The 54,824-nt window shown below is 37.2% G+C and overlaps 3 protein-coding genes and 1 long non-coding RNA gene across 8 annotated transcripts; 1 reads left to right on the top strand and 3 right to left on the bottom strand.

Annotated features, from left to right (window-relative positions):
* Positions 1-14,611: 14,611 nt before the first annotated feature.
* On the bottom strand, positions 14,612-15,937 carry LOC148769195 (uncharacterized). The gene is made up of 2 exons (XM_088820286.1): positions 15,268-15,937; positions 14,612-15,189 (listed from the first exon to the last, which is right to left on the bottom strand). Exons 1-2 carry the CDS (start codon positions 15,935-15,937, stop codon positions 14,612-14,614), a joined length of 1,248 nt encoding a protein of 415 aa, XP_088676412.1.
* A 6,380-nt stretch (positions 15,938-22,317) lies between these two features.
* LOC105967395 (uncharacterized) lies at positions 22,318-22,887 on the bottom strand. Its single transcript, XM_012991992.2, has one exon. It carries the CDS (start codon positions 22,885-22,887, stop codon positions 22,318-22,320), a length of 570 nt encoding a protein of 189 aa, XP_012847446.2.
* Positions 22,888-34,141: 11,254 nt separating this feature from the next.
* Positions 34,142-36,205, bottom strand: LOC148769194 (uncharacterized). 5 transcript variants are annotated; one of them, XR_016032227.1, is made up of 5 exons: positions 35,943-36,205; positions 35,696-35,849; positions 35,240-35,358; positions 34,741-34,837; positions 34,142-34,613 (listed from the first exon to the last, which is right to left on the bottom strand). It is a non-coding gene; the product is annotated as an uncharacterized LOC148769194 (long non-coding RNA). The 5 variants fall into 5 exon arrangements; XR_016032229.1 differs by having other exon boundaries at positions 35,696-35,835; XR_016032230.1 differs by having other exon boundaries at positions 35,161-35,358; positions 35,696-36,205.
* A 15,739-nt stretch (positions 36,206-51,944) lies between these two features.
* On the top strand, positions 51,945-53,923 carry LOC105976182 (fatty acyl-CoA reductase 2, chloroplastic-like). The gene is made up of 4 exons (XM_013001472.2): positions 51,945-52,099; positions 52,218-52,299; positions 52,458-52,855; positions 53,753-53,923. Exons 1-4 carry the CDS (start codon positions 51,984-51,986, stop codon positions 53,916-53,918), a joined length of 762 nt encoding a protein of 253 aa, XP_012856926.2. The 5' UTR covers positions 51,945-51,983; the 3' UTR covers positions 53,919-53,923.
* The last annotated feature ends 901 nt before the right edge of the window (positions 53,924-54,824 follow it).

The following is a 54,824-nucleotide window of genomic DNA, read 5'->3' as shown; positions in this document are numbered from 1 at the left end:
TTTCGGGATCAAGAGGTAGCAAGTTCGTGTCGTGTCCTCTTCGCATAAAAGATACCTAAAACAAAATAACAAAAATAAAATAATTAAATAAAACGACTGAAGTAAGAAAAATTGCTCAAATTTAATATTAGGATAAATAAATAATTTAGCCGTATTCCCCGGCAACGGCGCCAAAAACTTGTTGGGTGCTAAATACCCACACGCAAGTGCACGTATCGCAAACAAGTAGTAAAGTGGACTCGTGAGAGTCGGATGTCGATCCCACAGGGAATACGCAAATTATTTAATCCTAAGTACCAAATTATAACAATTACGATTCTTATCCAGCCTACGCAAGTTTGTCAAATTAATTAACTAAATAAATTAAACTAATTAAGAAAGCAATTAAATACGAGAAAATATCAATATAAAACGGATCTAGGATTTTATCTTCCCCCTATGCGATAATTCTTCACCCAATTAATCTCCTATCATGCAAGTTACGATTCCCGATTATTAACCCAAGACACGAAATTACTCATAACCAGCTGTCGCTGTATTATAAGCCTATTATTCATAAAAGATTCACTATATGTCTATGCAAACCTAGTATAAATAAAGCATTAAATAACAAGTCTCGAAAACGGCTACATAAGGTATTATCTGTATGTCTACGATAATACATGCAATCAACACACACATTCGGTGAAAAACTACTCGAAGGCTCTTCTATCCCTGTTCTAATTATTAAAACGATCTGTCAATCAATTCTAACAATAACCAATAGCAACATAAATTACCTACGTTCATGCGCTAAATAAGATCAAAATAGATGAAATAATCGAAGAATTAAACTTGCATAAAAGTAGAAAAAAGGTTCGAATTACCACATAGGGTTCCAACAAAATCCTAGAATAAAAACTTAGCTACTCATGTTCGTAACGAAAAGCATAATAAAAATACGAAAATTCATAAAAATCAGAAAAGAAAAGGAAAAAGGAAAACTAGGTTGAAGATTCGTCAAGTCTTCGTCTTCGTTCTCTTGCTCCTCGATTGCTTGTAAAAAGATAAAAATAAAAACTAAAGATGAAAGATTAAAAGATTAAAAGATTATCCCTAATTGTGTGCTTTTGGCCTTTAAATAGGGTGCAAAAATATAACAGGGCGGGTTTCCTTGTGTAATTAAACTTCCTTCACTGCACCACCTCGACCATCCGGACGGCGGTGTGAGATTTACGCCTGAAATCCGCACGGCCGCGCGGTCTTCAATTCTTCAGAAATCTGATTTTTTCACTTTTGGCCCACTTTTTCTCCGAATTTGCAGTTTTCACCCCATAAGTCGCCAATTCTTCTATTTGCACCTAAAATACAAATAACAACCATTTTAAGCACCAATTATCATTAAAATACACCAAAAGCTCCAATTGAAAGGTACAATTAAGTGTATAAATATACACTTAACAGTTGGTCAGGGACTTATTGATAAAAAAAAACTCTTAAAAAAATATATCTTACTTTTTAAGGTAAAAATTAAACTTACAATCTAATTTGAAATATAATCAAATAAATAAAAATAAGGGATCTCAAGATATAAGTCCTTGGTGACAAACATTATTAGAACTAAATGACAAGCCTAACTAAAATTTGCTTAACAACCTTTATAAAAATTCATTCCTAAAATGCCCATTTACTCACAAATTATAAATTACATCAGATTGTAAATATTCTATGATGTACTATGATATTATTTCACATTTTCAATTTCCATCTAGCATTTTTATTATTTTATTTTTTTCGTGGAATACGTTTTTCTTTTTGTTTTTTTTTTCATTACTATATGAATTTTTTTTTTTCCTTTTTCTTTCTACATAATATTGAAAATTATGATTTAAAAAAAAAAATTCCGGTCGTAGTCATCTCCAGACACCCGTAGTTTTGTTTTTGTCAAATAACACAACAGATTTTTAAAGATACTATGGTATGCTATGGTACTCTATGGTATACTATGGTATACTGTGGTGTACTATCCGAACTTTATCATTCACCAACTCCCAACCGCCGCCAAACCTTAACTTTCAACATCTTCCAGCCACCGTTAAATCATACCAACCGACAAATTTCAGCCGCCACCAAACCCTACTTACAAAAACCCAGTCGTCCACCAACCCTAGTCGCCGACCAAATTAAACCCTAGCTATCGACCAAATTAAACCCTAGCCACCATAGCCGTCGACCAAATTAAACCCTAGCCACCATAGCCGTCGACCAAATGAAACCCTAGCCGTCGACCAAATTAAAACCTAGCCACTATCCACCGTAGATCTGACCAAATTAAACCCTAGCCATCGATCAAATTAAAACCCTAGCCGCCATAACCGTCGACCAAATTGAAACTTAGCCTTCATATCCGCCATCATCGGTCGTAGATCTTACTTCTACTACCATAGTCGTGGTCGCCTCTTGCCTCCATAACCATCCCTTTATTAACTCCGACTTCACCGCCATAATTGCGCCATAGCCATCGCCCCCTCAACAATGGTGAAAAGTGATGGAGAAGGAGATCGACAGAACGCGAGAGAAAGAAAAGAGAAGAAGAAAAATTAAAAAGAACGAGAGAGGCGGAACGCAAGAGCGAGAGAAGAGAGGAGAAAAATAAAAAAAATATAAATCTGAGATAAACGTGTAGAATTTATGGATTTAGGTTGAGGGCAAATTCGGGATTAAAAAAGAGTAAAGGATGTGGGTCATATTTATTTTTGTAAAAAATATTTAGTTCAGAAAAAAATATTAGGGTTGTATTCCATATCTAATTATGTTTCCAACTAGGGACCTCTAGCATATTAACCCTAAAAATAAATGTAAAACATAAATAAAATAAGAATTTTTTGAATCGAGCTATAAAGTTTTACTAAAATACTTCATAAAAAAAAATGAGTTAGAGATTATTTTAATAATCTCAATAAAGAAATATGGGGTTTTTAAACATAAGTCTTTGGGGGGTTGTCTAGGGTTCGAGAGGTTGTACTTCTGGAACCGTAATATCTTTTATCTGGTACGTACAAAAGAATTAAATTTTAGTCTCATCCGTTGATTTTATCTAATATCTAGTACGAACCTAGAACGCCACTTAAAAATTTAAGATTAATGTACGAACCCAGTAAAAACATATAGTACATCACCGTACCTACGTCATACTATATAAAAATTACTTAATTAACCTTATAAACTCAAATCAATAAATTAAATTCTTCATTAAAAAATATTACAATAAGCATATTCAATTAACAAAATTGCAGGCCAAATAAAAATATAATCTCTCAATGTTCTTCCAAAAATTCAAAAACGCTTCCAATCGATAATAAGCAAAATCTCTATTTTCTTGGCTGCTTCCTCTTCTCGCCGCTCTCAATCTTTTCCAATGGCCAAGAGAACCACGAAAGTTGGAATTGCTAGGAAATACGGTAATTCTTCATCATCTCGCCCCCCCTCCCAATCTTATCCGATGGCGAAGGGACAGAGAAAGTTGGAATTCGGAAGCAACAAACTATCGCTTCGATTTCTGTGTGTGAATACAAAATCTTTTGTGTTTTTCTAACATCATTGTTATGGCTAGACATAGTACAAGGCTGCCAAAACCCAACCCACGATATATTGATGGGCCTGATGCTTAGTATAAGTTATTTGCTTTGTTTATTGTTTAGTAATTTGCTTATTATGGCATTTTCTCTAGTTAGGGTTTTTTTGTTTGAAGTATAAATACTCTGACATCTACTTTGGTTTTCTTCATGATGAATAATACTACCTTTTTCTGACTTCCTGCTAAGTTAGAATTAGAGGATACCTTAAAATCGTATTAATTGGTATTCTGAGCGAGGTTGAGGTTCAGATCGTATCAACGCTTCATTAGGGCTAGGCAGAGATACTATCGACGCACAGCTCAATTTATGGGAACAAATAAAGAACGATTAGAGAGTTTGGAAAATTCTGTACAAGAAATTCGCACATCTATGCAACACCTTCTTGATAGGGGGGATGAGGCACGCCTAAATCCGTGGGGTAGGCGAGGTAATCGATCACCGCCGTCGTCAGATGGATCCTCCGACGACAAGAGCGATAGCAGTCGCGCATCACATACTTCAGTGAAAAGTAGGGCGTCGTCACACCATGGTGAAAAAGAATGGCGACAAAATTTCGTGCGTATGGATTTTCCGCGGTTTACGGGAGAAGAACCAAGGACATGGCTTAATCGTGCCAAACAATATTTCAGCGCTAACGAAGTTCATGGGGAGAAGAAGGTATGGCTCGCTTCGTACTATATGAAAGGGGACGCGAATTAATGGTGGCAATGGTTCGGGCGGACTAATCGTGACCGTCGATTATCGTGGAGACATTTCGAGAAATGAGTGATGCTACAGTTTGGCCACGGGGATTACGAGGACCCTAATGAGTCAATTTGTTGGCTGCGACAAAAAGGGAGCTTTCGTGAATTTCTGGGGGAATTTGAGAAGTTGATGAACTGTCTACCAGAATTGTCAGAAGCTGCCCTAACAGGGGCTTTCATGGCAGGGTTAAAGGAGTAAATAGCCACATATGTACGACTTTTCAAACCTAGAGATCTCCGGACAGCCATAGAATTGCCAAAAAGAAAAGACGAGTAGTTACTTTCCGGCTGGAGAATAGGGAACACTAATAACGTCGCTTGAAGAACCCCATGGACGATACCTAATTTGGGAGCATCGGGACGAGCCCCGCCCATGGGAGAAACACGACGTATGTCTGGGGAGGAATTGCAAAGGAGGCGTGATCAGAATCTGTGCTATTATTGTGACGAAAAATATGTTAAGGGCCACCAATGCAAGCGAACCCAAGTTCTACTCATCGAGTTGGATGAGAAGACCGACGATGATAATGATACTCTAGAAGACGAACAACAAATCTCTTTAAACGCCATAAGCGGCGAGGTTGGCGGGCGAATGATGCGCCTAACAGGTACCCTCGAGGAGTCCCGTGTGGAGGTATTGATTGATAATTTCTCAAGCCTTAATGTCATTAACTCTAGTTTGGCTCGACAAATGAAACTTTCAAAGAATTTCTAGCAAGGATATGAATAGAATTGAAATCCATTACAACATGAAATTAAGAACACTACGACTAACTTACAACAAATACCATTGTAGAATAAACTTTTCGTATTCTTATGTTTCTTCCGTCTCAAAAATCTTCTCAAAGCAAAACAAATTCTCCATGAAAATTCTCCGAGAACTCGTCGTGATAGATATAAGGTTTCGGGTGAGAAAGGAGAGAAAAGAGGGAGGAGATGTCGTCGTTGAAGGTGGCTGTAGAGGAGCGATAGAGATGAGGAGGTTAGTGTTGGAGATGACGTGGAAAAAAAAAACCCAGAGAAGAAACGAGAGAGAGGGCGGAGAAACGAGAGAGAAGTCGCGGCTAGCGAAGAGAAAAGAAAGAGGAAGAAGAGAAATAGGATTTGGTGATATTATGCGGTAACTAATGGTATATATAGACACGACCACGGATCGGGTCGGATCCAGGTCAAGGTCCAAAATTTTGGGAACCCGAAACCGACCCGTGGTGAGGCGGGTCCGCTCGGGTCCACTCGGGTCCTCCTGGGTCCGGGCCGGTTTCAGGTCGGTCCGAGTCTGAACCGGATTTTTAATTTTTTTTTGTTAATAGTAAATTACAATAAAGAAAACAAAAGAGTTAATTGAATATTGAAAGCACTTGAGGTTAACTTTAAATTCAAATTTACAAAAAAAAAATATATTATCTTTTATTATTTGATTCAAAATTATCTACGATTTTTATAAATTAAATTTTATTATTGTTTATAATAAAATTCAATTAAAAAGATATTACTTAACTTATAAATAGTTAATTTGATTAATACGTTATTGTCAATAGTTGAGTTTAATCAATTTAAACTATTGAGTAAAGCTTAGGGATTGAAAGAACTTGAGCTTAACTGATCCAAATCTTACGATTCAAAGATTTATTCTTACGAATTATATTTTACTGTTTTTATGATAAAATAATCAATAATTTTAATAAGTTATTGTCAATAATTGAGGTTAATCGATTTAAATTAATTAAAATGAGTTATAATCTATTTTTTTAATAAATATCTTATTTTATAAGTGAAAATAATAATTGAGCGAGTTTTTAAAATTAAAAAAAATTATCAAAATTCAATATTTCTTTTAAATTACACGAGTAGAACCGTAATTCTTTATATTTTTCAAAATTTATATATATGCATTTGTTATAGTGGAGATTTTTAATATTAATAATATTGAATATGACAATTAATAATTTATTAAACATTAGTTATCCAATTATTACAATTATTTTACAGTTTTATTTATATTTATATGTTTACATTTAGAAATTGATGATGCTAAAATATTGCTCACCGGAGTAGTATAGAAAACGAACTGGGAAAGCAAAGCTGATCAGTAGCTTATCAACTCGATGATCCTGAGGTCCCTACAAAATGAGCACACGTGAACTAAGTCGGGGGTTGATCCGGCGGAAACCCCTCCGACGCTCAAGTCAGATGTACGGATCGTAGAGATAATAGAGAGAATAAAACTCGGAGTTGATTGTGAAAAATTAGAACCTACCTTTACAAATGAGTAAAACCTCTATTTATATGTCGTTGATTGGGTTGGGCTTCATTTGTTGGGCCCAAGCCTTACATTGAAGGTGCTTGGGCTTTCGTGTAATGGGCCCGAATACTTTTGTGTATGGGGTCTAGTTATTAAATAAATTGGGGCCCATTGGGTCGACCCAATTAGGTATATCATTAAGCCCCCCAGCTCTCGAGTCGAGAAAGGAGACATGTTGAAGGGAGTCCGGCTCGTGTCGAGAGTTAATTGTGTCGTAGCTTGAATATTTTTCGTTGGCGTTGAATTTATCTCCTCAATTTAAATAAGGGATAATTGTATTTATTTGGCAGCGAGGTATATATTTAAGGGTTTTAAATATTATACCAGAGCCAGATAAATAGACTCCTTTTGCGGTGGAAAAAAATAAACTTCATCTCCTCCGTAATAAATATGGGTATGTTCTTTGAACTCTAGGTCTTCTGCTGTGCTATTCTTGTTTTGAATTTTTTTTTTTTTTTTTTTTTTTTTTTGTGGTAGAGTAGAAATTTTATTTTTCTTGATTGATTCTTGGGAGAAAATTATTACTCATGTCGAATCCGGGTAAGTCGAAATCCTTGCGAATTAAACTTCGAGATCCGGTTGAAGGCGGCGAGAAAACTTTTGGTTCCGTGGGTATGGAACGTGAAAATCTTGTGGTATCGGGTGCAAAAATCGGATCCGCAGTGGGCGTTGCACGAAATTCTGTGCAGATGGGGGTAGTGGATGGCTTGGAGAAGGAAAACGGCTTGAGCCGCGTCGGTAGCCGGCCGAAGCCTTGTGAGAGGAAATCTCTCGTGGAGCATGGGGAGACGAGCCGAGCTGGTGAGGTGGCGGCTGGCACGGAGCCCGAGGGGAGAAGTTGGTCACGTGAAGGGGTTGGCAGTGGGCAGGGTGCGTCGGCGGTGTCCCCACGCGCGTGTCGTATTGGAGCGTGCGTGGACGCGCGCGCTCGGGAGGGCGGGGTGGGGAGGGGCGGTGACGCGCGCGCGCTGCCCAATAAGGGCGCGCGTACGCGCACGTCGATGGGGCGGGATGAGTTGGCAGACGCGCGTGCGCGTCACTGGTGGGGGCCAGCGCGCGTGAAAGCGCAGTAATGGGGGGAGGTGGCGCGCGTGGTAGGGGGTCTTCGGATGCCACTCGCGCGCGTGAGAGCGCGTCCGGGCCCCGTTTTCGACGCGATTTGTGCGATCGTGATGGTCGAGCGGATGATGGTTTAGACTTAGTTGATGGTGTGAACGTTAGGGGTTCCGTAAGGCGAGAAATCATTGAATCTTGGAGTGACGATGTAGAAACGAGTATTCATGTTAGTGAGCAAGTAGATGGAGTCGGGGCTAGTAGGCATTATTCTCGACGCCAACTCGTGGATTTTGGGATCGATAGTGACGATTCTCAGCAAGCCCCTTTGGCGAGTGATCATGCTGTGCCAAGTAGTGAAGTTGAGCTGACGGATGAAGAGGAGGAGGAAGATGATATTCCGCCGGGTGATATTGAGATTGATAAGAGGAGGCAAAAGAAAAAGAAGCCAATTAATTTGGACATAGTTAATTTTGATAGTGTGTTGACGGAAGAGCATTTGCACTCTATTCGTCGTTTATCTGGAGCGCCAAGTAATGTCGAGTTGTTGTTGCCTCAGAAGGGCAACCGTTTGTACTCGCCACCCGATGGATTTCATACGGTGTTTTTGGCGTACTTGACGTGTACATCTCAGATTACACCGCATCCGACCTTGTTGAAGGTTTGTGAGGAATTCAAGATAGGGTACAGTCAGTTAACACCGACTGCAATTCTTATGTTCGAGGCGTTTCACCATAGGGTGTCTCTAGTGGGTTTGCGTGTGACCGTGAGTTTGTTCAAGACGTTATTTACGTTACATCGACCCAATAAGACGCCTTTCTTTTGTTTTCATCCTCGCGTTCCTTACCAATTCGTGAAGAGTGTGAAGTTATCTTTGGGGAAATGGAAGACCCATTTTTTTTATGTGAGGGCTCCCACTTTTGACGTTCCCGTAGTTTGGAATCCTACGTGCGAGAGTTTCACGATAACTGCGAATATGGCGAAAAGGATTGAAGAGTCGGGATTGTGTGATGTGGAATTTGACCCGAGGGTTTTGATACCAAAGGCGAAGGGTCAGCACCATATATCCTTTTGTTGCCTTGACTTGTGTGTGTTTTTTTTTTTTTTTTGGTAGTTCTTTGGTAATGTATACCTCATGTCTCTTATGTGTTTGTTATCTTTTGTAGATGGGGGTATCACCTTTGCGGCACTTCGAGCTAAGGCGAATGGGACGTCGAAGAAGGCATCGAAGAAGGTACCCTTTATGTTGGGAGGTTCTTCAAGTGGTTTGCTTCGTGAGGAGGTCCATGTAGAAACTCCTCGAGTGATTGAAGATGATCGTAGCAATGCTGGTGAAGTGGAGGGGCGTCCCCTTACAAGAGATCGTGGCAAGGGAAAAAGGGTGGATACTGAGTATGTGGCCATGCCTAAGCGTCCGCGGGTAGATCCTGAGGAGACCTATGCTTTCCATGGTGGGGCAGGGAAACAGTTGTTTACCTATGGCGTGAATCGCGAAGGTAAGGAGTCGTATTGGGATGTGTCGGACCATGATCTGCCGATGTTGAGTACCGAGGGATTCGTTCGAGAGTATGATCGTGCTCGGATGTCTGGTAAGGGTCCTTCTCACATGTTGGAGTTAGCTGGTGGGGACATATCTCGGGTGAGTGCTTGTCTATTTAAAACAAGATTTTATGTTTATTTCTTCTAGTTGTGCGAAGAATATTCTTATTATTGGTTTTTTTTTATATAATTGGTAGCGACTTGGAGATATCTCATGGAGCAAGGTAGGAACGTGGAAGCTATGAAGGAAGAGGAGCGGGCTCGAAGTCAGGCACGTGAGGACGAGCTTCTAAGCCAGTTGGAGATAGCGCGGTCCGATCTTGCTCAACGGTCGGAGGAGCTTGCTCAGAGGACAAAGGAGCTTGTTCGGAGGACAGAAGAGCTCGAGGTTATTCGAGGTGATGCGAAGGCATATAAGGATGACGTTCATAAGTTGAACGAGTGCTATGACCAGCTCAAAGAGAAATATGAAGTTGAGAAGACGACGGGGAAGAGGTTCCTCGCGACGTCGGGTGGTGCTGCTTATAAGGAGTCCATCGTGGAGGAAACCAAGCTTAGCTTCCGAGGTAGTGATGAGTGTGCTGCTATGATTGAAGAGCATGCTCTGGTTGTGTTTTATAAGCCATTAGTGCGTGCTTGTCGCAAATATCTGCGCGATGCGGGTGGGATCAGCGAGGAAGTGATTCGTGGGATGGAAGCCGGCATATCCGATGAAGAGGAGGATGAGATAGATGTCAATGGGACGGGCACAGAGCTCGTGAATGACATGGTTGCGGATGACTCCACTGTGGGTACGTCTTCCGCTCGTGGCAGGGGAGTTTAGACTTATTTGTTAGGATAGTTAACTTTCCTTTTTTTTTTTTTTTGCTATGAATTTCTTAGTTTGTTTTTATCGCTGATGTAGATGGGTATGTCCACTACTATTTCGTTTGAATTTCTTCCTTGTTTGACTTTGAAGTTTAATATTTCGATTTATTTATTTTGACATTATCAAGAATTAATGCGTTGCTTATATGTGTTTACACTAGCATTATACGCGATGTACTTGAGGAGGGGATCAGTCTCCCAAGGTTTTTGTTAAGGGTCGTGCCCTTTGTTCGGACCGCTTAGGTCTTAAATATATTTGTCCGTGGCCACGTTTTGAAATTAACACCCCGTGAAACAAATAAAGGGACTTAAACAATCCAGCTGGCCAGGCTATATGGATTATCTAAGTCTCTCTAAGTGTTTTTAAGGTTGTTTTGAATTGAACTCGTGGTACTAGGTAATTTGTGTAGATGTAACATCCAGAGAGTAAAGCAAAAATGAATTTGATTAATTCGATGATAGAAAAAGTGCATTGATACAAGCCTATGTGAGGCGAATGTAGATAAATAGCTAATGCGATAGGCCTACGTGAGGCGAAGGTAAATACCTACTACTAAAGCGAGTAAACTGATTCGATAAAAAATCTTCTAAGTGATTGTACTATATTTGTTCTTCTTCCACGTCTTCTTTGTACTCGTTCGTTTTGCTGTGCTGATGGTAGTTTGAATTCTTTTGGCGTTTCTATGCCTGTCAGGTATAACTGAGAAAAAAGAATTTTGTTTAAACACTTGTAGGATATTCAGTAATTGAAGTTGTGGCGATGTATGTTGCACTTTTACGTACCATACTACGGGGATTGTTTTTCTTCCTCATACTCTGAGATATTAAATCAACTCGTGAGGTGCTGCGAGTTGTTATGCGATCATGCCTGCTAGTGGAATTATTTTTTCACGTTAGTAAGAGTAAATAAGATCATCCGTGTGTTGAATGCTAGTGGAAGTATAGTTACCCTTGGCGATGTGGTATGGAGTGTCTTCGCTCTTTGGACCATTGATTAAGTAATATACATCCTCTCGTAATAGGTTCTGAACCTGTAAGAAGACGATGGGATGTGATTATGAATTGCTGATGTAAGTAAAAACTATTAGCCCCCCAGTTTAGGTGGGACGTTCACGCACCTCGTTATCTAGTAGAAAGTTTTCAAAGCATGTAGAGACGGTTTTTCGAGACGAGTGACGTGGAAGACCACGGAGCCTGCGAGGGTAATGATTTGTAAGTAATTTTCATGTATGAGGGGTATATGTGGTGACTTCAACGGGTCTTAATTTGGGTAGATGTATACCTTAAGCGTAGAAGCGCTTGAGGTTCCCTATATTCCACGTTCTGGGTATAGGGCGTCCGTCATTGGTCTCGAGGCGATATGCTCCTGTGTTAACCACTTTTGTGATTTTATATGGGCCTTCCCACTTTGGGTCGAGCTTACCAATGGGGTGAGAGGCTTCAGCTTTTCGGAGGACTAAATCTCCGACTTGAAAGGAGCGAGGGCGGACCTTTGAGTTATATGCCTTGGCCATGCGTGACTTGTACATCTGTTGCCGGATGTATGCGATCTCTCGTAGTTCATCCACAAGGTCTAGGCTTCCTCGCATAGCTTCTTCATTAGCTGCTGGATCATAATTCGTGATTCTCCAAGATGGTTCACCTATTTCCACGGGTGCGATAGCCTCTGTGCCGAAAGCTAGATTGAAGGGAGACTCTCCGGTTGCTGCGCGTGGGGTTGTGCGATAAGCCCATAGGGCGTTAGGCAATTCTTCCACCCACTTTCCTTTGGCAACTCCAAGCCTTGTTTTAAGGTGTTGGAGTATAGTGCGATTTGTAACCTCCGTCTGGCCGTTAGCTTGTGGATTTGCTACGGATGTGAAGAATTGTTTGATGTCCAAGCCGAGGCACCAATTCTTCACTTTGTCACCGCAAAATTGGGTTTCATTATCTGAGATAATGGAGCGTGGGATTCCAAAGCGACACAAGATGTTTTTCCATAGGAATTGGATGACTTCTTCTTCTCGGATGCGTACTAAGGGTTTAGCTTCCACCCATTTGGTGAAGTAGTCCAGTGCGACAATGATGTATTTGCGTCCTCCTGTGGCGGGCGGGAATGGTCCAACTAAATCCATCCCCCATTGGGCGAAAGGGATGGGGCTATCAATCGGTTGCATTAATGCCGCTGGCAGGTGAGTGATATTTGTATGCTCTTGGCAGGGCTTACACTTCCGGACTAACTTCTTCGCGTCTTCATGCATCGTTGGCCAATAGTAGCCTTGCCTCAGTAGTTTGAGAGCTAAAGTTCTCCCGCTTAAGTGATTTCCGCAGATGCCTTCGTGTACTTCTCTAAGGGCGTAATCCGCTGTGGTCGGGTCAAGGCACTTGAGGTAGGGGAATGAGAACCCTCGTTTGTACAACTCTTCTCCCACTATGACGAAGCGAGCGGCTCTCGTTTTTAACTTTCGTGCTTCGGTGGGATCCGCTGGAAGTTCTCCCTTCTTGAGATACTTCAGGATTGGAGTGAACCAGCATGGTTCATCCTCCTCGGTGTACTGTACTTCAGTGGGTGAAGTTATCTCTGGTTGAGGTGAGGTGAGGAGCGTCACCTTCCGACTTAAGATGCTAGCCATGGAGCTTCCAAGCCTAGCTAATTTGTCAGCATGGACGTTATTGGAGCGAGGTACTTGTCTTATCTCGTAGCTCTCGAATTTAGATAAGAGAGTGTGCACGAGAGCTAAGTATTTGGCCATGGTGTCTTCTTTAGCTTCATAAGCTCCGAGTACTTGGTTGACGACGAGCTGAGAGTCGCTTTGGATTAGGAGCTTGCGCGCTCCGGCTGCTAGGGCGAGGCGGATTCCTGCTATCAGTGCTTCGTATTCAGCTACGTTGTTTGAGGCTATGAATTCGAATCGTTGAGCATATTCGAATTCATCTCCGTCGGGGTTCGTTAGGACGATACCCGTTCCACCTCCTGTGGCAGTGGAAGATCCATCGACGCTGACGGACCAAGTTGGTAGAGAGGTGCTTTCTTCTACTGAGGTCATCTCGACTAGAAAGTCAGCCAATATTTGTGCTTTGATAGCTGGGCGGGGTTTGAATTCCACTCCATATTCGCTTAGCTCTATTGCCCATTTTGTTAATCGCTCGGATGTTTCGGGACTTCTCAGTATCTGCTTCAGAGGATAATTGGTTAGAACCACCACTTGATGCGACTGGAAGTAGGGTTGAAGCTTCCGAGCTGCGTTGATGAGGGCGAGAGCGAGCTTCTCCATATTGGTATAGCGTTGTTCGGCTCCTTGGAGGGCGCGACTTATGTAGTATATTGGTTGATGACCTTTTCCTCCATCTCGGATGAGGACTGCGCTGATGGCATCAGGCGAGGTAGCTAAGTACAGCATGAGGGTGTCTCCCGGCTGAGGTTTTATAAGCAAGGGTGGTGATGCGAGATATGACTTTAGCTCAGTGAAGGCTTTTTGACATGCCTCATCCCACTCGAACTTTTTTCCTCACCTTAAAATTTTGAAAAATGGGAGACCCTTGTCCGCTGATCTTGAAATGAATCTGTTCAGGGATGCCAAACAGTCGTTGAGCTGTTGAACTTTCTTGATCGATGTTGGCGGAGCCATGGAGGTGATTGCTTCGATTTTCGCGGGATTAGCTTCGATTCCTCGCTACGAAATCATATAACCCAAAAATTTGCCTCCCCGAACTCCGAATGAACATTTGAGGGGGTTGAGCTTCATCTTATATTTTCGCAGGGTGGCGAAACACTGATCCAGATCAGTTAGGTGGTCCAAGACCTTGACACTTTTGACGAGCATGTCGTCGATGTACACCTCCATATTTTTACCGATCTGATCTGCAAACATTTTGTTCACTAGACGCTGGTAGGTGGCTCCTGCGTTTTTTAACCCGAAGGGCATGACTTGATTGCAGTAGATGGCTTGGTCAGTGATGAAACCAGCCCTCTCTTGATCTTCTGGCGCAAGTAAGATCTGGTTATACCCTTGGTATGCATCGAGGAAACTGAGGAGTTCGCACCCCGAGGTCGAATCGATGAGCTGATCGATTCTAGGTAGAGTAAATGGGTCCTTAGGACAAGCTTTGTTGAGGTCAGTGAAGTCTACGCAAAATCTCCACTTGCCACCCGGCTTGGGAACGAGTACTACGTTCGACAGCCATTCAGGATACTAGACTGGTCGTATGTGGCCCGCTTCAAGGAGTTTTGCCACTTCCGCTTTGATATGCTTGTTGCGTTCGGGACCAAATGTCCGTTTTCTTTGTTTGACTGGCTTCAACCGTTTGTCGACGTTGAGCCGGTGTAGAGCTACCTGAGGGGGAATGCCCGATAAATCTTGGGCCTTCCATGCGAACACATCTCCATTGTGCCGCAGGAAGTTGATAAGTTGTTGCTCCGTGGTTGGATCTAAATCAGATCCTATTCGTACGAGCTTTGAGGTATCTCCGGGAGTGAGCTCTATGAGCTTAAGTTATTCGACGGCCGCTAGCTAGATGCTGTCATCAGGTACGCTGATGAGGATTTCTTTATTATCCTCGATGATCGCATTGACCCATTTCCGTTTGTCGGGTTTTTGGGTGTCGTCTCCCTTTACGGGTGGGTTAGGCTTCTTTGAAGGTTCTCGTAGGGCCCTTGCATAGCATTCTCGAGCGAGACGTCTATCTCCAAGTACTTCCCCCATTCCATAGGGAGTAGGGAACTTCCACTTCTGATGATAGGAGGAAGGCACTGACTTGAATGTGTGGATCGCTGGCCTCCGCAGAATGATGTTGTAGGGTGATGGCCTGTCGACGACGAGGAACTTGATTAGTTTTGTGATTCGACAGGAGTCTTCCCCTAAAGAAACAGGCAGCTCCACTTCTCCCATAGACAAAATGCCTTCTCCTGTGAACCCTTTCAGGGGTGTGGAGATGGGACTAAAACGGGCATTATCTATGCCTAGCTGCTTAAAAGCGTGGAGGTACATGATATCAGCTGAGCTCCCACCGTCCACTAATATCTTCTTGACCAAGAAGTTGGCCACCGTTGTTGTTACTACCAATGCATCGACATGGTCTTCATCGGGACCTTCAAGGTCGGAGGAGTTGAAGACTATGCTGTGATCAGGTCTTCGTATTTGATATATGCGTGCGGATGGAGAAGCACGTTCTTGATTCATGCGTGCTGATCGAGCGAGGGTGCGTCTTGCATTTTCTGAATCGCCCCCCGCCGGTCCTCCGGAGATAAAGGAGATGATTCCCCGGGTAGGCTGGTTATCGTTGTTATCTAGGTCACGTCGATGACCCCCATCCTCTCGTCTTTGTTGTTGATCTCGATTGTTATCTCGGTGTGGAGGATCATCACGGCGCTTATTTCGCGGCTTATCAATGTATTCGCCTAAATGGCCCTGTTTGATCAGCCTCTCAATCGCCACTTTGAGTTGTGCACATTCCTCCGTAGTATGCCCTCTGTCCTTATGGAATCGACAATAACGATCCGATTTTTCTCGCTTTGCGTTTGGCTGCATAGGACCTGGAGGTTCTGCTAAACCTTTATGTTCTATCATGTGAAGGATTTCCGTGAGGCGAGCGTTTAGCGGAGTGAACCTATTGTAGGAGGAAGAGGGTTGGCCTTGAGGTGGAAGTGGTGGACGTCGATCATCGCGCCTCCTATTGTCATGACGGTCATCTTCCCTTTTTCTTTTAGGAAGAGCATGGGTAGAGGCTTCCTCTATCCGGACGTATTTTTCGGCTCGATTCAGCAACTTCTCTAAGTTGCCTGGGGGTCTTCCGGCGATAGATTCTTTGAATCTACCAGGTTTCAAGTTCTGCTGCATAATCCCAGAGAGCATGTCTTGCCCTACACTGGGGACTTCGTGGATGGCCTCTACGAAACGGTTAATGTAGTTGCGGAGCGTCTCGTTATCTCTCTATACTACAGAGAAAAGATGAGCTGGGGTCTTGGCATATTGTTTGTTGATGGCGAATTGGTTGGTGAACCGGGTTGACAACCGAGCGAAGGTGTGAATCGACCCTATGGATAGAGAGTTGAACCAATTCATTGCCCTCTTGGAGGGAGTGGTGCGGAACATTTTGCATATTGCAGCATCCGTCGGGCAATATAAATCCGCCATGGCACTGAATTTCTCTATATGCTCCTGTGGGTCGGTGGTCCCTTCAAATTGAGGTAACCCCGAGATCTTTACTCCTTGAGGCAATACCTCATTGAGAATGTCTATGGTGAAGGGACTGCGTCTTGTTGGTACAGGTATTCTTTCACCCATTAGATTATTTGGTTGGGGGAAAAGATTCTGGCGAGACATTCTGCTGTTTACCTCGCCTTCTCCCTCATTAAAGAGAGGGACTCTCTGTGGTGACGCATTCCCCTGTGGGGGTGAGCGCCGACGCTGCTGTCTGGGCTGTGCCCCTCTGTGATTAGTAGATAGTTGTACTCGGGACCGTGGGTCCGAGGTAGAGGAGGAGACACTTATTTGATTCTGGATTGGCGGTGGGGCCACAGGTGGCGCTATCGGTGGAGCTGGCGCTGGTATCGCATTGGGAGCGTTTGCTCCCATCGTGGCGATATATTGAGTTACGGCCTCTGTGGCAGCGCGAGTTGAAGCTTCCGCTATCATGCATTGGAGCGCATCCTCGGTTATTTGAACCGTTCGAGGAGCAGGGAGTGGTGGATCGGCGAGTGGTGGGTCCCGAGGAGGGATCACCTGAACCTCGCGAGGTGGATCTGCAGCACGTGGAGGAGGTGGGTCCGCGGTACGTGGAGGAGGTGGCATGCCAGATCCTCCACGGACTGGGAGATTATTTGCTGTGTCATTTTCTCTCCGAGCTGACGCCTCAGGAGGATCTTGTTGGCTACGTGATCTGGTTTGCATCGTTCCCACAGACGGCGCCAAAATGATGATGCTAAAATATAGCTCACCGGAGTAGTATAGAAAACGAACTGGGAAAGCAAAGCTGATCAGTAGCTTATCAACTCGATGATCCTGAGGTCCCTACAAAATGAGCACACGTGAACTAAGCCGTGGGTTGATCCGGTGGAAACCCCTCCGACGCTCAAGTCAGATGTACGGATCGTAGAGATAATAGAGAGAATAAAACTCGGAGTTGATTGTGAAAAATTAGAACCTACCTTTACAAATGAGTAAAACCTCTATTTATATGTCGTTGATTGGGTTGGGCTACATTTGTTGGGCCCAAGCCTTACATTGAAGGTGCTTGGGCTTTCGTGTAATGGGCCCGAATACTTTTGTGTATTGGGTCTAGTTATTAAATAAATTGGGGCCCATTGGGTCGGCCCAATTAGATATATGAGAAATATTATAATAATATTACAATAACTTACTTTGTCCGAATGGTCAGTACTCTTCTAAAACATTTGGGCAACCTTGGGTTTGATTTAGTTGATTGACTTTTTTTTTTTGAATTTACACATTAAATTCGGGTGGACCCGACGGGTCCTCCGGTCGGGTCTCGGGTCCACCAAAACAAGACCTGAAACCGACCCATGCAAATTCGGGTACCGAGCGAACAACCCAAAGCGACACTATTTTGATGAGGGTATTTATGTCTTTCTATTGAAATGAAAATTTACTAGAACGTCGAGGGAATTGAAATTTCTTGGCAAGTTCCAATTATAGAGTGGTAGACTTTGACCAGATGAGTGGTTCAAGGAAAAGTTGGATTTTTTCATTACATATAACTAGTTGTAGAAAATAAGAGAGTAGTTTTGAAATATGTCCAATGTGTATGATAGTTGGGAGAGGTTGGTTGCAGCTATCCTAAACAGAGAACAACTTAGGCACCTTGCGCTGTGTGAAAGATTCGACACCTCAATTTCAGCTGACTTCAGTTCCCGTTTCAGTTTTGATGATGAAACCTTTACTGCAGGTATTTCAATAATATATATACTACTCTTTAATTTATTATCGATTTTAGTTCTCAAAATAATTATGTACCTATTGTGTGTGTGTGTGTTAACGATTATTGATTTTAAATCATTTATTGTTTGAAATTATTATCTTGGTTGCAGGAATGTAACGCAAAATTGTGCAATTTTAGTTTGGCTTTGGACGGTCCGACAGGCAATAGAACTCATGTATGGACTCAAGTTGTGGGTACAATTGGTTATGCTGCACCGGAATATGTTGCAACAGGTTCAATTATATCTATATTCTTGATGTTGTTAATTATATCAGAAGTCATATAACAAATCCCTTTGATTATAAAAAAAACAGGTCGGTTAACAACAAAATACGACGTGTATGGCTTTGGGGTCGTTTTGATTGAATTACTAACCAGACGGAAAAGTTTTGATGAAAACAGGACTATTAATGAGTACAATCTAGTAGATTGGGCAACACCATATTTGCGTCACAAGAAAACTAGAGGGTCAAATCTCACATAAGGCAGCATTTACTGTTGCAAAAGTTGCTTTGAAGTGCCTAAGCCATATTTCAAAACAGAGACCAAGGATGGCTGAGGTTTTAGTTTACTTGGAACTAGGGATGGTAAACGAGCTCGAGCTGGCCAAAACAGCCGAGCTCGGCTCGTTCCCACCCCTACTTGGAACAACTCTAAGTTTCCATAACCATAGCTATTTGATATGGGCTTAATTTCACAAATGAATTTTCAACTTTTCAATATTTTGTAGGGTAAAAATCATAAAAACACTCTGTGTTAAGGAAAACTTGTGCAAAATCCCCTGACCCCTTGTATGTTATTTTTCTTTGCACGAAAATGGAGGGGATTTTATGCCTTTTTTTCATAACAGAGGGGGATTTCGTGCATTTTCTACAATAAAAGGGGATTGTATACAAAATTAGTTTATTCGTTTAAATTTCATATTATTTTCTTAAATTAATTCTAACACCTTATTCAGTAATTTCAGTTACAATATGAAAAATAGAAATTTAAATAGATGTGGTGAATGTTTTTTTTAAGGGTCAATGTTTATACGATATAATTTATTAATGTATTTAAAAATTTTGATTTTTGAAAATATATAATTATTCTATTAGAATTATTATATATTTTTATAATTTATTCTGGATTAATTATATGTAAAAAAACATAAACCAAAATACATAATTATTTTATTAGAATTATTATATATTTTAATAATTTATTCTCGATTAATAATATGTGAAAAAAACATAAATAATTTGAGAATTCGTTCCAACTTCCATCTCGAATATTATTTTTCTTAGTTTTCATATTTCAAATTAATAGCACTTGATTTGAGAAAATAATTTGAATTTTAAATAAATTAATTAATTAAACATAGACCTCCCTTGTGTTGCAAAACCATGCACCAACCCCTCTATGTTACAAAAAACTTGCATTAAATTCCCTTTATAATTAACGGAAATGATGATTTCATACAAGAAAAAATGAAATACATGGAAATTTGGTGCAGGTTTGTCCTGACAAGTGGTATGGATCATTTTGATTTAGAATCTCTTCTTTTCCCTCCAAAATTCAATAATAGAATATGACTTTGCAATATAGTTTGCTAATAAACCAAAGCAATGATGCCCTTGCTATTCCATGAATTCATGTTATACCTTTCGTGCGAACCTTCTTTTATAGATTCATCGATATTGAATCAATTGAAAGCATATCTCTCTTCTGTTTTCGGAAGCCCTTGAGTTATGTCACGAAATCCCGATTTTTCATGTATAAACGTAACTTTCTAAGGAAAAGTTCTAAACATAAAATTGTATCTTGCACGTGACAAGCTGCAACATATGAAAATTAATATATTCCATTTTCCTATATGACAAACTGCAAATCTCGTATATTTCGTTAAACAATTGACGATGAAGTGAAAAAATTTCTATTGCTCTAATGTTTTAAGGATTTTTGTTCCTAGGTCCCTAACCAAGCATCTTTATTATTCTAATTTTATGAGCTATATAATAAGCTCATCCCTTTAATATTTATTATAAATAAAAGAAACATTAATGTGTATGACAATATTACCCCCAACTCTTTATACCCAATTCTTAATTGTAATCCCAATTTAATAAATTTTGACCACAAAAATCCAACTTTGACTTTTTTTTTTAAAAAAAATTTTGCAGCCGGATTCCGGCGTTGACTTTTCGATTTTATTTATTTTTATTTTTTTTCTTCCGGTTTACGGCATTGACTTTTTTTTTTCCGCCGCCGGATTCCGGTGTTGACCGCCGGTCTCCGGCGTTTACTTTTTTTAGTGTTTTTTTTTTATTTTTTTTTACGTCTGCCGCTAAACGTTAGCCGTAATTGTGTTGTCACTGACAATAAATTAACGTAATTATATTGTCAATGACAGTACATTAACATAATTCTACTGCCGTTGACAATACATTTATGTAAATGTTCTGCCGTTAATAGTAAATTAACGTAATAATATTATTATTTTTTTTTTGTTATTTTGCTTTTAATTTTGTTTGATTTGTTGACATGTCAACGTAATTATATTACTGTCTTTGACAATAAAATAATTGTAAACACAATAATATTAATGTCAACAACATCAATATTATTATTTTTTGGGTTTTTTGTTTTGTTTGATTTATTCACGGAGTAATGTAATAATGTTACTGTTTATTATTGTAATATTACTATAAACACAATAATATTACAGTGGTTGATGATAATATTACTGTTGTTATAGTAATATTGATGTCAACCACATCGATATTATTATTTTGTTTGGGTTTTTTTGTTTGTTTGAGTTATTCACGGAGTAACGTGATAATATTACTGTCTATTATTGTAATATTACTGTGGTTGACGGTAATATTACTGTTGTTATAGTAATATTACTGTCACTCACAATAATATTATTCTTTTGGTTTTTTATTATGTTTACATTTGTTGAACGGTCAACATAGTAATATTACTCTATTACACAATAATAATGAGTTGTGTTGTGTTAATGTTACTGTGCTAGAGATTAATATAGCAATATTATTGTGTTAAACTGTAGTATAATTAATTTTACTGTGTTTAACAGTAATATAGTTAATATTACTGTCAATCACAACAATATTGTTGTTTAAATGAAAAAAAATGTTACAGAAAGAAAAAAAAAGTCAACGTCGGAAACCGGCGAAAAAATTCGGAAGGGAAAAAAAGAAAAAAAGAAAAAAGTCAACGGCGGTGATGGACGAAATTGTCCATAAAAATGTGTTTTGGGTCAAAATTGAATAATTTGTGAAATTTGGGGTCAAATTGAGGTTAAATTAAATTAATGGATGGAATTGGAGCATATTAAAGTATGAGGGGCTACTTTAGTCTTTTACAAAAATCTTGACCATGTGTGGACTTATTTGTAAAAGAGTTTATTGTCCGGATATCTTTATGAATAAGTACCCATTGATGGGCTTATTTGTAAAGTATGATATCCTTTTACATATTATTGAAACTTAAAACACACTAGAATCTTATACGGACATCATCAAATCTTATAGAAATGGACTCGAAAGTGGCAACAAAATTGATACGAGGGAAGACGCAAGCCCACTAGAATTTTTTTATTTTATTTTGTAAGACATAGATGTTGGTGGTAATACCTACACGCAGGTGCACGTATCGTACAAGTAATATAGTGGACAATTAAGTCCGAATATCGATCCCATAGAGAATGTTTAATTATTTAATCATAGACGCTAAATCCTAGCAATTATTATCAAGCCCACTCTACACAGTCGAAAGATGAATAATAAACTAAATTAACTAAACTAAATTAAAGAAAATTAAAACAATAAAAACAACGAAAGCAATTAACACGAAGATTAATCAAAGAAAACAAGCCTATGATTTTATTCTTCTCCCTATGTAATTATTAATTCCCCAATTCCTTCAATTATGCAAGTAATTAACCTCGATTATTAACCTGAGATGCTAAATAAATCATAATCCGCTTCCGCGTGTATTATGATGTAATACTCTAGATTCAATTATTGTATTCCTACGCAATTAATTCTAGAACACATCATTAAGCGCACAAATCTCAATAATGGCTACCTAAGAGATTAACTATATTCGTTTTTTTTTTTATTGAAGATGTAAATAATATAAATCAAAAAAAGTCCTAGACAATTTCAACGGGCATACCCGAGGGAATTGAGGCAGTAATAGAAAGCAACTAACTATCGAAAAACATAAAGAGTCATAAAAGTACTAGTTAACGATTGGGGTTACTCCCCTTGCCCTAGTGTGCATCAAGTTGGCCAACAATGAAACGGCCTCCGCTGCTGGTAGTCAGTTCCGCGTACTGCATGAACATAGCTGAATAAACGTGAGTTTGAATCTTCCGAATAAGGGCGGTAGCCGTAGTCTCCGTCTTGTCGAACCTCCATTTGTTCCGAGCCTCCCATATATGGTAAAAAACACTCGCCAAAGCACATCTCCGCGTCTTGCTTCGGTACGATTTGCCTTTAACATCCTTGACAAGCCACTTCAGAGCAGCCCGTAAAGTAGTCGGCCGTTGTGAAATCCCCAGCCATATACAAATACGGTCCCATACTTCCCGCGACAGGCTGCATCGAAAGAATAAATGCTCTCGGTCCTCGTTCTCCGCACCGCACATCGCACAAGTCTTCACAACGGTCTGGTAAGTAGCCAGGTGCTCCAGGGTTTGCAACCGATGAAGGGCTGCTAACCAAAGAATAAAAGAATGCTTGGGCGTCATTGAGTGATCCCAAATATGTCGGCCCCATGGCGGACCCCCGGTTGGGGCCCTAATCCATTCATAAATTCGTCCCACCGTAAGTTTCCCCATGCTCAAGTACGTCTCTTATCGAGCCAGGAGCAGCGGAATGGACCCCGCCTTGCCCACGACTTCATCCCGAATCCGACAAATATTTTTAAAGTATGGGGGGGAAGTCGCCGACGGTTGCCATTCCCAAATAGTCGAGCCCTTGAGGTAGAATTCGTTGACCCATTGAATCCATAGGGAATCCTTTTTCAGATGGATGTCCCAGAGATCCTTCACAAGCAAACTCTGGTTCCATGTCTGCAAACAACGAAGGCCCAGCCCCCCATCGGCCTTCGGTTTACACAAAGATTCCCATCCAACTTTAGGCGCACTAGTGCCTCACAAAAAATCCCGTGCCATATCTTCAATATAACCAATAACCGTGATTGGGATCGAGAAAATCGAGAACCAATAGCAACATGTACCTTGAACAACCGCCTTCAAGATCTCCAACCGGCCGGCGTACGATAGCGTATGACCCTTCCATACTCCAATGGCATGCTCAATTTTATCCAAGAGTGGCTGGTAGTTCAACACACGGAGTTTTGACGCAGCGAGAGGAATACCTAAGTAGCAAAATGGGAAGGTTCCGGTGGCAAAGCGGAATTCCTCCTCAATCGTCGTCCGGTCGGCCACAGGAACTCCGGCAAGGAATAAGTTGGATTTCAAGTTATTCACATGAAGTCCCGATGCTCTCCCAAACTCAAGCACCGTCGTGGCAAGCGTACGAACAGAGGAAACATCACCTCTCGAGAAAAGCATCAAATCGTCGGCAAAGATGAGGTGCGTCAACTTATGCAAGTGGCACATCGGGTGGTAGTTGAGCTCTGGCTCCGTCGTTCTTACATGAAGCAATCTCGACAGGTATTCCATGCAAATAACGAAGAGATAAGGTGATAATGGGTCCCCTTGTCGAAGTCCTCTCATCCGTGGGAAGAACCCCTTCGTCACTCCATTAACCGACACCGTCTAGGAGACCGATGTCACACACTCCATAATCCACCGGATCGCCATATCCGAGAACCCTAGCCCCACCAACATCGACCGCAAGAAATCCAAATTTACGGAGTCATAGGCCTTCCTTAAATCCAGCTTGATCAAGCACCGGGGGGAAATCCGTTTACGTTCGTATCCCCTCATAAGTTGCTCCACCATGTGCATGTTGTCCGTAATAGATCGCCCAGTCACAAAAGCCGATTGGGCTCGATCGATAATAGAGGGTAGAACCTTCTCGACGCGCTTCGTAATAACCTTCGCGATAACCTTGTAAATAACGTTGCAACAGGCAATTGGCCGAAAGTCACCCACCATTTCGGCATGGGCAGATTTTGGTATAAAAACTAAAATCGTGTTATCCCATTGTTTGAGCAAATCGCCACTTCGAAAGAACTCCAAAGCTGCTTCCGTAAGGAGGGGTCCCACGGTCGACCATGCAGCTTTGAAGAAAAGGGCCGTATATCCATCCGACCCTGGCGCTTTATCATCGGCGATATCAAAAAGAGCTTCCCTAATCTCCACCCCCGTCACTGGTTGGATCAAAACTTCCCGATCTTTCTCCCCTAGAACCGCTCCAGTGGCAATGATGTGAGGATCGACCGGTTCGCAGGGAAGCCGAGTACCCAAGAAATTCCTGTAAAAAGTCTCAAATTCCGCAAGGACCTCGTCCCTAGATGTAGTGACCGAACCATCCTCCTTGCGTAGTGACACAATATTGTTCCGCTTGGCATTACGCTTAGCAATACCATGGAAGAATTTCGTCGTGCGGTCCGTATCTCGTAAATAGTGAAGTTTCGCCTTTTGGTAGAAAAAAATCTTCTCCGCTTTCGCAAAGAAACGAAATCTCTCCACTTTGGCCAACATCTCCCCACACAATTGTTGATTGTGGGGATCGTTGTGGTAGAGTTGCTGAATTTCCTCAAGCTCTCCACCTGCCCGTTTCACCCTTTCTGAGATATGCCCAAATTCACGTTGGTTGAGGCGCTTAAGTGGGGTACTTAAGAGCCTTGAGATTTTTGCAAACGGCCCATTGGCAGCTACCCCGGTAGTTTGCCGTCCACACCTCCCTAACTTCGTTTTGAAATTCATCATGCTAGGTCCACATGTTGAAAAATCTAATTGGCCGAGATGCCGGGGGGACGGTGCCTCCCAATTGCACAATAATCGGAGAGTGGTCCGACACCGCCCCGAATGGAAGGAATTGTGCCGAGCTACCCTCAAATTCGTCACGCCAAGTTTGGTTTACAAGCGCACGGTCGAGCTTGCTCCACACTGTTTGGTTCGTCCACGTGTTGCGTAGGATCACCCAAACCGGAACAAACATTATATCGTTGATGTCGAAGTTGAAGAAATCCGGCATGGACCGAATATAGAGCGTCGCCAAACCATGCTCGAACTTCCCCATCTCCACCACCTGTTTCCGATCCTGGTCCGATGTGAATTTGAACACAATCCACCCCGTCGGATGGATTTGGAATTTCACCGGGACCTCCCATTTCGTCTTGATTGCTCGAATGGCTTCAATTCCGGGAAATTTCCCCGGAAAATAAGCAACAACCAAGAACACGCCCTTCGTACCCCAATCTATCTCGTCTTCTTCCTCAAACCGGAGAACATCCGTATCATCCAAACCGTCCACCGATTCCAACGCCAATTCCTCCGATGGTGGCGAGTTGCCTTTGAAGAATTGTGACCAGTTCATTCGTTTGCCATCTCCAGATTTTAGCCCCGTACCCTGACCCCGGATTTCACCTGCCTTCGGCATGTGGATTAACTATATTCGTATGTTAATACAACAAAGGCTATTCTACCACAGTTCTAATTATTAACCCGATCTTCCAATTCATGCAATTAACAATAACATAAATATTAAAGTATTATTATTATATTAGATATTATAGAATATTATGATTCTATTATGATTCGATTACCTAGATTAGTTAGGATTTAGTTACCTAGTCAAACTCTATTACCTTGTATTATTTTTCTATATATATTCCATGTAAATCAACCCATAACATAATGGGGGTTTCTATCACGTATTAATTCATATTCTATTCTTCCTATATGGTATCAGAGCACCAGATTTAGGTTTTTTAACCTAGCCGCCTTTCTTCTCCATGGCGGTGAAAACCTAGCCGCATTTCTTCTCCATGGCGGAGACCACCTAATTTTCTCCCTCCCCCGGTGGTGGTACTCTAATATTTTTTTCTTTTTCTATCTTTTCCATGCACATCACCCGAATTTTCTCCCTCCCCCGGTGGTGCATCTTCTCTATCTTCTTATTCTTCTTCTTCTTCTTCTTCTTCTTCTTCTTCTTCTTCTTCTTCTTCTTCTTCTTCTTCTTCTTCTTCTTCTTCTTCTTCTTCTTCTTCTTCTTCTTCTTCTTCTTCTTCTTCTTCTTCTTCTTCTTCTTCTACATGGCCTAAAACCTAGCCGCCGCCTCTCTTCTTCTCCATGGCCGGCGACCACCACCCCAATTTCTTCCCTCCCCGGTGGTGGTGCATCTTCTCTATCTTTATCAGTTCTTCTTATTATCCGACATCTTCTTCTTCTTAGTCGGTTAATCTAATTTTTCTCTCTTTAATCTCTATCTTCTTTTAATTATTCTTCTTCCCTCTCTCATCTCTTCTCTCTATCTCGATAAAAAAAAAGTTGCTTATTTTTCTCTCACCGTTATTATTATTATTATTATTATTATTATTATTATTATTATTATTATTATTATTATTATTATTATTATTATTATTATTATTATTATTATTATTATTATTATTATTATTATTATTATTATTATTATTATTATTATTATTATTATTATTATTATCATTATTATTATTTTATTTTATTTTATTTTTTTTATTATTTTTTTTTCAATTGGACAGATATTTCCACAGAGGAATTCTCTAGCGTTGTGTTTCGCGGTTTCTGTGCAGTCCTCACTTTTGAAGTTTATTCGTTCCGACTGCGGGAGCGTGTTAGCAAGTGATTGTCTAGTCTTCACGTTCGTCACGTTTCGATTGCGTGGGCGTATTAGATTTTATAGAATATTAGGATTCTATTATGATTCAATTACCTAGATTAGTTAGGATTTAGTTACCTAATCAAACTCTATTACCTTGTATTATTTCTCTATATATATTCCATGTAAATCAACCCATAACATAATGGGGGTTTCTATCACGTATTAATTCTCTCTCTTTCTCATATTCTATTCTTCCTATAATAAAAGCACATAAAGTGGCCAGTTTCATGAACTTAATAAAACAAGTAGAAGAAATAATCCGGAGTTAAAACTTGCATAAAATCATAGAATTGGGTTCATAAATCGCACATAGGGTTCGAAATAAAATCCTAGAAATAAATAAATTAGCTACTCATGATTAAAGTAAAAACAAAATAATAATTCATGAAAAGATAAATTATGCTTGAAATCTTCGAATTCTTCGTCTTCGTTATTGCTTTGTTGCTCTTGAAATTGCGTAAAAGATGCATCCCCAATTGTGTGCTTGACTTGGTCTTATATATGGTGGAAAACTTGGGGAAGAAGGTAGTTTCCTTGTGCAACTAGAACCCCTTTATTGCGCTTTTTCGTCTTCTCGGACGGCCGTCTGAGATTTTGTACTAAAACTCGGACGGCCGTCTGGGCTATAATTCTTCAGATTTTGATTTTTTACTTTTTCACTTTCGGCCCATATTTTCTCCAAAATTGCAGTTTTGACCCCCTATTTATCTAATTATTCAATTTGCACCTAAAACAAAATAAATCAACATTTTAAGCACCAATTATCATTAAAACACACCAAAAGCTCCAATTTAAAGTTACGATTAAGTGTAAAAATATACACTTAACACACCCCTAAACTTGAACTTTTGCTTGTCCTCACGCAAAATCTACTCATAAGCAATTAACTCAACTATTACATCTCATTACATAGATTAATAATCAACTTCATATTTTCAGAACTTGTAATTTAATTAATGATAATTCTTAGGCATTCGCAAGCTCAAAATTCAAAAACACTTAGTCACTTACGATTGCCAAAAACCACAAATCATACAATTGCTTCAAGCATCCAATATTTGTAAATTAAAGATAGAAAGAATTTATGCTTACATGCATATGTTTGACTCCAAATACTCACCAAATTATTCTACTCTACTAATATCGAACATTTAGCTATTACGATCATTGGGGCTTTTTGGCTTTCAATTGTTAGGTTATTTGGTTCGAGGAAGGCAATATGGGTATATGTGGCTATTCTTCTCTTGAATTGAGGTGCTTACGCCAAAATTTGAAAGATAGGCGTTTGAAACAATGAATTCACCTCTAAGGACTTTAATAAACTCGATTCTTAAGAGTTCAAAATCTCCACTCAACGTCGGAGCGGTCAACGCCGGAAACCGGCGGCGAAAAAATCAAACAAATTAAAAAAAAAATACTCAACGTAGGAAATTGGCTGCCAAAAAAGCAGACAGAAACAAAAATCAATGCCGGAAACCTGCGGCGAAAACAAAAGTTCAACAAAAAAAAAGTTTAAAAGCTGAAAAGGTCAAAATTGGATCATTGTGGTCAAAATTAATTAAATTGAAGTAAAATTGGGGTTACAATTAGGAAATGAGTTTAAATGATTAGGGGTAAATTTGTCATATACATGAATTTTACATTTATTTATAATAGATATTAAAGGAACGAACTTATTGGCGAAAGAGATATAACTCCTGAACATAAAATAATAAAGATGGTTGGTCAGGGACTTATTCATAAAAAACCCTTTTAAAAATATATCTTACTTTTTAAGATAAAAATTAAACTTACGATCTAATTTGAAATACAATGAAATAAATAAAAATAAATGTAAAACATAAATAAAATAAGATTTTTTTGAATCGAGCTATAAAGTTTTACTAAAATACTTCATAAAAAATGAGTTAGAGATTATTTTAAGGGTAATTAAACTCACACACCTGAGGTATGCTTAAATAACTATAAGGTCCCTATGGTATCGATAATTACACTCACCCCCCTGAAACATAGTTATAAACTCTAATGGGATAATGCATTTGATACGTTATTACGATAGAATTCTAACGGACTATTGATTTCAGGAAGTGGTGGAGACGACAAAGAGTTATGGGTGATTTAAGTAATATTTCGGGAGGCATGTCACCTCATTACTCCCCATAACTCTATGTTATCTCCACCACTAGCTAAAAGTAATAGTCCATTATAACCCTATCGGAATAATCTATCCAATGCATTATCCCGTTAGAGTTTCTAACTACGTTTCAGGGGGGTGATTGTAATTATCAATACCACAGGGACCTTACAGTTATTTAAGAATACCTCAGGGGTGTTGGTGTAATTTACCCTTATTTTAATAGTCTTAATAAAGAAATATGGGGTTTTTATACATAAGTATTTGGGGGTTGTCTAGGGTTCGAGAGGGTTGTACTTCTAAAACCGTAATATCTTTTATCTGGTGTGTATAAAAGAATTAAATTTTAGTCTCATCCATTGATTTTATCTACGACCTATTACGAACCTAGAACGACACTTAAAAATTTAAGATTAAAAATATATAGTACATCACCATACCTACGTCATACTATATAAAAATTACTTTATTAACCTTATAAACTCAAATCAATAAATTAAATTCTTCATTAAAAAATATTACAATAAGCATATTCAATTAACAAAATTGCAGGCCAAATAAAAATATAATCTCTCAATGTTCTTCCAAAAATTAAAAAACCCTGCCAATCGATAATAAGCAGAATCTCTAGTTTCTTGGCTACTTCCTCGTCTCGCCGCTCTCAATCTTTTCCAATGGCCAAGAGAACCACGAAAGTTGGAATTGCTAGGAAATATGGGGTTTTTATACATAAGTCTTTGGGGGTTGTCTAGGGTTCGAGAGGGTTGTACTTCTAAAATCGTAATATCTTTTATCTGGTGCGTATAAAAGAATTAAATTTTAGTCTCATCCATTGATTTTATCTACGACCTATTACGAACCTAGAACGACACTTAAAAATTTAAGATTAAAAACATATAGTACATCACCATACCTACGTCATACTATATAAAAATTACTTAATTACCTTATAAACTCAAATCAATAAATTAAATTCTTCATTAAAAAATATTACAATAAGCATATTCAATTAACAAAATTGCAGGCCAAATAAAAATATAATCTCTCAATGTTCTTCCAAAAATTAAAAAACCCTGCCAATCGATAATAAGCAGAATCTCTAGTTTCTTGGTTGCTTCCTCGTCTCGCCGCTTTCAATGTTTTCCAATGGCCAAGAGAACCACGAATGTTGGATGTTGGAATTGCTAGGAAATACGGTAATTCTTCATCCCCCCCCCCCCCCCCCAATCTTATCCGATGGCGAAGGGGAACAAAGAAAGTTGGAACTCGGAAGCAACAAACAATCGCTTCGATTTCTGTGTGTGAATACAAATTCTTTTGTGTTTTTCTAACATCATTGCATTGTTAAGGCTAGACATAGTACAAGGCTGCCAAAACCCAACCCACGATATATTGACGGGCCTGATGCTTAGTATAAGTTATTTGCTTTGATTATTATTTAGTAATTTGCTTATTATGATATTTTCTATAGTTAGGGTTTTTGTTATGACTCCGGATAATTTATGAAAATCTCAACAATGAATTACAAAAAAAAAAAGAAATATTCGATTGTCTTCAATATAGAATTAGGGTTACAGTCCTCCACCAAAAGAGAAAGCTTAGAATTAAAACAACTATTCTAAGCTAAGCTAACTAAGCTAACTAGACGATAAGATTCAACATGTCATCTACAGACCGTGCCTCCCCTATAAATAGAAAGAACACAACGGTCCCAAGGGTGTAGAAGACAGCTAAGGTCTGCTGCTTTGCATGTGACGAAAACGACATGCAGTCCTTGATGAAACGACGCCGTTCCGCCCTCCTATCTTCAGCCAAAAAGTGTGTTAATACTTAAAAGACTAGACACGATTTTAATAATAAAAACGACAGCGTTTTAACTCCAAAAGAAATTTTTTGAATAACGGGTAAAACCGTTACACTACTTCCTCCTTTTTCAAGCCATGTCTCATGGCTTGAAATCTGGAAATCTCCTGCTCATCTCTGCTGCTTCCTCCCATGTTGCTTCTGCCTCTGGAAGGTGAGCCCAGCGTACTAACCATTGTATACACGCCGCATTATTCTTCTTAACCATCCTTCGTTCCAAAACTGCCACCGGTATCAACAAAAACTGATGTTCTTCATGCAAGGGAGGCAGGCTAGCTGGCACTTGCTCTTGGTTACCTACCCTTCTCTTTAGTTGCGAGACGTGGAACACAGGGTGCACTTTCGACTCCGAGGGAAGCTGCAACTCGTATGCCACCTCTCCTATTTTCTGAATCACCTTGAAAGGACCACAATATTTCGGGGTCAGTTTCCACAAGTGGCTCTTCCTCAGACTTAGTTGTTTGAAGGGTTTTAATTTCAAGTACACCATATCCCCTACTTCAAAACTCCTCTCACTTCTGTGTTGATTGGCATAATACTTCATCATTTCTCTAACTTCCCCCAATAATCCCTTCAGCTTCTGAGTGATCAGTTGATGCTCTTTCAACCAAGTCCCCACTCCCTCCGTTTTCCTCAATAGGTGAGGACCATACCCTAGTTGAGGTGCTGGATATCCATACAACGCCTCAAATGGGGACATTTTGATGGCCGTGTGGAATGTAGTGTTATACCACCATTGTGCCAGTGGAATCCAAATGCTCAACTTCCTAGCAAATTGACCACACATGCACCTCAAGTAGCTTTTGAAGCATTGATTTACCCTTTCAGTTTGCCCATCCGTTTCAGGGTGGTGAGCAGTGCTTAACTGTTGCTGTACCCCCAGAGATTGCATCAATTCCTTCCAGAAATTACTGGTGAAGATTGGGTCCCTATCTGATACAATGTAATTAGGTAGTCCATGCAGCCTGTACACTTCTTCAATAAACACTTGTGCCAATTGGGATGCACTAAGTGGGTGACTGAGAGCAATAAAGTGTGCATACTTTGTGAATCTATCCACCACCACCCACACCACTTCCTTACCACTAGATTTTGGCAGTTTGACTATGAAGTCCATAGTTATGCAGCTCCAAGCTTGCTCAGGAACTGGAAGTGGCTGCAAATACCCCGGGATCTTCACATTCTCATGCTTACTCAGCTGACATATATGACAACTGGCGACCCATTCCTTTACTTGTTGCTTCAATCCTGGCCAAAGAAAAGTGAGCTGAATCTTCTGGAAGGTGTTTTGGATCCCAGAATGCCCCCCTATGCTTGAGTTGTGCATCTGCTCTACTAGTTTTTGTCTAATGTCAGTAGACTTCCCCACATAGATCCTCCCTTTGTACTTTATCAACCCATCCTTGTACTCATACAGTGATACATCCCAAGGTCTAAGTGTACTGTTGGCAATGATTTCTTGAGCTTCTGGATCTGATTCATAGCTTTGCACTACCTCTTGTACCCACAAGGGTTGCACTATGGTGATTTGTTGAATCTCTGCTATCTCTTCTCTTCTAGATAATGCATCTGCCACTCCATTCTCCCTTCCCTTCTTATATTCAATGGTGTAGTTGAAGCCCAGTAATTTGGCTAGGTATTTATGCTGCAAAGGGGTGGACAACTTCTGTTCCAGTAAGTATTTGAGACTTTTTTGATCTGTTCTGATCACAAAAGAGCCACAGATTAAGTAAGACTTCCACTTTAGCACAACAAGGAGTATTGCTAGAAATTCCTTCTCATAAATGGACAACCCTAGACTTTTGGGGCCCAAAGCCTTACTGAGATAGGCTAGAGGGTGTCCATTTTGCATCAACACAGCCCCTATACCATGGTAAGAAGCATCAGTTTCTACCACAAATTTTTCCTTGAAGTTGGGCAATTGCAGAACTGGTGTAGTGGTCATAGCAAGTTTCAGCCTTTCAAAGGCTTTTTGTGCTTCCTCATTCCATTGGAATTGTCCCTTTTTGAGTTGTTGAGTGAGAGATCTGGCTATCTCTCCATAACCCTTAACAAACTTTCTGTAATATCCTGTCAATCCTAGAAAACCTCTCAGTGCCTTGACTGATTGTGGTATAGGCCAATTAGTGAGAGCTTGTATCTTAGCAGGGTCCACTCCTACCCCTTCTTCATTAATCACATGCCCCAAGTATTCTACTTGGTTAGCATATAGTTGGTGTTGCCTCAACAACTTACACACGGTTTCCAAGTGTTCTATGTGCAATTCCATACTCTTACTATATACCAAAATATCATCAAAGAAGACTAGCACAAAGTCTCTTAGGTGTGCTCTGAACACATCATTCATCAAGGATTGAAAGGTGGCTGGAGCATTGGTGAGTCCAAATGGCATAACTTTGAACTCATAGTGCCCATCAGAGGTGACAAAGGCTGTCTTCTCCACATCCTCCTTCTTCATTCTGATTTGATGATAGCCAGCTCTCAAGTCTACTTTAGAAAACACCTTGGCTCCTCCTAACTCACCCAATAAATCATCAATCAGTGGGATAAGGTATCCATCCTTTATGTTCATGGCATTTAGTCTTCTGAAATCCACACAAAACCTCCAAGTGCCATCTTTTTTTTCTCACTAGTAGCACTGGGGAAGCAAATGGGCTGCTGCTAGCTTGTATGACCCCAGTCTGTAGCATCTCCTTGACCATATTTTCTATTTCTTTCCTCTGCATATAAGGGTATCTATAGGGTTGTGATTTCACTACAACAATATTCCCTATCAATAGCGTTTGAAAAACGCTATCGTATGATTCCATAGCGTTTTTCAAAACTCTATGTCTGGCCGAGCTATAATAGGTCCTGGCCCTACAATAGCGTTTATAAAATGCTATTATAGTGAATCATACAATAGCGTTTTCTTAGTGTTATTGTAGGCGCTATGATAACTTATGGAAAGTGCTATTATAAGACGATAATAGCATTTAAACTACGCTATTGTACGTTTTCCTGGTTTACGGTAGCATCTGACAAAACGCTATTATTAGTAAGAACAACGTTTCTTTAATGGTATTGCCTTTTCTTTTTATAGCTATTATTAGTAAGAACAACGTTTCTTTAACGGTATTGCCTTTTCTTTTTTATAGCGTTTCTAGGAAGCAGTAACATGACAACATCATTTTATAAATGTTATTGTGTCCTTTAACAACTTATCTTGAGCATCAATTAATAAAATATTTATACAATTACACTCTTATCGAATAGCCATATAAGAAATAAATAACTTTCATTAATATATTTGAACCAAATCCCTGAAACAATAACAAAACTAGTCATCTCTTCGTAGTCATACTAATAAAATACAAAAGTACATCAGTACGACAAGGTCTAAAAAAAATCATGTCTTCTACTTTCCTTACTGATCTTGACCTGTTATAAAACAAGGGAAAAAATAACACAAGTTAATGAAAAGGGAACAACTACATGAATAAAAAATACAATAAATATACAAGTTTCATTCCTTAACAATCTATAAAGCCAAACCACTTGTCTGCTAGCCGTGCTTCTACTACAATGCCGATGACATCTTCAATAAATTATATCTCAGATATAGGCTTCCAAAGCCATGCAGTTGGGACTTCTACAGTGTTCGTTGCCAAACTCAACTCTACCATTTATCATAAAATTACTTGACATATGCTCTTTAATATTTTATTATCTCTATTTTCAAATACTATCAACCTGAAAAGAAACAATGTAATGCTAGATGACTCAAAATCTTAGTTCAATTAGCATTTAAAGAAAATACGGAGGCTTTAAATTGTCCCTTGTTGAAACAATGGGCCATAAACAAAAGAAACATTCTAACCTTCAAAAGCAATCTTTCTTGATTACAATTTTCGCAAGTCCAAGGAAGCCTGGAAAAGAAGCCTAATCCATAGTAACATTATTCTTAAGTTAAAAGCCTATCAAACACAAAGTTAGCTCCTTGTTAACAACTGATATATACAACAAAAAGATTAATTTTAAGGTGTAAAACGATATTAATAAAAATATTATGATTCAAGAACATAATGTAATTCCACAAGAAACTGCTAACGGTGCTAGGAGACATTGGTAGCAGAGTTAATAAGGCTTTAGCCTTTAATATTATCAAATTTAACCGTTGTCTTCTAACTTGATTGATACATAACCTCTTAAAACTTGTATATCTTATCAACAATATCATTTTGCTCTGGATTCAAAGAAATACAGATAACTAACAACAACTAACAACTAAAATATATACCTTTAAGGGTCCAACGTAATGATAAAACCAAAATTTGGTTACAATATATGCGAAAGTAAATTGAGTAAATAAATCTTACACAAGTCCATATTTGCTTGCAGATTGATGCGCAAAGCCTCTTATTTCTTTGGTTGCTCCTTTATTTGCTCAATATCAATGATGGAAACAGAGCCCTTTCTATAGAGATAAAAGCAACACCTGAGACTCATAAAAGAGCATAACCAACAGAACAAATGAAAAGTGGAAATCAAGTTGTTTGTTATATTAATAAAATTTCAAATTAACTAAAGGTAACCAAATAAAATAAATTATGTACAGATTAATGAGGATTCAATAGTGTCCCTTTCCACCCCAATCCCACAATAAAAAGCGAGAGTAAAATGAATATTTCATTAAGAATATAATCCTACTATCGATCATTGAGAAAAATAAACTACAAAGAAATAGGATTAAAGTAAATATAAAACCTATAATAAATATAGACAGACAACAATAATAATATGACATAAATTGAAATGGGAGATTTGAGGTTTACAAATTGATGGGATTCTCTTGACGGATTAAGGGCAAAGTATAGCGAGTTGCCTCATCAGTCTGCTCGATAACGACTTCTATCTCGATAATCTTCATCCCGATGCCAAATCTTCCCAATTCCCAATTTTAGCAAAAAAAACCCTAAAAAAGGAGATCTTTACCCCAAAAAAAACACATAACGAGAGAAATATAGAGAAAAATATAATACATACGACTGAAAAATGTAGAGAATTGAAAAAATGGCTCACCGACGGTATATAGAGATAGCGTTCTGTCTTGGGGTGAATGATTCGGCAGATGGGGCGAGGGTTTATATGATTCATAATTTATTTAACAATAATTATTGTATTTTGAAGGCTATTAAAATGAAAATTACGGCGCCCTATATTTTGTTTATGTTATAGCGTTTCTTATTCTATTTTTATAAATTATCAAACACCGAGAAAATAATTATAGCATTTATTCTTAAAGCGCTATAGCAATATGCTATGAAAGCCTAGTTTTCTTGTAGTGTTTGAAATGAATTGCTTCTCCCTTGAGTGGGATACTGTGCTCAGTGTTTCTCATATGGGGTAGTTCAGTAGGTGTTTGAAAGAGGTCTGCATACCTCTCTATAACTCCTTTCACTGCATTACAGTGCTTCTCAGTAGAGTGTGGCCCCTCTTCCTCTTCTATGATGAATATACATCCCATATTGGCCCCTTGTGTCTGTAGTAAGTTTTCCAGTTCTTCTCCACTAATCATCACGAACTGATGATCTTCCTTCATCCCTTGTAATTTGATTAACTCACCCCCTTATCTTAATGTGATGAAGTTTTCATTGTGATCAAAGGACAGAGGTCCAAACTTTTTCCTGAAATCAACCCCCAAGACTAGGTCACATCCTCCCAAATCCAGTAGAGTCACCCCTAAGCAGAAATTGTACCCCCCCATTTCCCACTGAAAGTTTGGGCAAATGGATTCACATACTACTTGGTGCTTTCCAGCTACTTTAACTGTGGCCTTCCTAGTACAAACCCTCTCACACTCCAATTGCAAGGCAGATTTTGGATCTATGAAGTGTGAGAAGCTCCAGTGTCCAAAAGAATAGTGATTTTCTGCCCTCTGCATTTGCCCAATACTTTTAGTGTGGTGTGGGAAGTCTGGCCAGTAATGGCATTGAGGGAAATCTGCATTAGTTCCTCCACCTCAATGGGTATCTCCTCATCTCCTACCTCGGACAGTTCTTCCTCAGCCATGCACTCAATGTAGAACAGCCTCTTGCATCTGTGGCCTGGGGTGAACTTCTCTTCACAATTATAGCATAATCCTTTCCTTCTCCTCTCTTCCAATTCTTGCTTGTTCGGTCTCTTAGGTTGCATACCCCCCTTCTCAGGGTATTGGATCCTTAAGGGTTGTTCAGGAGCTGGCAACCTAGGAGTCTTATAATTGTGGTTGGGTGTTTTCATAGAGTTCTTGAGTTCTGCCTTCAGTTGATCTACCATATTTTCCTGTAATTTAGCTTGGATGATGGCATGAGATAATGTTTGAGGATTCATCATCTTAACTGTGTGTTTGAGCTCCCCCTTCAGTCCCTCTATAAAGCACTCCACAAAGTAGCTCTCAGGTAGGGCCCTGTGTTTCCTTGCCACGTATCCTTTCAGCTGCTCAAACCTCTGTCTGTAATCCTCCACCTTAGTCTCCTGGTGCAGTTTGTTGAACTCTGCAGTTAAACTCACCCGTTCTTCCTCTAAAAACCTCTCTAGTACCATGCTAGAGAAAACCTCCCATCCTATGTACTCTATGCCTTCAATATAGTCAGCAAACCAGTCCTCAGCCTTACCTTCAAGGTTTATAGATGTTGTTTGTACTTTCTCTCCTTCACTCATAGGGTTTAGTCTGAAATATCTTTGGCATCTCCTCAGCCATGTCCTTGGAAATTGCCCATCAAACTTTGGAAAATCCACCCTGATAGTTCTATTTTCCATATTTCTCATAGGGGTATTAGGGTTACCTGGATCTGGTGGCATTTGTTGGAATCTGGGAGCCATTTGCTCCATGTTTCGTGTAGGGTTTTCAGAGCTAGTTGTTCCCCTGTTGCATTGGTTCCTTGCCTCTGCTGCTATTCATAGATCTAGTCATCTCAGCCAACATTCTATGGATCTCCTCCATCTTTTGGTTGCTTTCCATTCTGCTCCTCTCCATTTCTTCTCTTACTGCGGACATATCTGCCTGGATTTTGGTGTTGAAGGCCATCTGTTCATCCACAAATACCTCGGCTTCCGTTCTTGTGTTGTCACCTGAACCAGTCCTCACATGGCTCCTTGTCATCATAGTATAGAAAAGGGGTCCAGGAACGACTGCTCTGGATACCAAGTGTTATGACTCCGGATAATTTATGAAAATCTCAACAATGAATTACAAAAAAAAAGAAATATTCGATTGTCTTCAATATAGAATTAGGGTTACAGTCCTCCAACAAAAGAGAAAGCTTAGAATTAAAACAACTATTCTAAGCTAAGTTAACTAAGCTAACTAGACGATAAGATTCAACATGTCGTCTACATACCGTGCCTCCCCTATAAATAGAAAGAACACAACGGTCCCAAGGGTGCAGAAGACAGCTAAGGTCTGCTGCTTTGCATGTGACGAAAACGACATGCAGTCCTTGATGAAACGACGCCGTTCCGCCCTCCTATCTTCAGCCAAAAAGCGTGTTAATACTTAAAAGACTAGACACGATTTTAATAATAAAAACGACAGCGTTTTAACTCCAAAAGAAAATTTTTGAATAACGGTTAAAACCGTTACAGTTTTATTGTTTGAAGTATAAATACTCATACACGTACTTTGGTTTTCTTCATGATGAATAATACTACTTTTTCTGACTTCTTGCGTATGTAAGAATTAGAGGATACCTTAAGATCATATCATCGTTATATGTATGTACGTGCATATATTCAGATGCTACGTTGATGCAGTTTCCTATGCTTTTGTTATGTTTTTTTTTTTTTTTCCTTTTTAGGTATATATAGTATGGAACTTATTTGATTTGGTTTGGTTGACTCATAAGCAATTTGTTATGCGTTGATGTTGCCTATGCTCATAAGTTGTATAAGCATTGGTTTGGATATATTGGTGGAGGATTGATGGGATTTACCGACAGAGGGTTATTATTCTCTGCATCATTAGGAAGGTTGTAACTGGATTTGCCGTTGTTGCTGCGAGAATTGGCGTCAATGCTGAAGGCTGCTGCCTCCACTGGTCAAAAGGCAAACTAGCAAAACTCCGAGATATTCTTTTGAAGATTTCACTCAAGATATTGAATGTTCAAAACAGAGGTGTCTCGTGTGCTGCAAAATAGACGAGCGTGTTTGCTTAAATTCACACCTCATTTAAAAAAATATTGAATCGCTATGCTAATAACTTGATCTGGAGAATGACAAAAATACTTGATACTAACAAAACAAAAAGAAAGAAAAAGGGGATATTTGCAGAATCCAAATGAAAATCCGAGATATAATTCAAAACATGTATAGGTTCTCAATTTCCCGAAAAATATATGTTGAAAGAATGGGAGAATGTTACAGGAATGGAGGCGAATGAACACAGAGTTAATCCAACAATTAAGTTACTATATTTTAATAATTATTGATCTATAATCAAATTTTAGTTATTGATTATTAAATTATAATTTAGATTTATGTTTAATGATTTGTATGCAATTTTACTTACCACGTGGGTGTCAGTATATTTTTCTATGGGGTTCGTACTTATCCTACCTGGCACAACTAGGAAGATTACCCTCCGAGAAGTACGGTCCTCTCGGACACTAGACAACCCCAAGTCTCTGACCAACCATCTTTATTATTTTAGGTTCAGGGGTTATATCTCGTTCGCTAATAAGCACACATCCCTTTGATAAGTATTATAAATAAAGGCAAAATTAATGTATATGTCAAAATTACCCCTAACCCTTTAAAACCAATTCCTAATTGTAACCCTAATTGAACTTCTGTTTAATCAATTTTGACCACAAAAATCCAATTTCGACTTTTTTTTTAGTTTAAACATTTTTTTTAAATCTTTTTTTTGCCGCCGGTTTCTGGCGTTGACTTTTTCTCTTTTTTTTCCCTAAAAATTTTATCTGTTTTCTTAAATCCACTGTTGAACGTTGATCGTAATTGTACTATCATTAACAGTAATTATATTGTCGCTGACAGTAATTGTACTGTTATTGACAGTACATTTACGTAATTGTAAACTATAATTGAATTGTCGTTGACAGTCAATTACTGTCAACCACAATAATATTATTATTAATTTTTTTTTTGCCTATTTTCTCTTCTTCTTTTTTTGTTTGATTGGTTGACAAGTCAACGTAATTATATTACTGTCGTTGACGGTAAAATTACTATAATCACAATAATATAACTGTCAATGACATCAATATTTTTTTTTGGCCTTTTTGTTATGTTTGATTTGTTGACCGGTTAACGTAATAATATTATTGTTTACTATTGTAATATTACTATAAACACAATAATATTATTGTGGTTGATGGTGATATTATTGTGGTTGATGGTAATATTATTGTTGCTATAGTAATATTACTGTGGATGACAGTAATAATACTCTCAACCACATCTGTATTACTTCTTTTGACTTTTTATTATGTTTGCCTTTATTGAACGACCAACATATTAATATTACTCTATCATGCAATAGTAGTGATTTTTGTTGTGATTACTGTGTTAGAGAGTAATACAACAATATTATTGTGTGAAATAGTAATATAGTTAATATGACTGTCAACCACATCAATATTGTTGTTTAAACGGTGCAAAAAGATGTTAAACAAAAAAAAATTAAAATAAAATAAAATGTTAACGCCGCCAGAGACCGCCGGTCAGCGGCGGCAGAAAGAAGAAATATCGAAAAAGTCAACGTCGAAAACCGACGGATAAGTCAGGAGAAAAAAGTCAACGGCGGAGACCAGGCGGTCAACGCTTGTGACAGGTGAAATTGTACTGAAAATTGAGTTTTGTGTCAAAATTGAATAATTTGTAAAATTTGGGTTCAAATTGAGGTTAAATTAAATTAAATGATGAAATTGGAGCATGTTCAAATGTGAGGGGTATTTAAGTCTTTTACACACCTCTGGACAATGTGGGGATTTTTTTGTAAAATAATATTTTGTCTGGACCCATTTATGAATAAGTATGTCATGATGGGCTTATTTGTAATGGAGACAATTATTATTCAATCATAATCCACTACTAGCGTGGAAATCGAACGGATCGAATTGGATTCCACCCCTTCGGAAAAATTCGGATTTTTTTCGGAAGTAAAAACCCAGTTTAGATTTTAATGCCGAAAATTTCGGTCGGAATTTCGGAATTGAAGGCGTCTTGGCAGTTTGCGGCGACTTTGTTGCATTTTCACTACAGAGTAAAGCGACGAGACGATTTTATGAGAACTGCTCCCAAAAGATATCATAAGAATCTTCAAAAATGGTTGTTCAAGGTTAGATCGGCAGAGCTCGACAAGAAAATAAAACACTGGAAGACAATTTTTTTACAGAGAAAAAAGAGATAAATGTGGTAGACAAGAAGAGTTGGGCGGTGGAAAGAGAAAAAAAAAAGGTCAGAGGAGATGGTGAGCGGCAAGAAGAAGAATAAGGAAGAAATTAGGGTTTTATTAGAAGTTTGTGGTATTTACTGTTTAATCCTTAAAATTCTGAATATTCAATATTGGGACTCACCAGTTTGTTAAAGTGGGCTGCTTTGCTAAAATGGACTTTTTAAAGCCTCACTAGAAACAATATATATAGTAATGAACAAATATTAATAATTTTCGGAAAATTTTGGAAATACTACCGGAAATTTTGGAATTATTTTCGGATTGGATTCAGAAATTCCGAATAATTCATATACAATTCCGATCCAATTTTTTTCGGAAAAAATCGGAAATCGGAATTTCGGAATTCGGACTACAAAAAATCGTTCCAAAATCTGAAAAATTCGGATCGGATTTGGCGGAAATCAGAAATTTCGTTCTGATTTCCACCCGTTTCCACTACTAACCCAATAATGGATTCTACCTCCTAGATCTAGCTCTAATTTTTCGGCTATTATCTCATATTTTTGCAAAAGTAAATACTCGCGATGGCAACCTGAGAAACTTTAATGTCATTTTAGTAATTATTTAATTTTATATCAAAATTTTCGGCTCCTAATTTCTGGTCTATTTTGTCATAGAAAATCTAAAAGGTTGTTATTCAATTATAGTCAACTACTAAACCAAGGAACGAACTATACCACCTGGCCCCTGGCCCTGGATATAGCTCTAATCTTCCGGCCATTGTCTCTTATTTTTGCAATTTGTTTATTTTCTTATTATAATTTTCATTTTCATGTATTGATTTTTTTTCAAATTTTAACATGATATATCGACCATTGCTCGGAAAAAAAAAAAAAAAAAAACTAGTAATAACTAAAAAAAACAATAATTTGTGGATTGCTAGTTAGGGGTGTGAACGAGCCGAGCTCACCTGAGTCTATTTTGTCGAGCTCGAGCTCGTCCAGTTAATTCGAGCTTTTTTCGAGCCAGCTTATTGAGCTCACGAGTTGTCTCGGCTCGTTTACCACCCCTATTGCTAGTTAACGGAATAAGAGAGAGTGCATTGTCATTTAATTTTAATTTAAATTTTAAAGTCATTTTGTAATGTTATAATCTACACTCGGTGATTTACACCGGTGGCTCTTTTCTTGACATGTGTCCTTTTTTATTTATTTTATAAGTATATTTCTAAAACCCATTAGGCCATAACTGAACCCGTGGTGGGAATCTTATTAATTAGGGTGCCTGGTTATATTCACCAGGTGTAGCATAGAATTTCCCGTTATTCTTTTTGTTGTTATTATTATTCTTATTATGGCTGTTATTGTTGTTACTAACGTGGTTGTTATTAATGTTATTAATGTTATTAATGTTGTTATTAGTGTTATTAATTGTTATTAATTGTTATTATTATTATTATTATTATTATTATTATTATTATTATTATTATTATTATTATTATTATTATTATTATCATTATTATTATTATTATTATTATTATTATTATTATTATTATTATTATTATTATTATTATTATTATTATTATTATTATTATTATTATTATTATTATTATTATTATTATTATTATTATTATTATTATTATTATTATTATTATGATTATGATTATTATTATGATTATTATTATTATTATGATTATTATTATTATTATGATTATTATTATGATTATTATTATTATTATTATTATTATTATTATTATTATTATTATTATTATTATTATTATTATTATTATTATTATTATTATTATTATTATTATTATTATTATTATTATTATTATTATTATTATTATTATTATTATTATTATTATTATTCTTATTGTTGTTGTTGTTGTTGTTGTTGTTGTTGTTGTTGTTGTTGTTGTTGTTGTTGTTGTTGTTGTTGTTAAGGGTAATATGCGATACCCCTCATTTAGAAAATAGTTTGAATTAAAACTAATTGACTTTAAAGACTTTTCCCGTAATCCAAATCTCAATCTAAATTAGTGAGATCCCCCTTACCACACATGATAAGACTAAAGTGCCCCTATGTGTTAGGTTTTTAAAGTGATACAATTTTATTTCTCGCTCTCGTGCATCTCTCTCTCTCTCTCTCTCTCTCTCTCTCTCTCTCTCTCTCTCTCTCTCTCTCTCTCTCTCTCTCTCTCTCTCTCTCTCTCTCTCTCTCTCTCTCTCTCTCTCTCTTCAGATCTGTAAACTGTAAACCACCGCCGCCGACCGAAACCCGTTGCAGGAGGCCCTCCTCCGCCGGTGTTGGAGATCGTCTCCCCCCTCGTTCAATACCACTACATTGACTCATGGTACAATTGGCGGCGGCGCCTCCCCCACATTGTCGATGCCCTCTGTCGGATGCGTGATTTCTACATGGAGATTCTCCTTCTCTCACCGCCGAATACCAATATAAACGTTTCAATTTTTTTGGAGTGCGACAATTGAATTACAAGATTAGTCTGTTGTAGTGCAGTGTATTTTACATAGTAGTCCTATTTGACAGAGTAGCCACATAATAGTCATATTCCCACTGTCCTATTTAGTTACTGTTATACAAACCATAGTCACTTAATAGTCATTTTCTCGCCGTTTTGTTAAGAATCATGCTTTTACTGTCTGTTAATCCCACGGTCCTGTTAAGTACACTGTTTTACAAAGAACAGTCACATAATAGTCATATTCTTACTGTTATCTTATAATCATGCTTGTACAATATGTTAATTACACTGTTATATACACAGCCTAGTCACATAATAGTCATATTCTCACTGTTTTGTTAATGCCTACATCGACATTTGAATGTGACTACTTCAAATCAAAACAGAGATTGTATATGACTAGTAGGGGGTGATGGATGTATGATGTTGTACCAAATGTTTTCAATTTTTCTGGTATGTGACTACAGTTATGAAGCAAGGAATTTTCGATTTGAGGGAGTTTTCACTTTCGTGCGTCTTTTTCAGCGAATTTTATGTAATTTGTTTTTTTTTTTTTATTATTTGGAAGCAATTTTGATAGGAAAGCAGATATCAATGCTAATTAATAGCGATTTAGGCGCTCATATTATTAGGGATTTCGAATATTATGGTTGGGTGTTACAAAAGCAGATGTTAATGCGAATTAATAGGGTTTAGGCGCCCATATTATTAGGAATTTCAAAAATTATGGTTGGTTGTTACAAATCGTGATAATTGTTGCAAGGGCAATAGTGAGAATAAATATTATAGGAGGTTATCACAAAGGAAGAATTCTGGTATGGACATATCACCATTTTTTAACTATGGGAGGGGGTTATTGTTAATGACCCCTTATTGTTATTATTACTCCCTCCGTTCCAAATTAATTGTCGCTTTGAGAGATTTTTCTTGTTTCAAATTATCTATCACTTTAGAATTTCAATGAAGCATTAATTATTATTTTCTCAGTTTTACCCTTATTACTATGCATTAGTTGATTGAGAATTAATGGAAACAACATTAATAACATGGACATTTTAGTCATTCTATATACTTTTCTCTAAAATCGACACATATTTATTAATTTTCTTAATATGTGTGCAACAACCCAAAGCGACACATATTTTGGCTTGAAGAGAGTATTATTGTTAGTTGTTCTTATTGTTATTGTTGTTATTATTGTTGTTATCGTTGTTATTATTGTTTTAATTATTGTTGTTGTTCATGTCGGATCAAAGCTTAATATTACTATGGGTTGTTAAAAATAAAATTTGAAAAAAAAAAGTTAAAAAATACTTAATATTACTGTGATTACAACATGGTAGTTAATATAGCGGTAGTTAATAATAATGTATTGTGAAGATTCATGACACGGTCTCATCTTATTTTTTTAAAGGCGTTGATAAAAAATTAAAAAATAAGTAATATTCATATATTTTATTTAAAATAATACAAACTTTTAACCTTCTTATTTTATATTTTATGTTAAATATAATATATTTATCTATAATTTGTATAAGATATATGTGTTTTAATGGGTTAAGACACATATTTACAAAACTTTGAGGTGCCAAAAGTAATATTCAAAAAATACAATACCTAAAACCTAAAAAAATAAAATTCTTGGGGGTCAACAGCAATGTTTTCAAAACCGGACCGGACCGGCCGGTCCGACCGGTTTAACCGGGAACCGGGGACAAATCCGGTCCGGTCCAACACCCAAACCCGGAAATGGCAAAAACCCGGGTCACTTGCTTACAAACCGGAAAATCCGTGGTTCAACCGCTAAGAACCGGCCAAAACCGGTCAAAAAAACCGGTTTTGCAGAAAAATAAAAAATTTATAAAAAGTCGTGCTACTTCGCTGAATTTTTTTGGAGGAGTTTGCGAGGGAGATTGACAGCGTGGCTACGTACATCATGGTGGATGTTTAAAGAAGGAGAATAGTAAAAAATAAATCAGAGGAATATTTTTTAATTGATGATGATGAACAAACAAGAAAGCAGAGTGGAGAGAGGTGAGTGAGGCGGCTGTAACATGTATATTAGGGTTTGGGTGTGTCTACTGTTCACTAGTTTATATATTAGTTTTTTTTTTTTATTAAAAAAAAAAAGAAGTGTATTACTATTGCATAGTAAATGAAATTTAGTTATTTATTTTTGGCTGGGAATTTGTGGATGTCTTTTATTTGTCTAAATTTATGTCTACTATTGATATTGTTAATTTCTAAATGTAAAATTTTAATTTTATTCTAAGTTATTATTGTTGATTAATGAATCGAATTAAAGTATTTAGATTTGTATTTAATATATGAGTACATTCTTTGAATATATATTTATTTAACTTTAATTTATTTTTAATTATATATTAATAAAAAAATAAAAAAAATACAAAAACCCGATTGAACCGAGGTTGAACCGGTCCAACCGTGACCCAGTTGATTGTCCGGTTCGATGTCCGGTCCGGTTTTCAAAACATTGGTCAACAGCCCCTGCACCTTTCAAGTACCACCAGTGCTTATGACCTTGGTACAAACCAAGGATATGGCGAATAAGTGAGATCTCGCGAGTCGCACATGACTTGGCCATCTGTTTGGACACTCTACAATACGAATCAAGGATCTCCTTCAAACTCTGGAGTCCCGATCATGACATCATCATCAGCATAGGCAAGCTGAGAATCAATATTTATAATTGACTTTGGGAACAGTATAGTGGACTACCAAATTTTTACAGCTGCCATCGAAAATTTGTGGGTGTTTCTACGAATTTGGGGATTAGGTTGTATTTTTCAATGTTTTGAAAACCGGACCGGACCGGCCGGTCCAACCGGTTGAACCGCGAACCGGCCATCCAGCCGGTCCGATCCGATGCATAAACCCAAAAGTGCCAAAAACCCGAGTCGATTGATTAAAACCGGAAATTTTCCGGTCGAACCGCCCAAAACCGGAAAAACCCGTCACCAAAAACCGGTTCCTTATTAAAACTAAATAGAGAGAGAGAGAGAGAGAGAGAGAGAGAGAGAGAGAGAGAGAGAGAGAGAGAGAGAGAGAGAGAGAGAGAGAGAGAGAGAGAGAGAGAGAGAGAGAGAGAGAGAGAGAGAGACTTCATTTCTTCGTGTGTGGTTTGCTGAAAGATAGGTAACGGCAGTGCTTGGGAAAGATATGGGAAAGAAAAAAAAAACAGAGAATATTAACTATAAGGTCTGATGGAGGCGGAGGATTAAGGCTTGAAAAAACTAGGGTTTGGGCTTTGGGCTTTTAATTAGTAATTGTATTGAAATTTTTAGTAAATTATTTTACTATCATAAATTTAATTTGACTATTCAAACTTTATGTAAATAGTAAATATAAGATTCAACTATGCATTTTTTTGGTATAATATTCATGCGTATGTATTAATTTTATTTAAAATTTTTGATACATTATTTGAGTATTAAACGCTTAAAAATGATATTTTATGATTAATACATATACTTTGTGTGCATATTTATATCATTACCACTTTAAAGTCATACAAATAATTAAAAAAATGAAAAAACCCGGTCGGACCCCGGTCGAACCGGTCCAACCGTGACCCAGTTGTTTGTCCGGTTCGATGTCCGGTCCGGTTTTCAAAACATTGGTATTTTTAGATCAAATATACAAACCGAATTATATGTTGTAGGAAACTCGGATTCCATAGCAACCTACCTCCGTTTGATTTGTTTGATTTCAATATTTTCATTCATGCTTCTCCATGATTCGCACGAATGTGATTTTTTTTAACAAATGTAAAAAGCTAGGATTCCAAAAAAGATCGTAGATAATTAATTGATTAGCGAAATTTTTGAAGGGTGGTTAGTACTTATTTTTTCCTTACTAGGGGGTTATATCTCATAAACCTTGATATTATAGAAGGTATTTCAGACTAAAGACATGGGGATGTGTTTATTTGAAAGATTGTTTTTTGTATGGATCAATGTGCATTTAAGTCCTTTGTCATGTCCTTCTTTGTCATTTGCCCAAATATTAAATTACCCTTCATTAGTTTTAAAAATTTATTGTGTTACAAGGGGTGCAAAGTGCCAAAATGCTAAATTTTAAGGGTGCAAAGTGAGATTAAGCCATACCTACCCTTCTGTTATGATTAAGCCTAGAAGGAGGTATGTACACCATTTATGACAAGTTATCCGTATCATTTTCTTTCTATAAATAGAGCCCTCTACTTGGATCACATACAATTCCATAACAAAGACACCTCTCTCTCTATCTCTCTAGACTCTCTCTCTAAAAAATAAAGAAGATATATAGAGAAAACTATGTTGCTGTGTAATAGCTTAGTTTTCTGCCCAGCAATTAGGAAACCTAAGAACTTATTGTGTTGTGATCATCAGTACTGCAAGTCCAAGGTTCCAATATCCTTAGTAACTAACAAACATTGTAGTTATAAGGCAAGGGAATCTCTTAATTTAACCACAAAAAGTACTAAAGATGATTTGCAAGGCAAGGGTGGTGTAGGGATCGTTCATTTTTTTCAAGGGAAGAACATTTTTATTACCGGTGGAACTGGTTTTCTCGGAAAAGGTACGTACGTATAAATTATTATCTGTACTACATTCCCCTTTAATTTATTTGTGGAAATCATATATATATATATATATATATATATATATATATATATATATATATATATATATATATATATATATATATATATATATATATATATATATATATATATATATATATATATATATATATATATATATATATATATATATATATATATATATATATATAAAGACTATAGTGGCGAGTCCAGGAATTCGGTACAGGGGGGGCTTCAATTTTCGGGGGTTCGGGGGCAGCGCCTCTGGGATTTTTTTAGGATTTTTTTGAATATAGGAAAAGGAGAAACGAAAAAAAAGAAAGAAAAAAATAAATTTTAGAGTTTTTTTTGTATTAATTTGGATTTTGAGTGGGCTAATTAATAAAATTTGGGACTTTTTTGTATTAATTTGAATTTTTGGTAGGCTAATTAATAAAATATGGGGCTTCTTTTGAATTAATTGAAATTTTGGGTGGACTAAATAGAAATATGGTATAATATAGGAGGCAAATTAAGAAATGAGGGTGGGCTTGAGTCCACCCTTGCCCAAGGGTGGACTCGCCCTATATATATATGGGCGAATGGCAAAAAGGTCCATCCCAAGTGACTTAAATGCACATTGGTCCACAAAAAAAACAGTCTTTCAAATACACTCATTCCCATGCCTTTGGTCAAATATACCCTCCATAATATCTTTTTTGTCAATTTCATCCATCATGGTCTAACTTCCTTAATATTACACATTGACCCCGGATTTAAATAAATATATCACAATAACCCCCAAAATAATAATTTTTTGAAAAAATATTTTTTTTCAGAAAATAATTTTTTTTCCGGTCTCGGGCGTTGACTTTTTTTTTCGATTTTTTTTTTCTTTGAAATAATATTACTGTCTTGGCTACTAAATTACTGTCTCAGACAGTAATATTATGAATATTATTTTCCCGAACAGTAATATTATTAATATTATTGTCTAAGACAATTAAATTACTGTTGGAGACAGTAATTTAGCAGCCAAGGCAGTAATACTAATTAAAATAATTTTTTTTAAGAAAAAAAAAATTTCAAAAAAAAAAAGTCAATTAACAGTTAAATTAACAGTTAAATTACTGTCTCCGACAGTTAAATAACTGCTGGAGACAGTAATTTAGCAGCCAAGACAATAATATTAATTCAAATATTTTTTTTTAAGAATAAAAAAGTCAATTAACAGTTAAATTAGTCTCTCCGACAGTTAAATAACTGCTGGAGACAGTAATTTAGCAACGAATACAGTAATATTAATTAAAATATTTTAAAAAAAAAAGTCAATTAACAATTAAATTACTGTCTCCGGCAGTTAAATAATTGTTGGAGACAGTAATTTAGTAGCCACGGCAATAATATTATCTAAAATATTTTTAATGCAAAAAAACAAAATTATAAAAAAATAAAATAAAATAAAAGAGTCAAGGCAAGAAAGAAGCACAACATAAACACTGGAACCCATAATAGCAGAAAGTGACAATTTGCCCGCATGGGTGTAGCTCAACTGGTTCCGGAGGTGGTAAGTTGGTGCAAGAAAGTGACAATTTTGGAATAGCTTCGAAAGCCCAAAAAATGTATATAGCAGCAATTTTATATAAAACCTGGGAACTTGTTTTTATGTCGTTGGAAAAAAAATTCAAAAAAAATAAAGTTTTCAATAAAAAAAAAAAAATCAACGCCGGAGACTGGCGGTCTGCGGGTCAAAATTGAAATTATGATTAAAATTGGTTAATTGATGAAATTGGGCTAAATTGAGGTGTAAATCATGAAATTGGAGTTGAATTGGGTTTCAATGAATTGATGGTAATTTTGGTATATATAAAAGGATTTTCCTTATTTGCAAATAAATTTGAATGAGCTGGATTTATTTGAAAGAAAAAAAAAATTGAATGTCCCTCTTTTAATTAACTGCCCTTGTCATGGGGCCTATATATATATATATATATATATATATATATATATATATATATATATATATATATATATATTGTTCCAGTTAAAATATTACAATACATTCTTTCTATGTATGTATATATAGCACTTGTCGAGAAGTTGTTGAGGTCGACACCGGTGGGTAAAATCTACATACTAGTGAAAGCAGATGATCATGACACAGCAATTGATAGAATGACCAAAGAAGTACGTTATATATATATATATATATATATATATATATATATATATATATATATATATATATATATATATATATATATATCCTAATTTATACAAAATCATTTTCTTTGTTGTTAGCTTATCAACTCAGAGCTATTCAAATGTCTGCAAGAAAAACATGGAAAATATTACCAAGAATTTATGGCGAAGAATCTGGTGCCGGTTATCGGTAATATTACTGAGCCGAATCTCGGAATGGACCCTGATTCTGCTCATGCAATTATGACGGATGTCCACGTCATTATAGAATCTGCAGCCAGTACAAACATAAATGAAAGGTTAGTTAATTAGTGTGTTCTCTCTCTCTCTCTCTCCTTTTTACTTTTCATACCAAAAATGTCTCGTCGGGCTAATATATATATGTACTACAAGAAAAAATTGCATTAGCGACAGCCCAATTGTGTCAAATGCAAAAGTTGTCACTTAATGCATACATTAAGTGACAATATTTTTTTTGTTGTCACTAATAGCTCTTTTTGTTATCACTTAATCCTTATTTATTGTCAGTATAGAGCATTAGCGACACCCCATTAGTGACAAGCATAGTGACGACACTTTTGCCTAACTATGTGAAAAATAGGTGTTTTCACACAATTTTTTGTTTGGTAGTTGATACATATAACTGTATAATTGATTGACTTTCATGGGACTGAGCTAGATATGTAAATGACCTCCAAGAGAAAAAATATGTATTTGGTGTCACAATCCATTTTTCACGGTTTATTTCATTTGATCGGCACCCTTGTATTTTCTCTAACGCGGCGCATTTTTTTTAGCAATTCGATACAACACAGGAGTACTAATTAAATAAAAAGAAACTACGAATTTTCAAACATTATATTCCTTTCGATCCGATCCATATATGCAGGTACGATGTGTCACTCGAAACTAATGTCAATGGCCCCCAACGAATAATGAGTTTTGCTAAGGCGTGCAAGAGCCTTGAGCTCCTTGTCCATATTTCAACCGGTACGTAGAGATGATATTTTTTCTTCCTACACAATGTATATATGTAGTTGATCAAACTAATTAAATTAATTCATTGTCTTTCTTTTTTTTTTTTCTTTTTTTTTTTTTAATAGCATATGTCAATGGTGAAAGAGAAGGGATATTCTTAGAGAAGCCGTTGACCATGGGGGAGAATAGAAGAAAAGATCCATCTCCGTTTCCTCGTGTTGATATATCCGATGAAGTAAACCTAGCTTCGAGATCAGGCAGAACTTCAACAGGCTTTGATAGGAACAAGGATATGAGAAAGCTAGGAATGGAGAGGTAATTAAATTTTTTTTTAATCTTTTTTTTTTTATTTTTCAATGAAAAAAATCGATAATTTTAGAAATTGCGCATGCGTTACATAAGTAAATACAATTTGAAGTTATTTAACGTAACAGAGCAAATTTCTACGGATGGCATAATACTTATCAAATTACAAAGGCGATGGGAGAAATGGTTATCCACGAAACGAGGGGAGATATGCCGGTCGTCATCATTAGACCGACCATTATCGAAAGTTGCTACAAAGGACCTGTCCCTGGTTGGATTCAGGGAAATAGGTGCATATATAAATATACTGAAATTATTTATTTATATAATGTTAATAAATTAAAATTAATCATGCATAGATGATGATAACTAATTATTATAAACGTTGTTGTGTGTCTATTTTTTTAGGGTGTTTGACCCCCTAATTTGTTCATTTGGAAAAGGACAGCTTCCTGCCTTTTTGTGCAAGCCTGATACCCCTATTGACATTGTAAGTTTTTTCAAGAATATTTTAAACCCTATATATGTACTTGTAGAAATTTTTTATTTTTCTTCCTAAATATTATAATTTATTGTTTTTTATGTAGTATGGATAAAAATATTTACATAATTTGGCTTAATTATTTTTTTTACATTATTGATAATCAGATTCCATTGGACATGGTCGTAAATGCAACAATCGCGGCCATTGCGAAGCACGGTTATAAGCATATGCCAGAACTTAATATCTACCAGATTGCAACAAGTGTTTTGAATCCCGTACGAATTTCGGATATGTTCGATTATACTTGTGAATATTTTAGGTCACGACCTTTAATAGAATCTGAAAGTTCTAGTAGAATCAGTTACTACGACAATCTTGCCCCGGTCAAATATTTTGATAATTTTGATGATTTATCCAAATATACACGAGACGAAATTTATCGACGCTTTGGTAGTATGAGAAACGTAGAAACCCCCAAACTACAAAAGCAGTGCAAAGCAAAGATCATGTATGCTGAGAATTTATGCAAGATATATGAATTTGCAGGATTTCTGAAAGCAAGGTATGAACTAAACATATTAACACACACACACACACACTTATTTAATTTACATTTTTTTATTCATTATATTTTTTTTTTGGTTTTCCTAGTAATGTTAAATGTTAAAAATTTATTTGAGAACAATGTTAATTATTTTTTTTGTTTTTTTAGTAATATTTGTATGTGTTTGTGAACTTCATTGCACATTTAAAAATAGTAAAACAAGTATACATATATTTTTTTTGAAGATATATACTAATCTCTTCTTTTCCTTTAATTTTTTTCTTTCGTGATAAAGTATATATTCCAACTATTTAGGGTTCATTGCATTCGCCACCCTTGTATGTCCTATGATTGCTAAAAAAAACTTTTTCATGTTATTTTATTAAGAAAAAACCCAATGATTCAAATTTTGTCAACAAACTATATGCTAAAATAACATTATTTAGGGTATCTTGTGTTAGAAAGAAAAAAAAAGAATCATAAGGAGTTGTTTTGGAAGAGCCCGTTTAACTAAGTTTATCTTAAACAGGCTCTTACATTTAATAAACCATTTTAAGAGCTGATAATTTGTTACGTCTATTTTTTGAAATGTTTGGATAATAAACCTGTAAGTTATTTTTACTGTTTTTAGAAAAATAAGTGGGGTATAGTTACTTTAAAAAAAAAATATCTTATAAGCCCTTCTCCATCAATTTATTTTTGAATTTTTAAGATTTAAAAAAAAAAAAAAATTACCAAACACTTTAGAAGATCTTATAAGTTCTTAAACATCTTATAAGTTATTTTTAACAGTTTATAAGCTTAACAAAACACCCTCTAACAACAGATTTTTTTTAGCAATTAAAGAAAACACACTGGTTTTCTTACAACTAAATTTAACTATTTATTTCCATTTCATTTTTTTTGGTAAGACAGGTTTGATGCTGGCAACACTCAAAAATTATTGTCAGAAATGTCAAAGGAAGAGCAGATTAACTTTGACATCGACGTAACAAAAATAGATTGGAGAAATTATATTACAGAAGTACACATCCCTGGTTTGATAAAGTTTGTGCTTAAACAAGAAGGGAAATTTGTCTAAATAAGGAGCGATGTAATCAGTTAAGCACATGTTTCATGTTCGTTAATTATCCGAATTCCTGATGCATCGACGTAATGCATAGGACGATTGCTCATTGTTAATTTGTATTTATTTGTTTGGTTTATGCATGTGTTTTTTATTCTATTCATATATCGACAATTTGATGTGTTTTTGATTCATCCAACACGCGTACAGGTGTATATGCGTGTTGAACCAAGTGAAATGATTATTTCATCAATGATTATATTCAAGTGTACTATTTCAAGTTATGAATTAGCTAGAACCCGTTTGGCTAAACTTATTTAAAACGTCTTATAAGCTCCTACATCTGATAAGATATTTTAAGAGTTGATAAGCTCTTTAATATTATTTTAAAGATTAAATTTTAAGTTGTTTGAATATGGAGCTTATAAGTTACTTGAGTATAACTTTTTAATTTTAAATGTATTAGTAAATGAGAAAATAACGTCTTCTATAAAAAAATATGGGGTGTAGGTATTAAAAAAAAACACATCTTATAAGGTTCCTGTTAAGTGTATATTTTTACACTTTATCGTATCTTTTTGTTTGAGCTTTTTGTGTGATTAACGATAATTGGTGCTTAAAAAGTTGATTTATTGTATTCTAGGTACAAATTGAAGAATTGGAAAAGTTTGGGGTCAAAACTGCAATTTTGGAGAAAATATGGGCCAAAAGTGAAATAATAAAAAATATGAAGAATTTGGCACGGGACGGCCGTCCCAGATTTACCCTTAAAAATGGGACGGCCGTGCCAACAGCAGAACTGGGGCAGAAGGTTTCGGCGATTCTCGCGCGGCTGTGTGAGATTTTAACTGATTTTCGCGCGGTCGTGCCAAAACACGCTGGAGACAATTTTGGACTTTTAAACACAAAAGGAAACCTAGA

Source organism: Erythranthe guttata, chromosome 7, assembly GCF_056151865.1.
Source record: "Erythranthe guttata isolate IM_541 chromosome 7, IM_541, whole genome shotgun sequence".
NCBI classification, from domain to species: Eukaryota; Viridiplantae; Streptophyta; class Magnoliopsida; order Lamiales; family Phrymaceae; genus Erythranthe; species Erythranthe guttata.
This window is presented reverse-complemented; position numbering and strand designations above follow the sequence as displayed.

Coding starts and splice junctions, on each gene's coding strand:
- LOC148769195 (XM_088820286.1), bottom strand. CDS start 15,937: ATGCAGCAGAACTTGAAACCTGGTAGATTCAAAGAATCTATCGCCGGA. Junction 15,190..15,267: donor AGCACGCATGAATCAAGAAC/GTGCTTCTCCAT, acceptor CCGACCTTGAAG/GTCCCGATGAAGACCATGTC.
- LOC105967395 (XM_012991992.2), bottom strand. CDS start 22,887: ATGGGGAAACTTACGGTGGGACGAATTTATGAATGGATTAGGGCCCCA.
- LOC105976182 (XM_013001472.2), top strand. CDS start 51,984: ATGGGAGAAATGGTTATCCACGAAACGAGGGGAGATATGCCGGTCGTC. Junction 52,300..52,457: donor CTGATACCCCTATTGACATT/GTAAGTTTTTTC, acceptor ATTGATAATCAG/ATTCCATTGGACATGGTCGT. Junction 52,856..53,752: donor GCAGGATTTCTGAAAGCAAG/GTATGAACTAAA, acceptor TTGGTAAGACAG/GTTTGATGCTGGCAACACTC.